At 37.7% G+C, this 64,370-nt stretch overlaps 1 long non-coding RNA gene across 1 annotated transcript; it reads left to right on the top strand.

Annotated features, from left to right (window-relative positions):
- Positions 1-12,269: 12,269 nt before the first annotated feature.
- LOC311434867 lies at positions 12,270-21,982 on the top strand. Its single transcript, XR_014691787.1, has 4 exons — positions 12,270-12,310; positions 14,674-14,732; positions 15,632-15,744; positions 19,745-21,982. It is a non-coding gene; the product is annotated as an uncharacterized lncRNA (long non-coding RNA).
- Positions 21,983-64,370: the final 42,388 nt, after the last annotated feature.

Raw genomic sequence — 64,370 nt, 5'->3', positions numbered from 1 at the left:
TCTTGCAGACTCCACAGTGTTTATCACTGGATTGACAACAGTTAATATCATGAGACAATTTCGCAAAACATAAGCACTCGGCCTTTGACAGTGCTCCAAGCTGTGCCTTTTGGTTGACACCCACTGGTCTGCCACACAGATTTCACACTGCAGTTGCAACACTAATGTCTTCAGTACCTTTCTCTTACTCTAAACCCATTTGTTCTCAGTTTGAGTGAATCGGTGGGTACAGAAAACTTATGTCACCAATGGCATTGAAAAGCAGCTATTCTGTACACTTTTAAAAATCCCTGGATATGCTTCATCTGCTGACTTAACAGGAATCATTTCATTGTACAAATTGAATATTTTAGCCTCATAGTTATTTGTGAATATTATATATTGTCCAGGCCAGACAGAGCAAAAAAAAACCAGTGTTCTGCTGGACAGCCAGTCTTCAATCCTATTTTCCCCATCTAAGCATAAAATACAGTTGTACTGCTGCAGGCTGCAGCTGTAATTTCACTTCCAGTAGGTCTCCAAAGGACTCTCACTGTATTCCTGGTATACTTGCTCCTCACCGTTGCTTACTGCTGTGCCTTTCCTCTCTCAGCATAAGACTAGACAGATATAGCCAGATAATTACCTTTATTAATTTCAGAGAGTTCACAAAGGTTGCACAGGCTATTTTGGGGGTTAATGTTACAACTTTTGGCTCAACCAGGGGAGAAAACAGAGCTTTAAAATTCCTAGTGGGAGAAGAGCTGCTTAACACTTGCTTTGCTATATGTCCAATGCGGAATGAAACATTGCTGCATTAGAAATCTACAGGCTTTCTGAAAACTGAATTCCCTGTGTACTTGGGAGATTAAACTTACTTGCAGCAAGAAGGAAGTAGACTTTGTGATATCACTAGTATTTCTAGGAAAGATGAGTCATGGTGCTTGACCAAATATAGTGTTGCTGTAGGGAAGCTAGTTTTTAATTGATGCGCTTTTTTTTTTTTTCTTTTTTTCTTTTTCCTCTCTACAGAAGAACAGACTCAGGTTTCTCTTGTAGAAAATCTGAAAACTCTCTTTTTAAAAATAAATCCAGAAGATTTCATCAAACATATTCTACTCATGGATACAGCATAAAGAATATAAAATATACATGTATGTTTTAAACCTGTTATCTGAAAATCACTTATATCCCTAAGTGTTCTTAAACACAAAAGTTGTCCCAATGGAAATGTAACAGCATTCAGGAAATCATCTTCATCAAATCAATATAACTGCTTATAACTGCATCAGAATCAAATCAATATAAGTGCTTATAACTGCACCAGTACTTTGCTGGTACAAAGAACTACAGAACCAGTTGTGCTAACTGGCTAACTGGTTTTGTTTGTTTGCTTTTTTTTTTTTTTTTAATGCTTGGGATGAGACCGTCTAACAGAACTGAGATGGTAAAAATAGAATGTAGCAAAGTCTTATAGTCTTATACAGATGTAATTCTTTCACATGTCAACATTTGGTATTAAACTTCCACTCCTTTGAGAAACATGTAAGGAGACAAAAAAGACTTTTAAAATTCTGCATTAGGAAAAATATAACATTTCTATCTACAATACAGATCCTCATCAAAAATACTCTTTTGCCCCAAACACCACCAACATCACCACCAACAAAACAGTATTATGTTGATTACATGCTCATTTAATCAATTTTTACATCTCTGAAACACATTACTCTTACACTGATATTAATCAGGGAAGAATTGTGACAAACTATTGCAAAAGTCTGTGGGAACATTTGAGGGGTCTATTCAAATTAGCTTGCTAGCCACATTTAAAACCAATATTTAATAGTACGTGACTCATCAAGTTAAACTTTCTCATAATAGTGTCTGCTTTTAAACACTTGACTGCGACTAGTTCTTGAAGAAAGACCAAGACATTAAAGAACAAGCTGTAGATATAGTGGCTAAACCAGCACAGAGTCATTTAAAGAGTAGGTTTTTGACACAATCATCTATTTATTTGATTTTTATTTTTTAATTCCTTAGAGGAGTCTCTCACTTACATTTTGGGATTGGGATTATATTTAGAAATGTTTTCCTTCAGTATAAACTTTGTTATAAAAATGCTAGTTCACATGCAACTATATCATTCTGAGCTGATGTAAATTGCTGTAGTTTCTTTTTCTTGAAAGGATTGTCTTTAATTCACATGTAGGTTAGATATCACAGGCCTTGAAGATGTAAAAGCTTACAAAAGTGTTAACTATTTTATTTTATTACTGTTATTAATCCTACAGTAGCTCTCCTCATTAAAAAAAGTTCCTATAAGAATACTGACAACACTAACTTGTCTGACCAACATGTTCTTTCATTCCCATTGGAACTAAAGCACCATTAAAGCAAAGTTACTATAAGCTGTAAAAATAATATATGCTTTTATAGAAAGGAAGCAGTTAAATATACACATTTCACAAACACCTGACAAATTTACATGGTATAGCATTCACACTTAACAAAAAATGAAGGAAAACATTGTGGAAAAAAATGTATTTTTGTTGAAGTACTATGGCATTGCAGAGTCCTGCCAAACTTTTAAAATAACATGATTTTTGGTTTGGCTTGTCATCGGTTAAAAAAGGCAAGTGAAAAAAGAATTATGCTATGTTTTGAAGGCTACTTTTCTACAAGATGAAACCCCAAAAACCTATTCACTTCTGAAAGGACAAGTTAGTTAACTAGTCCTAATCTTCAAAGGCATGCTGTGAGGCTATGAGGTGGTATTTGCCACACACAACTGATTTTTAATTATTTTTTTTCCAAAGGAAGAGACTTTTCATATGGTCTGTCTCTTTCCTTAAAAACACTAACTAATTTCAGAGCTATGTAATACTGAGGTTGGAGCCAAGGTGCTATAACCATGTTAGAGGGTGTTTAATATCCTGCAAGTAGTATCTTCTTATCAGCTGAAGGCAGAAAAAAAGCATCAGTCTATGGCAGAACTCTTGGAACACTTCTGATTTATGGACTGTTATATTTAGCCCAATATTGTCCTTTTGAAACCAGGATGACTGCTGAAATTTGTAAGTTTTCCCAGCCTTTTTATCACCACAGTCTTTCAGAACAAGGAAAGAGCTACGTAAGTGAAAATATAGGAAATGGGATTCTGTGAACAGAGCAGGACATTTCACTGGATAGGACATTGACCCCTTCCCTCTGATTATAAAAAACCGTCCAGATTATTCCCACTGTTTGCCTAATAGCTAAAGTAAAGCAGAATTCTCCTCATTCCTCTTTAACATAATGATGTAAATCAAACTCTTCTAAGAAGATGTTCAGTGCTTATTCTGTCAGTTCCTATTAAAGGAGGATTGTATCTATGTTATATCATGATACTTCTTGTTTGAATCTCCTAAGTGTACAAAAAAAGGCACAGACTGGAGCTCTCTATTGATTTCAGCAAAAGACACCATAATTCTCTGAAGACAGGACTCAGCTGTTTGTCTTTGAACAGCTGAAGCTTTGGAAAGTGCTTAACAATTCCAGTCCTCCTATTTTTTGGACAGCTTTATTGCTGTTAGCAAAAGACCCTTGCTGTGGTGTGATAATGTCTAGTACCAGTGCCTGAATAGAGGGTGTATCAGAGCTCAGAGCACCAAGTGACATCCTGCCGAGGTATTATTTCTGGAGTGTCAATGAAACTGAAAGCTCCGGAGGAATTCAGAAGTGGGCCACTACCAAAGGCTGATCAAAAGGACTCGGAAATCAAGCAATCGCCTCTAATTGGATCCTTATGGCACTTATGGAGAGAATCCTTTCAGAAACCTGCTTTTAGAAGGCGACACGTAGAAAATTTCAAATGTGGTGTAGCTAGAGTACCAGTAATTAAAATCAGACTACCATTCAATGTATACTTTAGAGATGACTGATTCCCTGGATGCTCAAAAAGGCCTTTTTCATCCTTGCCAAATAATACCTGAGTTTGGGGACATCCTACCCTCTCTATTTTCAGACTTGGTCCAAGTATTCTTACCTTCTCTATGTTAGAAAGCCCTGCTCTTGTGCTCAGGAACAGTGCAAAGAATTTAGTTCACAATTAGAGTGATACAGTTCTTCTAAGGGCTGTGAGGGAAAAAAGGGGATCCCCTGAATTTAAAACTTCCTCAGCAGTGGGCTGAAAGCAGTGGCAGGTTAGAGCAGGGCCGCATGTTTGCAGTGTTACATTTGGATGGCACCCACGCTATGGGAGGCATCTGCCCTGCCACGGAGAAGACTGACATGACAGATAGAGGCACATATCAATTAGCTGAAATCAGAGTGCTTATTCTCATGCAAATTATGGATTGCAAACGCGAGGAACAAACTCAGACTAACACCTGTCATATAACACCTACAAAAGATTTCTGCTTTCATGTCTCAAGGCTGTCTTGGGTTAGCCATAAATCATATTTTGACAGGGTTTAATAAAATACAAATTATGGAACTAGTGAGTCATACTCAGTATTTCCATCAGACAAATCTGAATGGGTGTACATTTTAACTGAGCTGTAAATAGATTAAATTGCAAACCCAAATCTCTGAACTTCTGTAGCTTTACAGATTTTGAAGGAATATTATCTTGCATTCAGATTTTCTTCCTAAAGTAATGTTGTGTATGACTGTGTAACATACTTGTTAGGAGGCAGGATTTGAGAGATTTACCCAGCATTATATCAGACGCTGTGTTTTAGTTATGTGTACATGTGCAGGTTTTGTTGCTTTCATTCACCAGCGAAGCAAATAAAAGGAACTAAAATGCTCTTTAACCTCTCTGCAGCATGTCTGTAGGCTCAGATTCATCCCCCTGAACAAGGTATGTACAGGTATATAGTCAAGGTACTTAAATTCAGAAAAGAGGTGCTGTAAGCATCCTCCATAGTCAAGAAGACCAGGAGCTCCATCTTGTAACTCACTTAGGTGGGAATTGCCCATGGGAGGTTGCTCCCCAGGTGGTAGCTGCAGGCTGGCTCTTCTTCCTCACCCTGCAGTGCAAGCTCTTAGACGGGAACCTCAAAGCATCCACACTCCTCTGTTGGGTGCCTTGTATAAATGCTTTATTCTTGGTGGAAGTGCAGAAATTCTCTTTTTTATCTTGTAGAATTGATTTTACCATCAAAAATATGATCAGGTTTCTATAGCAAAATATTAGGGAAATAAAGTACAAACCCCTGAGGGAAGAAGAAAAGATGGTAAGGGGAAAAAAGACCCAAACATTTTCTTTAAACACTCACACAAAAAAGCACAGAATGGAAACTTTTTGTAAAATGTCATTCAGTTTTGAGTGAGTCTTGAATGAACCTATTCTTTGCTTTCTCTTCCTCTATCTCATGTCTTTTGGAGTACCTGCTACATATTGCTCATACAATTTAAGTTTTAAAGAACTAAAAGGGAAAATATTAAGTTCAATTAAATGGCCTTGTGGTTTACTTTCACATCAGAAGTCATCTCCACATCACAGACTGCCTCCTGAAAATTGTAGCCAGGTAGCCAAGTATCTTATACCTCTGTATAGTTGTAAATATGAATGATGTTAAATTAGTCTAGTTCTTTCTTACTTACTCTTTGCTATGGCCAAATATTTGATGGTTAACCTCATTCCTTTTATTTATTTATTTTTTTTTTGGTGTACTTCTCTAGATAAGTCCAATGCTGATAAAAGCTTTGCAATAGACTTACAGCTGAAATCCTAGCACAAGTGGTATACATGATTTATCAAATATTCATCAAATATCTGCAGAAATGAGTGGTATGCCTGGGTTGCAGTTTACATTCATACATCCATTCAGCCTGACAAAGGTAAATGGAAAGAGGACTCCAAAAAGGACTTGCCTTTTTTTGACCACTTCACTGACTCTTAGGAGTTAACTAGCTATCTGAACACCTAAAGTTGGTTTAAAATGCTTGAATGAAATTTGTCTGTCTGCAGAAATCTGACCTGTTTTAAATCTAGAATCCTCTGTAATAGGAGAATTCTAAATAAGGTTAATCCACAAAAAAAAAAAAAAAAAAAAAGACAACCATTTTGTCTTTTCAAACTGGCAAATATTTTTATTCATTCATTCCTATTTTTATTTCTTGTTTGTTTTAATCATCTCAGATAATTGGTTAAGTAACAACTAAAAATTCATGTTTCTTTACTTTTCATCGACAAATTCTCAGCAAGCCTGGAATTAGTATTACGAAAAGAACTCTCTTAAGATAGAAGAAAATATGTTTCTAAACTTTTTACTGATATTTTGGAATGTGTTGCCATTTTATTTATATTATTTTACAGTGAAGAGAAAAATAATAAAAGAAATATTAGAAAAAGCTGTTGCAGAACATAAGTTTGCTGCTTTGGTTTAAATGAGTAATAGCTGCATAACTGTCATCACACGATCACTTTTAATCCTCTTTCATGGTATACAGCTGTGGTTTTGGGCAATGCAATTAATTAGAGAGTAAAATCAAAGCCATGTATCTTTCTTCTTGTGTGATTTTTACTCCCTGTCTTTATATGGCTATCATGACCTTCTAATTATACTAAATGCAATTAAATGCAATCTTTCCAACCAACATTTTCATATTCCTGTCCTTGTGCCAAATAATATATGTAAGATCAAAGAAAAACATATTAATAAGTAAAAGGTATTAGTGTCACTTGCAAATATGAGGACAGAAGTCTCCAAGAAACTGCTGCACTTTTTAGTCCACAGGGCAACCAGGAAGATTATTGCTGCTCTAGGAAAAGGCAAGATATAATCAGACAATTCATTACCACTTAAGATCAGATTTTCAAAAATTTCTGATGACTGGCAGGGCTTTCATTTAAGGATGTTGAGTTCAAAATAGCTTAATTTAGATTCATACAAATGTGGAAATATTGTTAGTTCTAATATTTACATTTTTTAAAAATATATATATTTTTTATTTTGTTCTTTAGCATTTTTAAGATAGTGTGGTTTTATTGAATTCATAGTTACTCTTAATTGTTTCTTACAAGTTTGAAGCTAAATTGTACACTTGATATTTTAACTCAGAAATGACCTTCAGCATGTTTTTTGAGCATGAGTAAGAAGAATCAAAGATTGTATCAGAAACAGGCTAATCAAAGGATAAGTAATGATCCTCTGGATGGATCTGCTGATATATATTTTGCAACAAATATCCTGAAAAAGGTTGAAGGACAAAAAGCATCTCCCTTAGTCTATCTTCCCCTTGGTCACACAAGATTTGATTTTCACAGGTTTTGCAGATGTACACCAGCTCAACTATACACTTCTGTCTCAGCCAGACCTCCACACAGAAGAAAGAAATTCCTTGTAAGCCTAATATATTTTGTCTGCATTTCACAAGATACTTCAAAATTTACAAAGACTGTGCCAATTATAAATTTTGTCTCTCCTACCTGGTAGAAAAAAATAAAATAAAATAAAAAAAGTGATCTATAAGAAACAGCTATTTCTGAAGGAAAATTATTTCAGTGATGAAATAATTAGTTCTGTATTTAGAATAACTAGAAGTGTTAGATTATGTGTTCTCAGAAATATCAGAGTACACAATTTCTTTAAAATTAACACTAGTATCTGTTAAATACTTCCGATTGTCCAGCAAATAATTTTGTAATACCCTTACATCTATTCACAGAAAGATTTCTCAAAGTGCCTGTAAGGGTCTTTTCATCCATATCATAACCATCATGAAATCAGAAGTTGATATTTATAACCTTACTGAAATCTCTATTTGAGGCACCAGCCACATAGTGATATTTCATTTCTCCTAGAGACCTACCTTCCACATATAAACAACATGAGCTTAGTGAAGCAGAAACCCCTGAACTCATCTGTGCAACGTAACAAATTTCCTGTTGTTCCATTGGAGGGAATAATGCATCACAGTCTCAAGTAGAGCAGAATTGTCCCCCATGTGTCTCTTTTTGTCCAATGAATATAAAAAGAACCTCAACAAATAGCTCAAATGTAGACATCTGTGTAGCAAACAATTACATTTACATGAAATGAAATTTTACCCTAAGGGTCTATAATTGAAGTATAATTATATCCCTAAGTTACATGGACAGGATCCCACCCACATTCTTTAAACTAATGTTGGTGCTATTATTTATTTGCAGTGAGCTAGAACAAGCAGATTTGGATTAAGGTTAACATCTCATTGTACTTAGTCTCATTCAAATACTGTCTCAAAACATGAGACTCAGTTTAAGACTGAATATGAATGAGTAAAACACACAGAAGGGGGAAAGTGAAGAAAAGCAATGGTAATATTATATGGCTATAGATTTTAACCATGAATTTGTATGCTTAAGCAGAAATCATCATTTATTTTCTCTGTGATGAATAAACCATAAATCCATAAATTGAGAGATACTAACAATCTCCACTGAGACTTACCTGGACAAGATTTCCTTCTGGCACAAAAAAATAGCTCAAGTAGCATTTGGCATGATGGAAAAATAGCTCATGTAACATTTGGAGGAAGAACATATAAGCTTTACACAAGAGATATGGTGACAGTATTAATGGCAAATAACATAAACAACATTTTGCAAGTATCCAAAATATATTGAGCAAAATTTCAATATCCTTCCCTTCCCTTCCCTTCCCTTCCCTTCCCTTCCCTTCCCTTCCCTTCCCTTCCCTTCCCTTCCCTTCCCTTCCCTTCCCTTCCCTTCCCTTCCCTTCCCTTCCCTTCCCTTCCCTTCCCTTCCCTTCCCTTCCCTTCCCTTCCCTTCCCTTCCCTTCCCTTCCCTTCCCTTCCCTTCCATTTGTTTTCACCACTTCTAGTCTCAAATAAAAATTCTTTGGAATGTTACCTCTATTTGTCATAATGTATCATTGTAAAACAGCCTCTGTAGCTACAGGTAGACTACTACAGCTAGAGTACTACACAGCTTAACGTCAGCTTGTTCTGCTGTGACAAGAAATTGTCTTGACTTGCCCTTGTGAAAGATTTGTGTAGTTTGCTAAAATGGATCCCAAATGGGTAGGGAGAGATGAAGGTGGAGGGGCCTGGAGTTGATGAAACACCCACTTTTGTCTCCTCTTACACCCCTATTTCCATTTTTAAAAAGCATGAATAAGAACAATAAAAGAATGAACAAGAAAACAGACTTCCAAATAGGAATGGATGAAAGCAAAACATTACAGATTGATCAAAAAACAGGAGGCCCCCAAGCAGTCGTCTGTGTATGCTGTGAAAAACATATATATGTATATATGTATATCAGGAAATATGTGATAACATATGGAGAGGTGGATGATAAAACCTCTCAAATAAAAAATCTGTAAGGGGCAAGATACCAAAATCTGCTGGAAAAAAAAATGTGAGATGCAGACACAGACCATATTTGGAAAAGCACCGGATGTACCTTACAAGCTTCCAAGCCCGTTTAAGAAATGAACTTGTGTGTTTTCCCTTTTGTCCTTTTTCTTTTTCTTCCAAAGGATGATTAGTTTCCAAGAATTACCAAAGTGTGCAAAAGTATTATGTACATGCAAAGACACTGCTAAGTGTTGTAGAAGTCTGTCATCAATTATATTTCAAGCAATTACTTTGATATCATCTTTCCTTTGTTTACAGTAGGCTACCATGAACAAGGATGTCCCTCGGGAAAAAAGGATTTGGGGAGGGGAGAGAACATAGGAAGAAAAGGCTCTGAAAACAATATTTGGCTTGAAGCTTTTTCTAAGAAAAAAAAAAAATGAATCATGCACAAAGTTTTCAGTGCAACAAAAGAAATCTTGTTAGCTTGCCAAAAAGGTTTGTTATAAATATGACAGGAAACAGGAGAAAAAGAGGTGGGATCCAAAAGATTTTAAGAATTAAAAAAAAAAAAAAGTCTGCAGATTTTGAAGTAGCTTCTCTCGTGTGCATGTTTTTTGTTGTTTTGTTTTATTTATTTTATTTTATTTTATTTTATTTTATTTTATTTTATTTTATTTTATTTTATTTTATTTTATTTTATTTTTTATTATTTTATTTTTATTTTTCCTTGGTAGATATATTTTCTTTGGGTAGTTGATAAAATAATAATTGGTTCCATGTTCAGCACTGCTTTGTCTTTGGCCTCAGTTCTTGAATGCAAGGAAAAAGGAATGTAGTTCACAGTCACGCTTTTCCTTTTTTATTTTTTTATTTTTTGGTAACGATCTGAAGAATGCAAGTATGATTCATTTCATAACAAGGAAATGATGCTGCAGCTACATGTCGAGCAGGGGTTCTTGCACTGCACTTGCATCCCACAATGAGCAGTGGAGAAGTGCCTACATGGCAGAGCAGGGATGTCTGCACCTCATTTGGGGAGCAGAGGAGCTGGGAGATGAGCCAATCAGGGCTAAGGATGGGATCTGGCTTGTGCTGCTGCATCTAATCTCAGCTTTCTGGCAAATTAGCCAATTGAGAAGCTGTAAATTTGTGGTGCAGACAAGTGAGAAATGCTGCAAGATCCATACTGGGACCTCTAAAAGGTGAGAGGATCTTGGTAGGCTGTGCAATGATAGTTTCTCTTTCTTCCAACTACCAACTATGCTTCTCTACAGTCATAGCAGTGGCTGCCTGCACTCTGTTAAATGAGGAAGCTTTTAGCTTTCTGGAATAACATTAAGTGGTGTACGGCCTTAACACAATCTTTATAGACCACTACAGACTCAGAAGTGTAGTAGGTTTACGTGGCAAGGATTTGGTAGCATGGGGCCATAGGGGTGGCTTCTGTGAAAAGGATCTAGAAGCTGCCCCATGTTTGGTAAGGGTCCCACTGCTGAGCAGAGCTGAGCAGAGCTGAGCAGAGCTGAGCTGAGCTCTTACAGAGCATATTTAAGACAGGGAAAACAAACAAACAAACAAATAAACAAAACGCTGCGCCACACAGCAGCTGGGAGAGTAAGAGGAGTGACAAACAGCCTTGCAGGCACCAGGGTCAGTGAAGAAGGAGGGGGAGAGGTGCTCTGGGCACCAGAGCAGAAGTCCCCTGCGGCCTGTGGTGAGGACCATGGTGAAGCAGGATGTCCCCCTGCAGCCCATGGAGCACCACAGTGCAGCAGGGTTCCACAATGCAGCCTGTGGAGGAGACCAAGGTGGAGCAGGTGGACCTGGACTGATGGAGGCTGCAGCCTGTGAAAGACCCCTGCCGGAGCAGATTTCAGGCTGGACCTGTAGCCCATGGAGAGGAGACCACGCAGGAGCGGGTGACCTGAGAGGAGCTGCTGCCCGTGGGGAAGCCAGGTTGGAGCAGTTTTCTCCTGAGGGATGGACCCCATGGTACGGACCCATATCTGGAGCAGTTCTGGAAGAGATGCTGCCTGTGGGAAGCCCACGCCGGATCAGTTCATCAAGGACTGCATCCCGTGGGTGGGACCCCACAGCACAGGGGACGAGAGTGACCAAGAAGGAGTGGCGGAGAAGAAGCTCTATAGACTGACCATAACCCCCATTCCCCCATTCCCCTGCACTGCTTGGGGGGAGGAGGTGGAAGAGGGCGGATGGAGGGAAGGTGCTTTTGTTTTCTTTCCTTTGTTTCTCATTTCTCTAGCTTGTTAGTAATAAGTAATACATGTAAATCTTACTGATGCTGAGTCTGTTTTGTCCATCACGATTAGTACTCTGCAATCTCCTCATCCTTATCTCAACCCTTGAGCCTTCTTCATTGTATTTTCTTCCCATTCCTCTTTGAGGAGGGGGAGTGAGGGAGCAGTTGTGGTGAAGCTTGGCCACCCACCTGAGTAAAACCACCGCAAGAAGCTACTGCCATTATCTAGATACAGAACAACACGGACACCGTCCTGATGTTTCTCAGACACTGTTATTGGTACATCTTCAAGGTAATCTCCTCTAGACCAGCAAAGTTTAAAAGCTTTAAAATCAGTCTTTACAATTATAAAACACAGCATGAAGATGTGACCAAAGTCTCAGGGCTTCCTCCTTTCTCTATGTACTGAAAAATCCTGAAAAGTGTCCTGGTTTCAGTTAGAACAGAGTTAATTTTCTTCCTAGTAGCTGGTGGAATGCTGTGTTTTGGCTTAGGATGAGAAGAGTGCTGATAACACCCCGATGTTTTAATTGCTGCAGAGCAGTGCTTATACTAAGCCAAGGACATCTCAGCTTCTTGCTCTGTCCTGCCAATGGGCAGGCTGGGGGTGCAGCAAGAGCTGGGAGGGGACAGACCCAGGACAGGTGACCCAAACTAGCCAAAGGGGTATTCCATACCATCTGACGTCATGCTAAACAATATATAGGGGTGGCTAGCTGGGGGAAGGGGACCGGACTGCTTCGAGTTAGGCTGGGCATCGGTCAGCGGGTGGTGAGCAATTGCATTGTGCATCACTTGTTTGTACATATTATTAGTAGTAGTACTATTATCATCATTGTATTATTATTAATATTGTTATTATTATTATTGTTATTATTATTTTCCTGTCTTATTAAACTGTCTTTATCTCAACTCATGGGCTTCACTTTCCATTTCTCTCCCCCATCCCAGAGAGGGAGGGGGGAGGGTGAGCGAAAGGCTGTGTGGTGTTTAGCTGCCAGCCGGGTTAAACCACGACAAAAAGCCAGAATCAGACCTCTAACATCCATTCAAATGTAAAAGCAGCATGCAGAAAAATTATTAAGAAATTGGAAAACAGTTCCTTGCTTAATGTAAGCATTTAAGCATGTGAATGGATCTAATATCTAAGAGTCCTGTACCATCTCAATGAAGTAGGACTTCAATGCACCTTGACAGATAGTGAGGAATCAGAAGATTGTCATTATATAACACTATCAGAATCCTTTCATACTGCCTTTTTTTTTTTTTTTCCTTTAGTCATAGGAAATATGGTTTTCAACATCTCAATGTACTTTCTTCATTTAATTATTAAATCACAATTTACGAAAACAATATTCTTTGTTCTTTGCGGGTCTCCCCTATGAGGAACGATGGCTGCTGCAGCATGTTTATTTAAGTACCATGCTTAAACTAGACTTTAGCTTTCACGTGACTCACTGGCTCAGTTTTCATTGCCCCTGGCTCTTTTTTATTATTTACCTTGCTTCTGAAGTTTCTTGTAAGGAGACTAGAATCCTTTACCAAAAAAATACAGTGAGTTTGGGGCTCATTTAAAATGCAGTTATTCACCATGCAAAGGAAGGATGAATAACTTGGTGGCTGAGTGACAAACCAGTTTTATTACCTCCCACCTGACACTGGCCAAGCTGGTACAGGACCACTGATCATGTCTTATCCAGAGCAGGACAAAGGCAGAATAGGTGATGGTAGAAATAGGTAGAATAGGTAGAAAAGGTGATGGAGGAGATGGAGAAAGAAACATGGTGAGTAAAAAATCATTTAAAGTATTTGAACCTGTCTGTAGAGTGATTATAAAGTGGATCTGTGGCTTTGAACAGGCTTCCAGAATGACTGGAGAACTTGCAACACAACAGAGGTCAGGAATGAGAATCTGTCTTTCAGACACTGCCATGATGTGAGGAGACATCTGCCAGCTCAGCAGGGAGTCTGAAGCTCAGGAAGATAATGGAAGCAGTAATAAAATCTCATTCAGGGACCCGTTTTAGGTGAACGCTTTCCTCTGCAGCTACATTTCAGAGCAAGAGATGCCTTTCCTACATTTCAATATTAAGCAAACGATGCAGATACAACACTTTTCCCAGCCCCCCTTACAGCATACTAAGTAAAACAGGCAGGTGGAGTCTTCTGAGCTAATGACAGACCAAAATCATCATCTAGCAACTGGTGGTGCTTAATAGTGCCTGCAGATGCCTAATTAATGTTCATAAAGCCCTTGAATCCCTTAGATGAAGTCAGTATACAGTAAAAGCGCAAATTATTATTATTATGGGTAGCAATTGCTTCAGAAAACAATTTTGACTATTCTAAAATATATATATGTATTTATTATTAATCCTTTTGCTAAAATGGAATTGAGTACAGACCAATTGAGAATTATTTTTTTTTCTCACACATTAATTATTGTGCTCTTGTGTAAACAGTAACAAACCCATGTTAAAAGGTGCTCTGGAGTCTGGATTTTTTAACAAAATTTAAGAATCCTGTTAAATCTGACAGAAAGTTGGAAAAATGAGTAACCATCAATGTGTTTGAATATTTAAAGTGGGCTATTTGGTAATGCTACAGAGCTGCTAAGAGAATTCTATGTCCTTCCCTTGTCCCTGACCCTTAAACTGCTTTGCATCTGGATATTTAAATACTTTGCACAGCTGTGTCTTGCAGATTTTGCCTTCTCCATCTGCTTGTTTGTTTTCCTGTTTTTATTTTTCAGGCTGCTATTTTGTGTAAGCAAAATTATCCTTTTATGTCTCCTTTGCCTCTGTTGTTTCTTCTAGATATTGTAAACTACAGCATCTGTGGTACTGCTGCCATTATAGATTTATATTCTACTAGGTAGTGTGGCATAAAGATAAGAAGCCTCAATAGAACATGGCTCTGATGTCATAGCCTTACATATAAATCCCCAAAGCTTTTATCTGAAATTTTCTACAAAGTATAAATGTAAACGACTTCTGTTGATTTTTTAAAAAAATTATATGATAGGTCAACAGAAAAAGAGAAGCTACTGGCTATTTCAGAGAAGAAAATTACTCTTTACATTAGCAAGAGTGACACTTTTTTCTTTTTTTTTTCTTTTTTTTTTTTTTTGTCAGATAATCTGAATGCTCTGACAACAAATCTTCCTCAAAATTGGATGCATGACCTAAGAAAAGTAAGGATTCAGATTTGAATTTTAAATCATTTCTCTGTCTTTTGGTCAGCATGTTAGCAGAATGAAAGGATGTGTCATGACCTTTTTATCTTTGGAGAGTGGGAAGTAACTTCAGATTTAGAGATTTCTCTCTTATATCCTAGAAACTGGGCCAAATTTTTAACCTCTATCTCCCAGTTATTTTGGGATTACTGAACTTCACTTACTCTGAAGCATTTCATGAAGTTAAAAATTAACACCCCTGCTTAGCTATATACTTGAAAATGATCTCAGTTTTCAGCACAGAAAGATCTTCTTTGCTTAGTTAGGTTGGTCCAAATATATATATATATATATACATGTATATATATTATATATATATATTTTTTTTTTTGATGTGTTATATTCTAAAAATCTAATAATGACTTTTGATGGACTTTCTGTATGACTCTGTTAGGTCAGGATCATGATACAATATACCAGAAACATGTATCACTGGACAAAAGATAGGGGCCACATACCAAAAAAAAAAAAAAAAAAAAAAAAAAAAAAAAGTGTTTATAATATCCTACAAGTTTCATATTCATTAATGCAACCCTAAACCTTTGTTCCCTGTGAGTGGTATCCTGTGCAAAGCCCCATCAATATGAAACAAATTGCAAGATCAGAATCTTACCTGCTTAGAGAAATCTCAGATTACCTTAAAATTTCATTGGTTGGGTTTTGTAATAGCTGTTATATCCTGTTGAATTGTGAAATATTAAGAACAAGGCAGCAAAACATGCCCTACTGAACAGAAGATTAGGAAACAGGAATCACTGAAATATAATTCTGGATGACCTTGGGGAGAGGGAGGGAAAAGTAGTTAGTGCCAAATTTTCACTGTAGGTTCTGATTGTGATCTTTGCCCTTTGACACAGCTTGCATTCAATTCATGGGTGTTACATGGAACTTCTAGCTCCCATTGACTCCAGTGAAGTCTTAGAAAGGTCAAGAAGGCCTGAGCCTTGCAGAGAAATCTAACCATGCCCAGGTAATTCCTGATACTTCTGAAAATAATGAGCACACAACACTTTGAAACAGAAATCTTAAAGGGAAAAAGCAACAACAATAACAACAACACAAAACAAAACAAACACAAACAAAAAAAAAAAGCATCAAGTTTAGGTTAAGTAACTTTTGGGTTCACATTTTGTATATTCATCAGTTCTTCTAGATTCACAGACGTTAGAGAAGTAATAATAATAATAAATTAATTTAGCTGATGTACATCTCCTGCTTATCACATATGTCTACTATTTCCCCACATTACCCTTGAACTGAACTCAGTAATTTGTGTTTGACAGAAGAAGGTAATTTTTGTCTGTATGACACCATTCATCAGCTCCTCCAAAGTCAGTGCCTGTAGCCTATTGTGTACCAATTTTAATTAGGCCATGGCTGTATTAATAGTTGTTGCTGGTTTGTTATTTTGTATTTGTGCTTAGGAATCCCAGTTGTGAACCATTTTGTTCTCAGTGTTCAGAAGTGCAACAAGAATTTACTCCCTGCCTCCCACAGATTACAGTCTAAAATAATTCAATGGGGAATAGTAAAGTCCCCTTGCTTTCTTACAGTGTTCCAAAGACTAATGCTTTGGTTAGAAAGGTACTAATGGATTATTATTGCTAATACAAATTAAGGAAACATGAAAGTTTCAACACAATTTCTTAAAGAAAGGTTACTGAAAATGAAGAGCTAAGGTCTTGTTCTTATCCATTTTGGATTAAAGCTCTACCTAAGCAGTGCAAGGAGAGGAAACATAATAAACTCACTGGCCAGCCCTGAGGACTGAGGCACCTGAAAGTTTTTATATTGACATCTAAGCAAGTGTCAATACTATACCTGAATGCGACTTTTGTTATATTTACTTGGTAAGTTTCCTAGTTATTCTGAAGTGCGATGATTTATGTACCCATAATAATGGCACATTAGGAACAGTGTGTGTTTTACAACTTGAGGCCATAGGTATACAAAACAGCAAATGTTGGCTTTAGGGCTCCTGATACCAGTTCAAAATGCCAAAGACAGTTGATGCAAAAGGCTGATTCTAAGTCATGTCATTCAACTGTCTCCAATTTGTTCAAAAACAGCTGAAGGGTTAACTTTGTACCGACAGGCTTTATACCAGAGTAGGTATTATTCATCTACATCATCCCATCTAATACCAGAACTGATACCATTTGTTCTCCCATCTCTGGGAAAAAAAAAAAAAAAAAAAAAAAAAAGACATAAATTCTGACGTGTGTACTCTGGCTAATCTGACAGAAATACAGACATCTGACTGAAACTAAGCTGGATCACATTTGTTCATACAGGACAGATTTTGCTACTGATCATTAACAAACACAGCATTACTGATCACGTAACTGTAGTGTAACCTGGTACTCTGAAGGAAGGAATAGCTTCTTCCCAATCAGTACCGATATGAACAACTCCAAGGTGTGCACAAATACCCCCTGCCCCAACTGAAATACCTTCTCCTTCAAGAGTGACTGAATCTGTTATTGTCCTCCACCCAAACGAATAAGGCATACACTTAGCCTCAAACTGAAAAAAGGAAATAGTTTCATACCTGACAGTGGGGTAGATTTTCACTTTCCCCACCCAAATACCACACGGGAAATGTTCTTGGTGGGTAGAGCTAAAACACACCCCAGATAATCCCATGATTGCTGTAGTAGCCAAAACATCCTACGGTGTTTTTACACCATGTCCTCCTAATGAACATTGTCCTGGGTGAGGCTCTGTGGCTGGACTTGTTTTCCACATTCTGCAGTTATCTGTGTCATTTTCACAGAATTATATGAAAATGCTTTCCAGTTTTTACAGACTTCTTTGGAAGGAACTGTTTTTACCTACAACAAAAGATCGTTTTTGTTTCTTAACAGCACTGAGGATAAGCCAAAATGCACTAATTTCTCCTCACTTGTTAAACATTTAACATATCGCTACCCACACCCTGTAATTTCAAGACTCCTAGGATTTATATTTTAAAAGCATAATTGAAACTTCTTGGCAAGGGCCCTATGACTTCCAGTCAAAATGGTTATAGAAGAAAAATTCTCTGTCTTCATATAAAAGAAATCCTGCCTAAATTAAAAGCAGTTGATATTAGCTCTTTTTCCCTTATAATAATATCTAGCATTAAGATGACAGCTAAAATATAAGGTGTTCTTGCATTTCAAGGGACTGTGAAAGGAAAAAGGGTTGGTGGGGCTATTTTGGTGATGCCGAGCTGAACTCATATTTTGTCAAAACATCAGGTTGCCCATCTACATATGGAAATGCATTTTTAATCTAAAATTCATCCAACATCACACATATTAACCCATCATATCATAATAATTCAGTGTCTAATATAGCACAGAAAGAAAGATTCAAATGTCCCTATTGTGTGTGGTACACTGCAACAGCAGATTTCTTAAAAATTTAAAATAATTTAGAAGAAAAGAGCTCATCTACATTATCTCATTTTCAAGAAAATTGGACGTGGGAGTGTTGCTGGGGTTCATCACTTTTTTTCTGTCCTACACAAAAATATGTAAAATTTCTGGAGAGAAGCAGGTGTCCAAATCATATCAATGTAGAGGGCACTTGGCTTCCTATCTTTTAGCAAAATTGATCTGATGAAAGCAGTGCAGGGCAAATCTTGTGACGAAACGTCAAACACCATAACCTATACTGAAATATATGCTTTTCTTTTTCAGTCTCTTAACCTTGAGTTTGTCTCAAGAGATCCTAGAAACTCCCTGTAGTTGTATTGCATCATTTATTTTTTACCCTGTTTCTGCCAGGCATAAAGCTACATCCCAACATCTTTGCCCACGGACCTGGGGCAGTAGCAATCCTGTTTCCTTTGCAGAACAGTCACTGAATTCCACAGCCAGAGTTTAGATAGCATTTAGATACCTACCAGTGCAACGAGTATGCATCTCACTGCCCTCCTCTGCCAGTGAATGTCCCCTTTGTAATAACACCTGAACATCATAATCCTTATTTCATACTACACATACTACAAACTGTTCTGATTTTGCTTGCAATCCAGTATTTTATTTTCTACACTTCATTAGCTTACAGGGAGAAAAAAAAATGTTGACTGTATTTCATTTCCTGCTCAGTGCTGTTGCCTGTAGGCAAGAGACTGATGGCAGATCTACAATGCCAGATCAAAATGAAAGGACAGATCTGAATTTAAATTATTCAAAGTAGTGTTCAAAAATGGGCTCTCCCTGCTACAATCTGTATTAACAATTATACAATTACACTGATGCAATGGTAGCTCTCAAAGAAAAGCATGAGATTCATGATGGGAACAAAAGTTGCTCATCAGTCTACCAAAGTTATGAAATTCTATTGCAAAGGAGATAAGAATGATCACTAATCTTATGATTTTCACAGTAGCTCTCCTAAAATAGCAATCACTTTCAGTAGGTAAATAAGATTTGGCCTTCCAGGAGATAAGAAAAAAATGTTGAAGTTAGGCTAATGAAAAGCCAAATGGAGTGCTGTGGTTGCCATGACCTTTTTTGTAACCTGTCATCATCCTTGCAGGTCTATCTGTAGTTGAGCTCTAAGACCCTTAGGCAGGGAAATTGTTAATTCATTAGAGAACGTTCCATCTTTGTTCTAGAATCTGTATAATGCTCAGCAAAAGCAACCTTAATCCCCTTAATACAAATAAAAATAAATAAAGGTATAATAGTAATGTGGGGTTGGAAGGGACTTCAAAGAACCAGTAGTCTATCTCTTGCTTTGAGGAAGAATTAAATGTGCCTAAGCTATCCATGACGAGTTTGTCCAGACAGTTCCTAAAATGGACCTCTCTCTTTGAGAAAAAAATGGGATTTTTCATTTACTCTCTGAAGTCTGTCTCACTGCCTAGCTCTTCACATATTTAAAAAGTGTTTCCAATATATATGTAGAGGGCCTCCACAAGGGGAAATACTAATTATGATAAAATATATTTAGTGTTTTCTTTTTTTCTTGATCAGGATGACTGTGATACACATGCTGCTAAGGCAAAGAGAGCCCCAAGTTTCAGCAGGACAGCTTCAGAACACATTATATCTGCACAATCAGAATACTTCTGATGTCAGTGCCTGGTTTCATATGCAGCTATCACACACTAAGTTACATAGAAAATGCAGTTAAGTAACTCAGAAGTAAGACTACATGAAATCTCAGTCAGAAGTACAATAAAATATCATGAGTGTTTTCTCTCCTGTCCTTTCCCAAAGTCTACATACACAATGTAGACATCTGTTCTGTTCTGGAGGACAACGACATTTTTTGTCACAGTAAAGAAAATCATTTATTTTGTTTATATAGGTAGTGTGTCCTAGTCCATGATTTCATTGTTACTAATGTCTACCTTTGGAATTGCAACATGAGAGTATCAAACTATAAAAGCTTCAATATGTTTATTTTATTGTTGTTGTTTTGTTTGATGGTGTGTTTATTTGTTTTTAATATGAATCTATATTGGGTAAATATTCCGTGAAATAACCCACTGTAGAACAGTATTTTGCTTTTTTCACTTGGAGTCCATTCAACACAAACATAAATGTCTTACTGATAGTTTGGAGGATATTCTTTGTAAATTTAGGTTATCAAAACCCAAAATTATGTGTTGACAGACAGGAAAAGCTATGTCTAGATAGGACTGGTGAACATGTAGACATAACTGAGCTAACTCTAATCTTCTAATCATATATTTAATTCCTGTATTGATGGCAGAAAACCTAACAGAACATTGGTTTTGCTGTGAGCAAAAACCAAACTCAAGTGCAAGCACAATGTGCAAGCATAATTTTGAGCAAGCAATATTATGCTTGCACATAAACCTGAGCACTGACTTGGCAGCTGTATCCTATGGTATGCAGTTTTAAATTAAAACTAGCTTGGTGTGTCTTACATGTGCTACAATCAAACTTCAGTCTGAAGCCTCCATATAGCCTAAATAGAAGCAGCAATGCATACTTCACACTTAGAAATGGTCTTCCAGCTCTGACCATCTGTGGGACAGATGTGCAACACTCTTCTCACATCCATATCAAAAACAATTTCAGACCAACCTTCCTGTTGTGCTTCTTCTCAATGACCCATTTCCAGATCTCGCTGATGGTAGCAGTCATTTTGCATGTTTAAGAGCTTTGCACCCTTTTTCACCCATCCTGTGCCTAGAACTCCCCCTTGGCTCTCTTGGCAATGTCCCTGATGGGCATAGAAGTGAACAGGCAGGAAGATTACAACTGTGGCACTGAAATGAATGTTCTTCTACTAAAATGGGAAAGCAGTGCAAACCATGAGAGTGTTAAATTTGATCACAAGAGCTGTTGGAACAGGAAAATCCTGGACTGTAAACATACTTTGGGATCTCGTCAGATTTTATCAAACAGGCCCATAATCCCTTCACCACTATGAGAACCAAATACACATCCTATTGCACTAATAATCTAGAACTGACTACAAGTTAATTGAAAATAAAACATAAGTCTTTAGTGCACTTTGCTGTGTGCATTTGCATAACCACTCTCTCCCCCCCCCCCCCCCCAAAAAAAAAAAAAAAAAGCTACTATTTTTATAATATGATCAAAATGCTGTAGAGAAGAAAACACATCAGGGGGGTGCTCTGCCATCATATAAAATGTTTTTCACAACATAAAGTACTCATTCAGTGCTCCACACAGTTGCAAGGCTTCACTTTCAGATGAGAAACCTCTGCATGGAGATGATTCTCCACAACATTCATTGGCCCTTCCAGCAAACAATACCTACCACATGGCACCCAGTATGGACTGAAAAACAGAGGAGGGCATGGGTCGGTGAAGCTGAAGCCTCACAGTGTTAGCATTTAAAAGAAGAAAATGTGCTGCTTTTTTTCTGATAATATTTGAGTCAGAGCACTGCATATTATTACCCTTCAAACTACCCTGCTGCTCTTTCTGTAACTGTAAAATGAAATTAGAACCTGTGGAGAAGAGGGGGTCTAACATAGCTCATTGTGATTACGTGCATTTCATCTAACATGTGTCCTCAAATCTTCTGGTGAAAGTAATTATGAAAGTGAAATATGCGATACTATGTGATGACAAGTGCTTGTTTTCCTGCTCAGTCATTGCAGCTCTAGTGTGGGAATATTGAGTGCCATTTTCATATAAATATCTTGCTGTAACTTTGTTGTTGCTAATAATAATAATAAATGCCTGTTGTTAATACTATTAAAACTACTTAAGAGTTTGCAGTCTGTTTTATGAAGAAATAGTACGTGATAAAAAAGAAATGTCTTTATGTTAATCTACTGCTAACATGACTTGTAGATCTTGTTGTTTGAAATAGAATTTTCGTACCAGTTTGGATAATTTTTTTTTTTTCTCATTTATTGTACCATGAAGGACAAGACTAGTAACTGTAGATAGACTAAATGAGAGCAATTACTGGTATTGCACAGATATCCATTACAGCCCAGCAGCATTAGCATGTTGTGTCCTGTTTGATGAGAACTCAGCACAGTGGTATTTGCTAATGTTATTACTTCTACAGTCAAAAGAAAGTGAAATGGGTCAAGATTCAGGAACTGTAACCATAGTAATGAGTAGCAGGATTCCAGCGTTTAAAGGAGAACTGTTAATTTTTTGTAGGAGACAAAAAACAGGGAAATAATATATAGCAAAAACATAAAAGACTATAGCCTACCAGCAATGCCAAAGGGCCCAAACCTGCTCCTAGTGAAATTATCTAAAATCCTATTAATTTATTGGAAAGAAGATCACAGTTTAGTGTAGCAAGTAATAACATTTCTTTATGAACTAAAGTTGCTAGAGAGGATGCTCCTGTGCTTGGCAATCCAAGCAGTCCTAGCCAGAACACGAATCTCCTTTCCCCAGTCCTGGCCTTTCCATATGCCCAAACAGAAGGATGCACACTTCATTCTAAACAGTTAAAGATAGCCCTTGCCAAACGCAATAAAAGCTGTTTGCAGATTGAAACTTTGACAATTTCAGCATTTTTTTAATTTTTTTATTTTTACTTTTACCAATAAGCAAATATTGCACAACTCTTGAAGAAAAGCCATGTTCCAGATTTTCCAAGAATTTTAAGAATCACATAGTTTAACTGCATTTTATTCCCATCATATCAGTTTCCAGGTAATGAAAGTGTATGATCTCATACCACACTACATGAGATTGAAATTCTGTCCTCACACCTATGCAGTACTCATCACTTCAGTAATGTTATATGAATAGAGTTTAGAACAGTTTGTTCTAAGATGCTAAGATTTCAGTCGCCTCCACTTTGACACGTAGTCAAATCTAAATTGTAGGCAGCCAGCCAGAGAGCTGAATTTTTTTTCTGTTCTTTACAATTTATTTTTAACTCTTAGATTATTGATTTACTTATTAATCGTTTTAAAAATATTCCTTAAATCTGATAGATATTTTTTAACTTGAGCAATTGTATTTGTATTCTCAAATTTTATTTCCAGGATGCTTTTTTACTTTTCCTTTAAGTGTATTATGCTTCACCAGAGTGCAGTCTCTATCAGTGAATTTTCTGCATCAGAAAGTTAGACAGTTAGTCAAAATTAGCCATCAAAACTCTCCCCATCTGTGGAGAGAAGCAGTGAGGGCAACTGACCTGCCTTTCCTTAGCAGCTACATCAGGAGTCTAGACGAAGAGCTTAAAATAGACAGCTAGCTTTTAAATAGGCAATTCTGGATTAGGTAATTAACAAATAATAAAAATAAATGGTTGACAGCCTCCCAGGATGTTGCAGATGCTAGCTAAGGAACAAAGGTGCTTTGAGAATACTGAAATATTTGGTTAATACTGTTCAGCTGTTTCTACTTCTGGTTCTTCTAAGTCCATCTCCCATTTTTGAGTTAGTTCACTTTTGATAGACATGAAGTATGGCTATAGGGTGGATACATTCTACTTTCTTTCTTGTTACAGACAAATCCCTGCAACCAGGAAATTTGGTGATGAAAATCAGGCTTCTGACAGAAATATTAGGTTTCCATTCTTCCAAGGGAAACTATGATGTTAGAGTTCTGGTGGTCTGCCTAACATTGCCTTATCTTAACCTCCAAACTCACTCTTGCTCCTTTCATTCTTAAGCAGCACTTGACCCGTACGTGATTATTTTTCTCAAAGTGGCTTTAAAATAACTTTTACCCTTCTGTGCCTATTGGCCCCCTCCATGTCTTTGCAGCCTTACTCAAGCCTGAAGCCATCCCTACTGGATCTAAGATACTTCAGAGTCTTATCACCTCTCTGTAACATTCTGTCTCACAGGTAGTCACCAAAAATCAATAGAATGCATATCTATAGGGCTTCCTGTATGTCCAATCAGTTTCTCCACAGATGCTACAGAAGAAGGTACCAAAGGGGAACCGTTCAGAATGGAAGGAAATGACGCTTCAGAAGAGACTTTAGGCTGCTAACCTTAAATCTTCTCATGGTTGAAGTGAGAGAGCTGTTGTTTTATGGTATGACAACACAGTATGAACCCTGATCAACCAGATGTGACACATGGCTGCTGCTTTGTGAGGTGCTATATATGCCAACTGAGTTTGCTCACATGGTAGATAAAACGCAAAATTCAGGTATTCTTTCAAAGCTTCATCTACTACTAAAGTTTACCTCATTCTGTGATCCCTTGTGGTCAGTCAGCGATCAGCTTGGGTGCAGGAAATAATGCTGAAATAAGAAAGGAGATAAAACCAAAATAAGAAACTGAAATCAAACCCAGCATGCACACACACAGGCACACGAGATGGTAAGCCTTGCTGAAGCACATAGTCAGAGATTTGTTTTTCAAAAAGACATAGAGCAATAGCTTTAAAATATTATTTTGGATTTCCTTAGAGGTTCCCTTTGTAAATCACACAAGATTGAAATAAACTATCAACTGCAATTTGTTAATTTTATATGCTTTAATCCCTATATCCAATTGTGAAAAAAAAAAAAAAAAAAAAAGGCTTTAGAACACATTAGTGATTTTCATGTGTTCTTGAAATTGATTTTTTTTTTTTAATTTATTTTTGGTACTTAATCCTCTGAATGTTTGGAATGAGTATCCAGGAAAATGACTGCTACATGCCGTGTAGTAATGAGCACAGTAAATCAATTACTAATAAACTGTTAGTCTGATTGAAACTCAGAACATTTTCTAATGGGAAAAAAAAAAAAAAACAATCTTTATAATCATTTCCTTACTGGCATATATATATATATATATATATATAAATACAATTTGAAATTACATTTACTGATTCTACAAAAAGAATTGCATTTAAAATAGCTGCAACAATTTGTACTATGCTAAGTATCACCAGAGTCTCCTGTCATTGTATGAAATTTTCTCTTTAATGTAAATGCACTGTAGAACACAATATTGCTTAAAAATAATAGTTTAGGAGGAAATGAAAAGGACTTCATCTGCCTGAAACTGCAAAGTTCAAATTTGTGTTATGTGCACTGAGATTTTAGTAGAAATTAATGTTTGGAGCTTATCTTGAAGAACAAAACAAACTGAGCTGTGTTCATTTAAAGGGTTAATAGACTTCAGAGAGAATATAAGTGTATGTTGAGAACATCAAGGGAATGAGAGTGGGAACAGAACGATATCACTGCTGTAAGCAGCGCTATCAACGCCAGAGTTTACAGTGTACTAATATGAGCTTCCGATGATATGAGCTGCACCAAAATTCCTGCAACATAATATCTAGTAATACTAAGCACAGTCTCCCAAAGTGTCTCTACACCGGTTAGAAACAGCTTACACCTTTTCTTTAATCAGATAAGGAATGTTGTGATGGCACACTATGTTTACCCAACACCTAATGCCCTGAAATACCAACTTAAATACTTGTCAGATTGTTTTCAAAGAGACTGGATCTCACTAGTGACGCATTTGTCAGGAATGTCAGCTTGTATCGTTCCTATGACCCCAACACAGAGATATTCAGATTTACTAATGGACTCCTGGGAATAACTATGAAAATAACTGTTACCCTCTTGAGAAGAATAAGGAGAAAGAGCATGACCTACACTTATTTTGAAACTACAGATGTGCAACTGTCTGTACTGGCAGCATCAATTTAAAATGGGAAAAGGTGGCACTGATTGTAGCAGATTTGAGAAATATCTGTCCCACTTATATCTGGCTCAGAATTAGCCCTAAGATGAGTTGTACAGTAGGTCAGCAGTAGCAAAAGGTCAAGCAAGATGGGAGGGGGGAATTTTACTGGAATTTAGGATTCCATACTAATGAGTTTGGAGAATTTGCAGGCTGAGATACTTTCTGCAAAGGAAGCCATATAGACTCAGAGCATAGCCATCAATTTAGATTTATTTTTGTATTTCCTGCTAGCTGGTTATTAGAGTCCTTAATTCATTTTCCCCATGTTTTCAATGAAGAGAGAACTTACCAAAATAAAATATAAAATCCCATCCTGAAAAGCCCTTTTTCTCTAGATTCACTGAGAATTGTACTGTATGCTGCAGTGTCAAATGTTTGCCAGATGTTTATTTTTTGTTTGTTTGATTTGGTTTTAGTTTTTTAATATAATTAGATATAAGGTTAGTAACAGAAGACTCTCTTCTCAATGGTAGCAAAATACAATAACAACTCCTTTCCAAAGGCCGTGTATTGCCTTTATTACTGATTAGACATTTTCACTGCAGTCTGCGTGATTCAGTAGATTTATATTTTTGAGGATTTCTGTATCATTTCAGCCAAAAATCTGTGAGTTCCATTCCAAAAACAATGGTGGACATAATATGGCATTTGACGTACATAGAAAACAAAGTTCTAGTGACCTTTTCTTTGATAAATTCAAAGTCCTTATTCTTTGGAGCATAGGCTTGCAAAAGGGTGGAAAAAGAATTTTTTGCAAAATACATCTCCTTTGTTGTTCCTGCAAAAATCCATCAGAAACAAGTCAAAACAAGCCTTAACACATAAGTCAGACTTTGAAAAAAGTAAAGGCATTCTCCCAAAAGTGAGGCAGCTGCACTGCCTATACTTTGTTACTCCATCTTTCTGAGCCAAACTCTGGGCAGAATGAAACCAGTGCATGGGGATGGATGGATAATTGGGCAGGAGACAAAGCACATTAGTGAGAGACATAGATGGGAGATAAACATGTTAGGGATGGAGGGATGGATGGAAGGCAAACATTTTAGGGAGGTGAGGGGATCTGGAGTTTTACACAAAACCACAACAGAAAATCTATTGATCACAGTTAGGCACCTGCAGAGGTTAACTGTCCAAGTCACAGGAAAAAAAAAAAGAAGCCACTGCAGTTCTACAGTGAGGAAGGACTGGGGGGTATGTGTAGATGTTCTCATAGCTACCTTGCCCTTCCTATGTCACACAACCCTAGTCTATGACAAGTGTTCCCTGTCATCACCTCCCCACCCCCCACACACTCCCACCAATAATCCAAAACTTGAAACACCAGTGATGATAAGCTCTCCTGTAATAATTGATATTTAAATTAAATACAGGGGTGCTACTTAGAAGGTGAAAGAACATAATTCTATCCTTGTCCTGCTTTGTGAGACAGAAGGAAAGTTAACGTTGGCAGTAAAGGTGATTTTATTTTGCTTTTTAATTGTGGTCACTGCTTCCTAGGAGTGGATCTGGGAGCATAATGTTCATATTACACAGGCCCACGAACTCACCACATTTACAAGAAGTTCTGAGTGGACTGAAGCTGAAAAAACAAACAAACAAACAAACAAACAAACAAACAAACAAACATATTCCTCTGTGGCATGCATATACCAGAATTTAAATGGATGCTGATTTGTGCTGACATTCCTATACACTTTCCAAGGCTGTAATGACTAATACTTCCATAGAAGTATCATCTCTGTCTACACTAAAAGCTTCCACTTTCCTCAACTATAAAATTTAATTTAAAGTTTCATTTAAATTAGGAACCTCCTCTAGCCTTGTAATTTTCATGCATAAGGATGTTGTAAAATAAACTTATTACAGGAAAAAAAAATCAATTGGTATTCTTATTTGATTTTTCCTTCTAAACAAAACATCTATAGCTGTTGATGGACTGTAACATTTCATTTGTAGTAAAAGAACAAGTAAGCAATATAAAGGCTTTGTTTGATTGTTTGTTTTTGTATTTTTTATTACCCAATTTAGGTTTCATCCTAGCAGGATACAAAATTGTCAATTGAATCCCCATGCTCAGTAACTGAAGCTTAACACCTTGGAAATTATTATTTTTTATTTTTTTTCACTGAAATGAAAAATCATCTGGAAAATATTCCACCCTTTGATCTAATACACATCAATTTTAGACTTACCTTAATGGCTTTAAGGGTGGAATTCCTTATTTCCAGACTTTCCCTTGTTATCAGGACAACATAGAGAGTTCTGTTTACCAGCAGTCAAATGATTTACAGATGACAGTCAAAAAGGAATTTGCAAAGTCTCTGTTCCATGAAAAATCATGATCCACTTAGCTTAAAAAAAGATCTCTAAACTACCATTTTAAATATTTTCAAGAATACCTAAACATCTAAAAGTCCACACTGAAGTATTTTTTTTCTTTTCTTCCACCATAGGTTCAAAATATATGTGGTCCTTGAATCTATCATAAATATAAATTAATGTTTCATATACAGGGCTAGAACTCTCTATTTGAGCTCTTCAAGGGATTTGTTTCTTCATTTGCTGCTTAGGGAAAGAAAAAAAAAAAAAAAAAAAAAAAAAAAAGGCAAACTTTTTTCTTCCCTGTAAACTATTCTCAAAGGACATAGCTGGTGTGAATACCAAGCTCTTAGCCTCTGTTACACTCTTTCTTGTGGGTGTGTTTTTATGGCCTCCTCTTGCAGACCTTGCTTGCTTTGGATAATCTTCATTTACATCAGTATTTAAACTGAAATGAATGGAACTTCTTACATAAGACACTACTTGACATGAGCAATGTCAGCCAGGCTTTTTGTAGGTATTGCAGGATGTGATTTTGCCTTACAACAATAGCATGCTTCAAAAGAAAGGTCAAGAAAGGAAATCTCCTTTTAGCACAAGTCCTTTTGAAGCCACACACTGAAGTCTCAAGCCCTAAATCAGTACACATACCCTTCATGAGAGCACTGAGCAGTTTATACCAGCCTGAAATTTTGCATTCGTCAAATTTTAGTGACACTCATATTTGTGAATACAGATGTTTTCTGAATTGAATGAATGGAAGCATTCATTTACACAAGAAACTGGCAGGCTACTAGTGTGAAGTGGTATATGTCAATAGACTTCAGGTGTCTGATGGTCTACCCACAAAATCTTAGCCAGTACATAGGAAATGTATTAGTCTGTGCAGCCTGAAAATTTTAGCATAGAGTGCAGTAGCATATTTCCGGACTTGCCAATATATAGATTCTGTGTATGTGAAAATGTATATGAAAAGCAGATAGGATGCAGGATTTTTTTAGTGTTCATTTAGGATCAATTTGTCCTTGATGAGTATTAAACACAGAGAAGGATGAAGCTGTAATGAAGTTTCTCAAGCTAGCAGCCATAGTGGAGAATGAAGATCACTGTTATCCCATAACTCTAAAGAGCACAGAGACTGATTTTTCTTCAAACTCTATGTACCTCCAAAATACAAAAAGATAAAAAAAAGAAATAGGATGTTACTTCTTTCTTTTCATGTCTTGTATGTTTGGCCCAAGACGGCATCACTGACTGATGGCCAAGAACTCCATAAGACTCCATGAAAGACAGCTAACCCATACCTAACAAGTAAACATATTTAGAAAATGAGCTAATCTTTCACATCCCCATTCTCCTTCCCATTAACACCAGTATCACTTGTCATTTATATTAAAAAAAAAAATAAAAAATATATTTTTCACTATGGATGAGCATGTAGATTTGTCTCAGCACATAGAATTGTCTCAGGAAATAAGTTTTCACTGTGTGCCAGAAACAGTGGCCTACGGCTTGCCCTCAAAGTAGGAGTACCCTTTCCAGGGGCGCTTGCCTCTAAACTGAATGGCCAATGAGGTGCTGTAGGAGGCATGGCACCCAGCCAAATAGATATGAGACAGCTTCCAGCAGACAATAGGTGCTATGTGAAGTAAACCTGCCTAGCTTCATGAGCCTCCAAGGCAAGAAAACTCCAGGCTCTGTCTGAAAACTTTTCATTGAGACAACTCAGAAATCCTTGTGTACCCACTGAGGTCTGCCAGGTCCCCTTCAAGTGTCATCTAGTCCTTTCTGAGCTGCATATGTGAGAAGCTGAGCAACCAAGGCTCCATTCTGTCATATTATTCACATGACTGTGAATCAGCTTTTGCAAGGATTAGAAAATGTTTAGAACCAGAAAAGATCTAAGAGAGGGTGTTTGATTGCCACAGTAGTTTGCAGATCATGACAGGCTAGCACAAGAGAGCCCATAACCTTACGAAATGCAAGTGTTCCAGGACAGCTAAATGGAAGATTTCACTTGCATAATTTGAGAAAAGTTCAGCTCTGAAGTATGACAGGAAAAGTCTTGCTCAACACTGTTGTTTCCATTTTAACTCAAACTGAATAAACAGATCCAAACGAGTCTGGCTTTAGGACAGGAGATTTCCTGAATGTACTCAGGTGATACATAAAGCCGTGTAATGAAATGAAACCTGGCCAACTACTTGAGACTACAACATTCATTGTTCTAATACCTAAGGAAATAGTCTCCCAAAATTATGCGTTATGAAGATGTATTTCACTCTCTTTCTTACAGGTTTTCTGTATAAAGATATTCTGTACAGCACTAATTCCTAGGTCTGAATAATGTCTTCAGAGATATAACAATATGGAGTCATTACACTATGACAACAGAATGGATCACGAGACTACTTAATGCTGTACATTTTTGAAAAATTTTCCTATCTCTAAGCAACAAAGAGGCCTTTATTTTTTTCTGGTAAGGGAAGTCTTTTCTTACCATTTTATATTAAAGAATACCCCTTACTCAAGAATAAAATGGTGTGCTCTACTTCTCAGTCACACTCCTGTTAAACAGAACAGTTTTGGGGTTTTGATATAAAAATTACCCCAGCCTTCCAGAAATGTCTGTTATCCTTTGCATTTCCAGCTGAAATGCTAATGAAGATAATCCAGGATACCATGGGAATTCATGGAGTTGGACAGGGAGACACTGACAGTAAGTACAATACTGTAAGTGAAGGACAATTTATTTGTTCTATTCCTACATCACAAAACAGTTTTCAAAGTGTGAAATGTTATTCTCAGGGAATATTTATTGTCATAATCTATAGAAACTTTGATCAAATATGCCAATATTTTACTATTTCACAAGTCAAATATGTTGAATGTAATGTATAGTGGTTAAACTATCTCTATACTTTGAATGCAAATCTTTCTCTTTGAAATGCTTTGTACCAAACACTGTTTTGTCAGAACTCCTAAATGTTAAACTACTGTCAGCTTAAGAACTTCTGCTTTAATTAAAACACTGTAAGGTACCTTTGGTTCATCTCTGAACTTGTCAACAAGGGCATGAAAATCAAAGAGGTAAACAGAAACCCAGGTACAGTACAAAGTGGTATTATGTAAGATTTCTTTCAATTTGGTAGCTGTTTTTAAGTCCTTCTTGCTTTGAATTTGCAGTTGTTTGTATTGAGTTACATACATTACCAGAGTTATGCCCGTTACATGGAGCTTTTGTAAGACAGGCAGAAAAACATTTGTGCAGGATATCTGGTAGTATATGCAGAACTTGGTCAAAAATAGATAACATCTGAATTACCACCATAAAGAGGAAATTTTACACTAGATAATAATTTTTAATACTTTTTAAAATAAAACTATTAGTATTATTATAACATTGATTATTAAAGAGGATGGGGGCACAGAGCAGTGGGAGGAGACTATTTTATTACTTGTTAACTAAAAATAAAAACATGCTTGGATTAGATTAGGGTTCAGTCCTCAAAGTTGCCAAGCTTTCTGGTCCCAATTCAGTAAATCACTTAAGCATGTGCTTAAGTTTTAAGCACATCATCAATTCCAAAGAAATGATCTGACTCACACATGCCTCGTACATTTCTGGAATAGAGCCAGGGATCTCAGGACTTTCCAGTATTAAGACCTTCATTTCCTAACTGAGCTAAAAGTAAGAGGTAGATTGCACAGAGCATGAGGCCTCCCACAGACCTCCACATTGGCCACACGAGTTGGGAATCACATCTGGATCCACTGTAACCCACATGCCTCACAATGTGTTGTGACCATCCCTACCATGGTACAGAGCTGGCCACAATGTTCCTGCCCTTCTCCCTGTCAAGGGTGAATCATATTCAGTGTTGCTGAAATTCCTACTTATCCAAACAAGCAATAATAGAAGCATTTGAACAGAAAGGAGTTTTGAGTCATGTAGGTGGTTTTCTTGTGTGGGAAACTACTCGCTTTGTATCTTTGTGATTAGGAAAGTCAGCTTCATTTGCCTCTGGCTGTCTGAGGCAAACAACAAAAAGCACATTCATTCTCTTATTCTTTTCTCCTCTCAGGAACATGGAAAAAGGAAAAAAATGTTAACTCCTATGTCATAGCCAGGTTAAAAGAACATATTCCCTGTTTGTAAGGCATCACTTCTACCGGTGATTTTCTTTCTCTACTAGCCTTATTTATTTATTTATTTATTTTATCCAGCATTTTATATTGCCTACCCTGAAATCCCATTCAGATAGACAGAGAAAGTGTTACCCACATGCCTGCTGAGCAGTGCACAAACAACTATGCTGGGACATCAGCAATATTGCAATGGAGAATGCACAGCATTATATCAAACCCCAACTGGAAGTGGTATCTACCCAAGACAGGTCAGGATCTGACTAGAAGGAGCAACCTCTGGATAGAGATGCAGAAGATGTAGTGCAATAACACAGTACATTTCTCTGTGTGTGCCCTTGTGTTTTCTGGCATGCTCTGACAGAAATCTTAGAACTGATCAGTTTTCATGGAAGACATGAAAAAGTCAAGTCAGCTTTGGAGATCTTTATAAGCCAAGAATGAGGAGCAGCATGGGCAATAGTCCAAAAGGGTTTCTCAAAAAACTAGCAGACAAGAGACTTGGGCACCACAGTCAGAGAAAAGATAGCAGACATTAGCTTCTTACAGCAGCATGAAAGTGATATGACTGGTTATAAAAAAAGGTCAGTATAAGATTTTAGTGGAGGCAGATCTGGAGCGCAGCATCGGATCTGGAACCTATCAAGAAATGTGGAGGGAGAATGAGGAGAGCAATCCCTCAGACATGTTGAAAACCCAGGGAGGACACAATTTCAAGAAGAGCAGGCTGTGAACATTGCTGTGTTGAAGATGGCTGGTGAGCCAAAACCCCAGTCAGAGGCACGTTGGCTGAGCAGGAGGAGAGCAGAGGGAGAGGACTCCTCTGAAAGAGAGGAGCTCTGCAGCCCAATGAGTGCAATGCCTGCTGTGAGGCCAGGGATTGCAGGGAAATGCTTTCTCTTGCCTGGGTGGGAGACAGGCTGTGCAGGGGAAGCATTAGCATGTAAAGACATACATTCCTATGAGCAGATGGACACACTGGATATTAGGAGCCAGGATATTAAACCTTTCCCAGTTCTGCTCAGCTTTGACACCATGCCAACAACTGCACTCTCCAACTTGAAACAGGTATTTCAAGGAAACTTTGCCCAGCACCCAAGAGATTTTTAAAAAATCAATATGACAAACTGTGACATCTTTCCCAAAGAGAGCTTAACAGGTTTGCATCAATTTTGCTAGCAGCCTTTGGGCTGCATTTTCAATCTACAGTACAATGTCTGCTGAAAGTGCTCAGCTGAAACTGGTGACATCAGCAGTGACAAAGGATGGGAATTGCTTTTATGCTGCTCTCAGCAGCCTTAATAGAAAAAAGTATTAATCATAAGAGAGAAAAAAAAAAAAAAAAAAAAAAAAAAAAAGCTGTCAGAATGCCTCAGCTGTTCTACCATTAAATTGTACTGGCTATGTCACTTATTAGTTCTGGACTGACTTTTCTATTTTCAATATAAACAAAGGGTAGGTAATTATAAGCAACATCTGCATATATGCTCCCAAAGTGTGGATAAAACCTCTCAACACACTGAAATATATTTGTTAGTGTATGTACTTAGCTCCTGTCTTGTAATAAGAAGCAAGATTATAGAGAAAGATTAAAAGGAAATAGTCTGTGCTACCTCTGGTCATCTCTTTATTGATATTTTAGGTAAGAGATAATTAGCCCAAGGAAATCTATTTATATTGTTATGTACATAGACAGTCTGTCTGTGTGAATCCACAATGTGGATCTATGGATTGTTGTGTCATCAATGACAGAAACAGGCAGTTACGAATATTTCAGAGAAGCTATCGGAAAGTTGAAGTGCGGAAAAAATTACAAACTTTCACTTCTATGCAGAACATGAAGGAATGCTCATAAATGTTTCGAAGCTGAATCTGAACAGAATGGTCTGTAGATTAAATGGCCATTAAAATAGAAATATTCTCATAAATAATGTGAAAATTACATTAAGAGAATTCAACATTGCAAAAATAAATATTAAAGAAAAAAAAAAAGTTTATTTGGGTTGCACAAAGGTACAGCCAGGTACCCACTTGGCATCATCTTTTTATTTTATTTTATTTTATTTTATTTTATTTTATTTTATTTTATTTTATTTTATTTTATTTTATTTTATTTTATTTTATTTTATTTTATTTTATTTCATTTCATTTCATTTCATTTCATTTCATTTTTATTCTTTTTTTTTTTTTTTTTTTTTTTTTTTTTTGGGGGGGGGCACCTACAGAAGGGTAGAAATACAGATTTGTAAGTCATTCCTGACAAACATTTTTTTTTTTCCAAACTGCTTTAAGGTTTTGCTTGTTTGAATTCAAACTATGTTTGTGTATGCTTTCTCTAGCAAAAAATCGTCTGTCATCTTCCCCTTTGCAGTAAAATTTTATAGTTTTGAGGATTATCTAAACTAAAAACTACTGATTTCTTCAGCTTTTGCACATTTCTTTAATATATGTTGATGTTATTATTTCTCAACATTTCTAGTAACTTTTTTTCTGAAGTAGTCTCTTAATTTCAAAAAAGAAATTTAATAATGAAAAAATAATGAGGAAAAATACAACGGCAATGTAAGTAGTACTCTTTCTCTACCTCAAAGCTGTTAGAAGAAAACATGTTCAGTACATGCAGAGAAAATAACTAAGAAAAAAAAATATACACTTCACATCACAATTATATGTATTTACATGGTTATAACCATTAAGATGATCACATGTAATCTTTAGTACATCCTGCAGGTCCTTGTGAGAGAGGGAAGTATTATTATTCCCATGCTACCAAGAGGGACATAACAATTACATATATATTAACACACTTATCAACAGTTACATATACACACATCAAGACAGAATTGTATGCATTTATTTATCTTTGTATAAATAATATATCTCTATATATTTATTTTTATTATACTCAGTGTGGAAATACCTAAATTATCTTTGAAAGAGCTCGCCAGTGCTCCAGAAACAGCAGTCAAGCCGAGTTCCACCCACCCAGGCGATTTGCTCAGCAAAGAAACAAGATTTATTAGCTTGTGCTAACATTTAATACAGTTATTCTGTTTTGGATGCACAACCAGCTTAGGTTTCTCCAGATAACCCAGGCTCATGCCCTGATGAAATACTTGAGAGCTGTATTGCCAGATCTGTGATAAATGAGCATATCTCTCAAACTCCACTAGTGCCCAAACCCTTCACAATACTTCCTCACCACATACCTTGCTTGTTTTCTTTTATTATTATTATTACTATTTTTTATTTTTTTTTAGGAAGTTTAATAACTCTAGTGTTAAAGCAGAAATACAGGCATAAGACATGTCACCTCAAGTTGAGGTTCTTTCCACACTCCCAGTACAACTCTTTCATCAACAGAGCAGGTACCCACCCTTTCTTCTGGGTAGGAAATAATATGACTCAAAGACAACTAGCTGAGACTCGTGGTGTAGAAACATACACCAAATACTCCATATAGACCTAACAATTAGCTGCAGCAGGAATAAAACACTCCTTCTGAGAGCAGGACATAACTAATGGCATTTGATACATGAAGGTAACCCATTTATCTGTGTCCTGGCATCTTCATATTTCTATCACAGGGCTTCAGATGCACAAGTCAGGAGACTGAGTTGACAAAATAGCCAACAGAGCTGAGGAAGACCCTGCAGTGAGTGACCTGGAGGACTAACATGCTTTCTTAAGCACACACACACACAAAGGCTGGGAGAAGAGCAGTGTAGGGATTTTAATTTCCAGGAAAATTCAGAAACACTGGATATGCAATAAATGCTTATTTTAGTATCTCATTCATTTCTGAAAAGATATTTTCATCCCATCTGGACAATATTCGGAGTATATTTTTTCATAAGTTTGGAGTGTATTCAAGCTTTGCCAGAGTAAAAATTGACTAAGAAATTTAGTATGCACAAATGCCAAGACCCAGGACCCGCATAAAATTGAATGTCAAGATCAAGTTAAACAGCTTACTGCAAGATAAAAGCTATATCTGTATATGCACTGTACATTCTGTTTAAAGGAACTTTTCAGTGGACTGTTATACTTTGTTAAAGTATTCCAGCTACATGCCACTACACACAGACACAAACACAAAAGAAATTTAGTTTGCCTGAAGATAAAGATATCATAGAAATTTCCTTTCACCTATTCATAATCTGATAAGCAGTCATCAGAATTGTGGAGAATTTGTTATTTTGCCTCCTCAGTATTGAGTTACATGGGAGAGCTGAAATGTCTGAAGCAATGAATATAGTGTATTTCCTGAATTACAAAATTATGGGTACATACAGTAAAGGTCTTAATGATCACAGTGAGTAAATCACACCTTATTTACACATTTTGCATTGACACCACAAAACCCATTCTCACTTTTCCCTTTGCCAAGACCTTCACTCACATCATAGCTGAGAGCTGATCTTCATTTATATGTATGAAACTAAAATGATAAATTGCTTTCCTTTCTCCACAGCCACCAGCATACTATGGATGAAGTCCATACACATAATATGATCATTCAGACTGTTTAGTAAAAAATACTTCATTATTTGAAGAATCAGCATGTGGCATTTTGAGTTGAGTTGAGTCCACAGACCAGGAGACTTGCAAATGGATCTCATATAATATTTTCACATTACCTCTACACCCATGTAACCAACTCTAAACTTCATGGTCATTAAGCTCCCTGGTAGCCAAATACAATCTTGCAAGCCAAGGTTTCTCATTTGAACTGGGGACAGAGCTTCTGCAAAGAATCCCCAGTGGCAGATTATTTTTTCAGCTAAGTACATGGAGACAAATGTGGAAGAGAGCAGCTGCTACAGCATCTTTCTGCCCAAACAATAATAGTAGCTACCCATCCAGATGATTTTTGAGTTGGCAGACATTTAGTTCAGCCACTCCAAATGCATGAGCTCTGCTCCTAGAAACTGTAGGTGAAATTAGGAAAGCCAAAGAGAAAGACAGTCAGAAAAGGAAGGGGGAGATAACTAAGGAAAGGAGTAAGGGAGAAGGTCTAAGGCTAAGAAAGGGGAGGTAGCAGAAGATAAATAAGATTTGAGGGCTATAATTTTGTAACCTTTATGCATTTCTCTTTTGTTGGCTTATCATCAAGTAGACTGCCTATGAATAGATCAGAACTTTGGTTAGGCTATCCAATTAACATTCATATTAATAAAAATCTACAAAGTGAAGCACATATTAAAGCCTGTTGCCTTTGGTTGTAAATTGTGTTTTCATGACTCTTGATATAAGGATGATTGGTCACCAATGTGGGTTTGCACACTACCCCTTGCCTGTAGGGAGCCAGGTGTCTCACCAAACAGGGAAATCTGGGGACAAAGAAGCAGGAATGCCTCAGATATTAATTCTGACCCAATGCATTAAAGCATGCAGCTAATGCCATGTACAACTACTGAAAACTCAAGGCTATACTTTTGAAGTATTAATTTAACACATGTAATATATTTACCTCTTCACTGTCGTTTGTTGTTACTAATAAATACAATACAATACAATGTAGGTCTTTTTCATCACTATTTATTGCTGCCATGTTTTTACACTTGTAAGGCATATATAAAAATATTTCCTATATTTTTCCTTTCTTTTTCTCCATACAAGTGCTAGATGATTTTTCGTTGTTTAGCACTCACAGTTTGGAAGACTTCAAAGTAAGTTAGTCTATCATCCCCCACAGGTACTTCAGGTGTTAAAACAACTTTGCTCCAATCCTGTACATTCATATGCACAGAGATGGCCAAGAATAGGATTTATCTAACCTAATCTAAGAGATAGGAATCTAATCTACACAGTTGTCTAGGCTACACTTCTGTTGTCAATTGAGAGAGGCAGAAGTCTAAGATAGGAGGTATGAATCACCCCTCTGAAGGCGCATTTCTCCATTGACTGCAGAGGGAACCTAGGAAAGTTGCTTAGACTAAACATCTAACATTCAAATGATCAAAACTAAATGAACTGCATTGTATTTCAAGTGTGTGAAGAGTACACTGACACCAATGCAACTATTCCCCTGACAAAAAGTAATGTACATGATAAAATAATTATATAATATGTTCTTTACACTATCTGTTTTTTATAGGAAAGACTATTTACCTGCAACATGTTTAGAGGAATACAGATTTGATCCCTTACTGTTATTTCTTTGTTAAAAATATTATGGGATGCAAGTCAGAAAGGTCAAATATAGAAATACATTTAGCTGTACTTAGCAAAATATTTTAAAATATAACTTTTGCTACCCTACCTGATCCTTCATTCATTGTTAGAGCTGGCCAATTTGCTTCTGAATGAGAGTCTTCACTAGAATCAATGGAAGAAAGATCAGTTATTAAAAACTGCAGTATAGAGGTGTTTGTGAATAACAATGTTGAGAAGAAAATGTTATTGTCATACATCAGCAAAAACTAATAATGATCATACATCTGCACCCTTAAAACTTCAGCCAAGAATAGCTGTGATGTTGCCTGACTTCCAAGATACTGTTCATAAGAGATTTTTGGTAGGAACATGCATCTAGTATTTTGAGAGGTAAAAAATGTTTCTTTGAAATTCCTTTGGTAAACTTAAAAAATCTTAAGGAGTTTAAGGTCTTTTTAGTCTCACATGCCTGAGAAGCATTTTGTGGCATTGCTGATATGAGTCCTGGAATGAACACTGCACTACCAAATCACTGAATATGAATATATTTCTTCCTTTGCAAAGAGCAAATAGCTTTGTTTTTTCCAGGGACGGAAGGAAGCAAATCCCACCCACCTTGAGGCATTTGATTTCAAGGGCCCTCTCTTCAGGCAGCATGTGTTTGTGGGGAGCAGAGGCACCGCATACACGCAGCTATAAGCAACTTGCCAAAACCCACTCGGCAAAACACCACCCCACTGACGTAGCTGAGGGGGTGACTGCCATGAGAAGGTATAGACTTAAACAGGAATGCATCCCCGTGCAGAGCCCAAAAACTTGGAAGTTGCCGTGCTGAGCAGTTAGGAAATCCACCCCCGTAGCCCAGGGTGCACAGCTGGAATACAGCCGCAGGCCTCTCGGCAGCGGCTGCGGGACACACTGGCATCAGCAAGTCTCTGAGACACAGCACACCCCGAAAAGTCTGTGATATGCCCCTTTTTCACAGCGGGCAGGAGGTGTGTAGGCAGACACGCAGCCGAGGCATCTCCACATGCCACTCAGCTGTCAGCTTTGTAGCGTCGTCCTGGGATCAGGTGGATTTCACTCAGCGCTCCGGGGAGACAGACTTTACCGCTTTGTGACTCACGCTTGACTGGGGGGAGTGGGAACAGCAATCATTTGTGAGTCACTATATTGTATAAGGCTTTGGAAAATCATTTGCCTGCATACTGTATAAATACATATTGGAAGTGTATTAAATATGTTGAAGTAATTGGAACACAATTAAAATGTTCTGAAGCAAAAGAAAAAGAGAAAGGTTACTCATTACCAGTCTCTTTCCTCTCACAGAGATAACCTATTAGCAGAAATGTGCAGTATTTTCCTTTTCAAGTAGTCAAGGCTTTAACATTCTGTCTAGAAATAGAACCATGTGAATAGTCTGGGGTGGGGGTTATATTTAAAGAAAAAAAAATAGCATTTATTGGCTTCCTGACTTTTTTTTTATTATTATTATTTTCTTTCTTCCTTTTTTTTTTTTTTTTTTTTTTTTTTAGTAATTATTCCAAGCACAAGAAAAATGCAAGTTCTTCTGAAACTGTAGGAACAAATAGATTTTGAAACTTTCCCTCTGAAAGCAAAGTTGTGCAAAGGCCTACTGCTCTGACCAAGTCCTCTAAATATGGCAGGCTGTAAAAACCATTACACAGGTGGGAAAAAGCCTGCAGGATAGAATGTTGGTCCATGCAACTCTTTGCTTTGCTAAAATTTAAATGGGGACCTTAGAAGAAAAAAGTGTATTTGGGCTACATATATAAAAGAACTGAGATGCCTGAAGCCTGTAGGAGAACATCTAACCTGGATAGGGCAAATGATGGCAATACCAATCACCTTTCCTCAAGACTGAAGCCATGTAGCAGGAAGGGAAGACATCTTGTCAAAAGTGGCTATTCTGGGGACAATTAGCTCTCCAACTCAGTGCTCTGCATGATCAGACATGATCAGATAAACCCTGGAGGAGCATGACAGGTGGTGGCAGGATGGGAGGGGGAACTGACCCTCTTCCCACACCACCTTTTAGTCTGGAGTCACAGACAGGTCAATTTGCAGAGAGCAACTGCTTCTTATCACCAAAAACTGAAGCTAAACTAAAACAAATGCAGGCAATAGCTGATTGCTAGATAATTGCTATCACAGCAAAAACAAGTTAAAAACAGATCAGGCCAGGGCAAGTCTGGGCATGTTTCTAAGCTCTGCAGTGTCAGGTCAGCAGAAAGCCCTTGACCTTGCAGTGGACAAAGTCGTACTCTAGCTGCACAACAGGGGCTGGAAAGCAGAGGGGAGGTGAAGGATGGTCCTTTCACTGCTGTGAGAAACAGATCTGCTTTAAATATGTGTGGTATAGCTGGGGCAGTCCGTATCCTCAGTCTGGGTATCAAAAAGTGTCCTGTTAAGATACTCCTTGCTAAGCCAGAGATGTGACTCACTCTGTTCTACAATGCAGCCAGGGTGCCTGAGGCCAACTATTTCCTAAATTATAGCCTGAATATTAGCCCTGATGTGAAAACCTCTTCCTTTGTGTTTTCAGCCACAGGGAGTAAACCCTCCCGTCTCTCCAGAGTGTTGGGCTGGTGAGAATATCATTTTTTTTTCCTACATCTGTAGGCTTTCTGTCCCTCCTATGCAGACAGAAATACAGAATTTGTGGGTCCAGAAGGTGAGAACAAAACCAGCATGGCAGCAGCTCAGAGTATAAGTACTCACCTGGTAGGGCAAATCTGAATTTATATCTAAATTTAGATTAAACAAAATAAATAAAGCAATAACATCTCAGTACAGAATATCAGGCACAGGGGGGAATTCTCAGAGGGCAGAGGTTGGGATCCTGATCTTTAGCTCATTGGCTTCTCCTACAAAGCGTGACACCTCTGCATGTTGCAGGTGGCACCCCTTCAGTAGTTTCTGCCCCCCTTTTCGCATGACTCCTTAAACCATCAGAGTCTCCATGTACCTCTTTTATATAGTGCCCTACCCATGCTGAAGGACACACTGCTCTGTGCAGGCTCTTTGGAGCATTTCTGCTGGAACACCCTGTGAGCTCTGTGAGACGTCTGTGATTTCCCAACGTCACCAAGCCCAGTGTTAACTCCATTCACTCCACAGTGCTGACTGGCTCCTTCTCCCAGCCTGGGAGAGGTGTTCCTCTCACAGTCACCTCAACATCAAGTAGGACAGAGTTTAAAAGATACTACAAGCCTCACAATAAAAATTAAAATACAGCTAACCTCCATTTCCCATGAATTCTCCATTTATCTGTGCTCTTTTTTATTTCCTAAACAAGGTCCCAACTGATATCTCTGCAAAGCTGATGATAAGAGTTTAAACTGAGGGGTATTGTTGGAATCTTATTTTGTTAATGTGAAAAGAAACAAACACAAATCCAGTGTAGACCAGATTATTATTATTATTATTTTAACTCCTAAACTCACAGCCATGTGCTTATAGCTCAGTAAAGTGCCCAGAGTAATACTGAGTAATACTGAGACGGATCATTTTACAGGAGACAGAAAATCTTTCTGAGTAGCTCAGATGTAAAATGTGACCTGTGTACTACCTGAGCAGTGGAAATAAAAGAGAACGAATGGTCTTAATCTGATAGCGAACAATTCATCATAGCGAACAAATTTCATCCCTGGAAGTCTTCAAAAGACGTTTAGATGTAGAGCTTAGGGAAATGGTTTAGTGGGGACTGTTAGCGTTAGGTCAGAGGTTGGACTCGATGATCTTGAGGTCTCTTCCAACCTAGAAAATTCTGTGATTCTGTGATTCTGTAATTCTGAAATGACTAATATAACCAGCTAAAGCCACTACTTTAAATTAATTACTGGATTAAATTTTAAAAATCAATCTCAGAATGCTGCTTTTCAGCAGTCAGAAGGAAGAAAAGACATTTCACCTTTTCACAGTGTTTTCTACTGGTTGTAAAGATTTTAGCAGACTAATAAGCTAGATGTTGTTGTCAAAATCACTGTGATTACTACAGAGCAGGTCTATAGGAGAGCAAAGACCTGTACAATAATAACAAAATTGCATCAAATAAAATATTAAGGAAAGGAAAATGGTAATTCTGAGTTCTGTGGATTTCAAGGAAAAATGACAATATTGATTATGACCCAGAAGCCAAAGTAATAACATATCAAAAGATAAATGTATCAACTTTCCTGGACTTGGGGCAAATAGTCCAGTCCACAAGGAGTCTTTTTATTTTTTCTAAAAGAATATATATATATATACATATATATATATATATATATGAGGATATATATATGAGGAAAGGAGGACAGGTAAGTTTTTTACCTTTGCAACTGTGGTATTTACATATAAATTATTTTTGGATACATAAAAACATGTAAAAGTTTTGCAAAGGGAATGAGGAGTGAAATTTTCCAGCACTGGATTTCTCATTAGATGAACAGAAATATATTTTGGGGGGGAGGGAGAAGACTATCCTTCAAATTTTGAGGTGGGGGTAACATGAAGATTAACCGCCACATCACCAACTCTTTATTCTCTTTGCAGAATAATATTACTGGATGATGTGTGGTCATTTAATCAAACCCACGTGTATGCAAAACCAAATGCATGTATGTAGAGCAAGTAAAGAACAGAGACTTATCTGTCTGGATTCTGGAGCAACATGAAAAAGAAAAAAAAAAAAGATTTTTTTCTTCAAACTCAAATCTGTTCCCTTATACACTGTAGATGTAATACAAAATACTTTTTTTTTTTTTTTTTAATAATGAGATTAAAAATGTAGCTGGTTGTTTTTCAAACAGATGAACAAAGACCTCTCTGTTCTGTTATCAGTGTTCATATCTGTTCTGGTACAGGATGTGTCATTGCTCTTTGTACCAAAATGTTACTGCATATTGTAACATTCATTGAGAAAAATAATTAAAAGGAAGGATCAGGAAGTGGCTAAACCCTAACTGTATCACTCTGGGATCTACATGCGTAAATCATGTCCTGTGTTATGGAATGAACTCAAGAGACAAATTAGTATTCTATAACATCTCTGGAGAATTCTGGAAACTTAGTCAAATTCTAGGTAATTTTAGGCAAGTATTGGCTTAATATTCATGAAGCACCTGAAGATGTCTTGGCTTTACCAGAACTTGTTTGTACTCAACAGTTTTGAAAATAAAGTCAGTAACTCATGTATAAAAAACTTGAGTAGGCTGGCCTGATTTTTGGAAGTGCCAAGCAGCCACAGTTTTCACTAAAATAGTGAAAATTACAGGCACTCAGTAACTGGAAATCCAGGTGCTTTTTGTTCATTTTTAAACTGCATTCAAAAGATTTTGGCTATCTAAACCTAAACATTTTAAACTTAAGCTTGGTCTCGTAATGATGTTATAGAACAGAAGTTTGGGTCATTATTTTAAAAGAGGAAAATTTTGTCATTAAGATTGAGGTAAAACAGTCAGTTCAGCCTTGGTCTGAGGTCTTTAACATTAATAAAATATCTTCTCATGTTTTGGGGACTTTTTCTGAAGTTTTATTTGTAATGCAATTAAAAAGAATGCATACTCTCCCATGGGTATTTCAGGAGAATCTGGTGTCATGTTTAAATACATGTCAGAATAGAAAATGTGGAGGTGGGGCGAGAATACAGGGTGCAAATTTCTCCTGGGAAACTTTTTCATTTCCACTGGAGTCAGTGACAGAATTCCCACTGACTGTTAAAGACAGTACAACCAAGTCAGCACACACACACATACACACAGAAGTATAAACAGAAGCATCCCGATCTTGCTGAGACTTCATTACATAATTTTAAAAATATGAAGGATAAATACGGGAGGCTAAATGACATATACATGTGTTATGCACCATTAATAAGTGATGAGAAATAAATAAATGAAACTGAACATGCCCAGTGCACCATTGCTCTTCACAGGATGTGAATTGGAGAGCCTAAAAATAGAAAAGATGATTTTGTGTGCAAGTGTCATGAAGGAATAGAGGTTCAGCAGGGAAAGATGTAAACAGAGCACCAACACAGTCCCAGTGGGAGTGTACAAATGTGAAGAAAGGGCACAGCTTCTCTCACTGTGCATCACATGGAAAGACCAAGGTAACACACAAATAGCACAGGTCTAAAACGTAGTGGTAGTTGCCCTCCCAGGATGCTTGATACCTATTTTTTCTTTCATTTTTGACTTGTCTCTTTTGCCTGAGAAATTGTTGCTGGCTACTGGTTTTAAGTGCCTTGTATATATCAGGTTTGTTTCCTATTTTTTGTGCCTTTCTTCTCTTTTGAATAATTTAAGGTAAGAAAAGCAAGTTAAGCAACAAGCTTTTTTTTTGTGCTTTGTTCAGAAAGCACTGATGTTAGTGGTCACTGGCTAGGGAAAGAAAGACCATCTCAGGAACAGTTTGAGCCAAACATTTTGAAGGTTTTGAAGATCAAGACCAGATCCTTAACTTAATTACATAATAATAAAGGCCAGTTGCTAACTTCCTCCATTTGAAGAATGATATGTTCATTCTGCTTCTAATTGGCAGCTGCTGTAGGAACCCATGGCTCACTGCAATGATCTCAGTATGACAGCTCCAAGCAAAAGCCAGCAAAACATCAAGAAATATCTCAGCACAGAGCACAACTGTTTTCTCTTAGCTGATGATTTGCTTACAAAAATAAATCTCACCTGTTCCAAAATTCAGACACAACAATGAAACCACAAGCAGTACTAAGCACATTGATTACCCCTGCAGCAGCCACAGGAGCCTCCCAACAACTCCCTATATCTGGCTGGTAGCTGCTGAAAGCAGACATAGGGATGAATATGTGATAGCTATGCTTCTTTGTTGCATGCTGTCTGTGTAGATTCTGTTCTTAGCAGGCACAAACACCACAAAAAGTAATACAGATTATCCTGAAGAATATTACCCTCTGCCCTTAATTTTTTTTTTGTTTGTTTTGGACTTCTGCATGTCAGGGTATGGAGGGCCCAGTAAATGAGACCAGTGAAGAATCTTTGCCTCAATAATCCCAATTTCTATGAGCTGCTGGAGGTGGGATGTGTGATCCAGACTCTTCTCTTTATGGTAGAGACCAAAATAGTTCAAAATTAAAAAAGAAGGGCAGAAGTTATCCTTTAGCCACCAAGACAGAAAACAACACTGATTTCCTTGGATTCATGCTTTGCAGAAACATCTTCTCAAATCAGATGAATTGTGTACCTTCAAGAAGTCTTCTCATCCACCTAATTTTCAAGGTGTCAGGTGGAAAAACTATGGATCTGGGCTCAGTATCTGATTTGAGAAGTCCAGACTGGGAAATGGTATCTGAGTGCCCATTACAAAGGTCAGTGTGAGAATCAGAGCCAAGTAAAAGACTACCAGAACGAGTAAACCTCAAGTCCAAAGAAGGTTATAATGAAGAAGGCTAACACCTGCATTTAGAAAGAAGTTAAAAAGAACATGTTAGATGTATGAATTGGAATATGCTCTGGTGGAAGGCTGAAAAAAGAAAACAGAGAACAGTGAGAAAAGAGAACAGTGCACCCTTTTCAGCATGCAGAAACTAACTATGACAGCTACCTAGAGTTTAGCAGATAAGGAAAAGATGTTGTTGTGAGAACATGGATCCCATTTGTTCTGGGCTGTACCATCAAAGGTAAGAAAGTTCTCAGTGATGACTGTGGTTATCCCTTACATCTGCAGCTTTTGGCAGCCTGGAAATTATGAAGGGCACAGATGTCAATACAGTCTCGTATACAAAGGCTGCAATGAGTGACTCAGAATCCAATGAATGGGCCCTTGGAGAAGAGCTCACAGTTTAAAATAAAGAGCAACATTTCAGTTATTGGAAATGTATCCGTGAACATCTCAGTCCATAAACCAGCAACAGAGTGTACATCTACCCCAGTGCATGCTGACAAATGCAAGGCCTAAACTCAGCATGATAACCTTGCACCAGAAAGTGTTGGGGAACGTTGTATCAAAACACATGGCTGAGATCAAGTTCAGCACTGAAGCTTGATAGCCACATTATAAATATATTACAATTAGATAAAAGTTATTGATTAAGCTAGCTTTAATGAAACCAGCTCTACGCTGATTCTGAAGCTCAGCAGATCATTCCATGAATTAACTGCACTATGTCATGTGGATTTGCTGATGCAGACTTTCCTCTTTTCAGTGATTTCTGCACCACACTTCATTTTGCAGCGCTGATGTGTCCTCAGAATGCATAAAACAACAGAAATCTGCTTTGAGTTGAGACAACTATGCAGATTTATACCAGCTGAAGATCTGGAGTATAATATCACCACATTCCATTCCTGCATGCAACATAATACTGCTGCGCTGCATGCAGCTGCTGAAGTTGCCATATTGTAGCTAAGGGCAACCACCTTACTTAAAATGAAACAAAACCTTGTCACATGTAATGGACAGTGACTTGTGATTCCATCCTGTTTCCTTTAGGAAAAAAAAAAAAATACATATGAGGAAGTTGGTCTTTATCTGAAAGATTATTTTTTAGCCTGTACTGCTTTGGTGATAATTGGTCATCTAAAAGAGCCGGTGTCAACAAAAATGAACCCCTTTCTTGCTTCTATAGTTATAAAAACATGCAGATAGGACATGTATTTATGAAAAAGTAAAGAAGAGATGTCACATTCTCCCATACTACACAAATGTTGCAGTCAATCCTCCTTTCTGCAAAATAAATAAATAAATAAAGTAATAAAGTAATGATAGCTCAAGTATACTATTCAGGGACCTAGCCCCAAATACCACTTTCAATTCTGAATGTTCCTGAAGTCTGGAGTAGTTAAGATATCCAAACATTTCCTTATCACTAATTCTATATTTCTTGTGTTTCAGAAGCTGTTTTTTGTTGTTGTTATTGTTGTTTTCTTTAAGTGGCAAAAGCCTTGCAGTTTGTCCAGCTGAGATATTCAAGCTTTTCAGCGGCAGGACTCTTTAGTTCACAAGCAGGATTTCTTTGCACAGGCTAGAAGGCGGGAAATTCTGTATTAAATAATGTAGGAAGAATGAACTTGATACTTCTTCATGACTCCCACATTGAAAACCTCTGTTCTGTGGGAAATGGGTTGGGTGAAGAAGATCTCTATCTACTCTTAGCTTGTAATGATCTGACTTCACTGCATTTATATGCGGGCCTGATCCAAAGCCCAAAAAAGCCAATGGAAATCTTAAGGTGGAAAACATATTGTAACAATAACTGACAGCAAATCTGTTGCCGCAGTGAAGTAGCATATCCAGCTGAATTGGCACTGCAATTGTAACATAGGCTATTCACCTGGCCAGCTGAGGCTACTGCCTTCATTGCTGCAGTCACCAGAGTGAAATCCTTTAAACAGTTTAGGAGTATTTTAGGAGTTTCAGTGAAAGACAAGGACAGATGAATAGCATCAGCAGGCAGACTGAGAAGGGAGGAAAAGCAGTAAATCTAAAGCAATGGTTGGCATTTACTGGTTTTAGAGACTTTCAAAATATGCAGGGTCCTTTGGAGAAGGAGACTATAATCAAATACCAATCTGATGTGGTAAGTGATGCTAACAAGTTTAAGAAGTGGGTAGCTGAAGGTTATAGCAACAAGGTCTGACAATAATCCTTTTCAGAAAATCTGCACTTAATGGCTAAGTTTTCCTTGTCAACTCCCCAGAACATTCGTTAACTATTACTCTTCTTTGGGTATCTCAGCATAAAGGAGAGGAATGGTGTGATATATCAGGACCAAGAAGGTAATTCTGGTAAAGGCAAGGAGTCTGACAGTAGAGGCAACAGCTGAACTGAGAATCTCAGGTTGGATCTATTAGCAGGGCACTTCATGCAGTGATTTTTCATTCATTGTTGTGATGATCTGCAAAGTATTTCATTTGAACAAAAGAAATGTGAAAGAAGCCCTGGAGGCAGCAGATGCTCAAGAAGCAGGGCTGACAGACATTAAGTATTCTTGCTTTAAAATCTTTATTAAATCATAAGGTAAGCAACAAAATAATCTAGAGAAGCAATATCTCCACAATCACAAGATAGTTTGCAATCAGCACAAGAAATTTTCCTTGAATTCATTACAACATTCTAGCAGAACTACTGTTGCAATAGATGTCAACAAGAGATGCTGTTACATACTGTCTTTCCAAATTGCAGGAACAATCCTAGCATGTGGAGTAAGATTCAGTTTGGAAAACAAACTGAGAAGTCAGTTTGGGTTACATAAAGTCTGGGAAAGACAAAAAAAAAAAAAAAAAAAAAAAACTCTTAAAAACATCTCTAGTAAGAGTCAGTTCTCAAGAATTGTAGGGGAAGAATTATTCTCTGATAAGTGGGCTTTTTTCTAAATTGTGATTTCTTTTATATATATAAAATTCTTCATTCTCTTCAACAGTTTGCATCAGAATGAGATTGAATGAGCATATTTAAAATAATATCAAATTAGGTAAGGAACAGGATTTCAGAGGCTTCTTCTGCCACATTAACAGCATTCCCTTTTCCGTAAGTGTGCTGCGTGTTTGAATTCCCATTCTCAGCTTTATCTGGTCAAGACATTGCTCTGGTCAAGTCATTGCCTGGTTGAAAGATTGATCTAAAGATGGACCATATGTTCTTCTATGAACCAGTGAAAGACATTGAGTTTTGTGATACTGCAATATTGAATAAAGCACTGAGTTCTTGCATTAAAAAGTTCTCATAGAACACACACACACACACACAAAAAAAAAAAAAAAAAAAAAAAAAGTTTTTCTACACCTGGAAACAAATGTGTGCTTATCTGCATACTAGAGGCGTAATAAGTCCAATGTTAAACACTTTCTCTAATTATGTACTAACTTACTCTTTTCTGTAATGCTTTTAATTCCTTCTGACTGATATGCTTTGTTATATACGAATAGCTAACCCATTATTTATCCTCTCCTGACCCAATAACATACCCAACTGACAACCTTTTCTTTTGACCCAGTAGAAATCATTTCGTTTTTACACACACTATTGAAGACTTGGCAAAATGTTTAGACTTCAGAAAGCTGACCTGGGTACTGAAAAATAAGATAAAATCATGTAGAATGCAAGAAGGAAAACTTAAGCTGCAGCTGAATACTAAAGGGTGTGACCCTTTGCAGAGAGTTTTGTTTGGGCAGAGAAATAAAGGCTTTAAAGCATATCAACATCCACTGGGTATTTGTTCCAAAAGACCAGATTTCCTGAGGCTGAACTTACAACTTATGCTATTTTAGTACACAAGGGTCAATTCCACTTGACCATTTCTATTTTTTTAATTCTGAATATGAATGGTTGGGAAGCAAAGCACATTACATACAGGGGATGGTATGCTACACAGTCAGGGAGTTTGTGAAACAACCCCTAATCAAATCTTTAAATACAAAGTAGAAAGACTGAAACAAGAGAGTAGCTCATTCTTCTGTAACCTTTGCAGCATGGTTAAGGACAAAATAAATTTCATTATTCTACTTTATTCTCAATATAACTTTCCACAAGTTTCTTCAAGAAATGGAAGGTGAGAATGTAGTGAGTGTAGTTGACTAAATATCCTGCCATGTATTTATTCTGTTCATGTATGCCATTTTTGATACTGCCCCATTACCACAATGTCTCAGTGCCTTCCAGTAGTGCATTATGCAATGTGACTAACATCTGTCAAATGTTTGTGCTCCCTGCTTCTCTCCTCAGGGGAAGATGTGTGTTCAACAGTGGATTTTTGTTTGTTTGTTTGTTTTTTTTTGTTTTTTTTTTTTTTTTTCCTGGAATTTATTTTTAATAAAATCTAAATGTATGTGCTGTATGTTTGTGTTAGAGAAGTCAAAGAAATATGCTTTGCCCTCAGGATGGTGGGTACAAAGGATGCCATAGCCCATGGCTGTCTCTTGGAGAAGGAGAATCACACAGTGCTGCCCAGGAGTCAGTAAAAGCAGGAGGAAACTCATGAAAGGGGCAGGTGGAGGGTGCTTAAAGGCAGCTGTAGCAGAGGGGGCTTCTCACACAAGCAGGAAGGAGAGCATGAGGCTTTATTTTTGCATCCTTGATGGCCTGCATTCAAACCTTGTGTTGCAAATAAATTTTATTATATGTATAAAAAAATTAGAATGTGAACATCAATGTAATTCCCACACACTGGCATCAGAGCCATTGCACACGTTGCTACATCTGCTCCTGAGCATCCCAGAATAGGAACAAGAGGGCTGCAACACTGAAGCATTTAACTGACTTGGGAGAGCATTTGCTGTCTATACTTCCATAAAGTCCACCTCAGGACAACCTTAACAAGTCCCATTGTGTCTTGCATGCAAATTTTAAAACATGAAGAGAGAGAGAGACAAAGAAAAAATAAAAATTGTCAAGCAGTTGCAGCTGGTGATAGCATGAGTGAAAACCTCTCTCTGCTAGGAATTAAACAATTTCCAGTTAAACATAAAAAAAAGGACTTTAACACACAGTGGAGAAACAGGAATGATGTACTTTTGATGTACTTTTTTTCTGTTCAGCCACTAAGAGAGACTCTAAGGGACTCCTACAAAAAGCCAGGAGAATCCAACTCCATCCTGCCACTGTTTTCATCAACTGAATTTTGCCTTTGACTGGAGTAGATGTGTTCATGTTCATTAAATAACTGGGGGGGGGGGGGGGGGGGGAGGAGGGGGAGGTATTCAGTGGGATCTTCTAGCTTTCTGAAATAATCATCTTGTGTGCCTGCTGCTCATTTAAGCACAGCCTTTAGAATTAACTCTTACACTATTCACATAAATAGTATATCAAGTAAATTGTCCTGTCTCTGTTTTTAAAAGGCCTTTATTACAGCCCTGCAGCTAAACTATCCCCATTCTCAAGGAATATGCCTAAAATAAACACTACAGATAAAACATGCAGTTGTCTTCAGGTGATATTTTATTACCCTTTCTATCACAATTGTCACTTTTCTCTATTTCATTGTTAACTTTTTAACAGCTAAAACCTAGTGTGTTTATAATGATTTAGAAAGCAAGATATCCCTTGAGTTGGAACGAAGCAGCATTATCAAACAAAGCTTTAAAAATATCATTGTTCTTTGGTTGCAGAGACACGTGCATTTGCATTGATGCAGACAAGTGCTGCCCGTAAGGGAGGATTATCTTATTTTTCTCCATCCCAAGATATAAATTTAGTCTCGGTGCTCCAGTCCCCTAAACTCCCACACATTTCATTGTAAAATATACCTGAGCAAAGACTGCAAGTTCTGTCCTTGGGGAGACAGAGAGTAGATTTTTGTCTTAGATTTATACCAGCAGTATGTGGAGACAGAAAATATGCAATAAGTCAAAGAGATTTTACTTATCAGAGCTTTAGACAACCATTTGTCAGTACTTAACTGTATTGCTGGATGACTCATTCCCATTTCTAATACCTAGGAATACAGGGCATGTGTGGGAACACAATGTCTGCATTGATTTTAATCTGGTCTCTTTTTGTACTGTCTACAAATAGCTCAAAACGAACCCAATCAGATAAGCAGAGCAGAAAATGATTGCAAAAACACATACAGTAAGCCACTCACAGGGGCCTTAGAAAGGCCAAAGAACACACAAAACAGAAACACCAAGGTAGCCAAGAACCACTCATAAAAGGGTCCAGTTCCTCTCTGTTATGGCTGAATAATTCAGCCAGGCAAAGTGAATCTTTGTAAAACAGCTAGAAAGATAAAGGTTTTCTTTTTAGGTGAAGGACCAGCAGTTACCCTGCTCAGGGAGAAGGACATACTCAAAGCTAGTAGTGTTCTTTTTGAATCCCTCTCAATTTTCAACCTTCTTCATGCAAAGAGAGCTCCATGTCAGGACAGGAATCCATCACTTACTCTAGGCAGGATGGAGAAGGGCAAGTTTTTCTGCTATTGTGTTATCAGTGTTTAAAACACAAAATGTGCTCCAGCTCTCACTGAATACCCTTTCATAGATGTCTGCTGCAATCCTTGGCTTCAGAAGACTTCTTGGAAGAGTGGGTGTGATAGACTTTTGGGAGTTTTCCTGTTATGGGGGTGGGGGGAAATTTTAAGTTATTTCCAATCCAAAATGTAAATAAATAAATAAATAAATAAAATAAATTCTCTTATTTTTTAGAAGCTGTTCTTCTGAAAACCACTCAAATCAGGTCATTTCAGATTTTGACATTTACTTTTTTTTTCTTCACCTTTTAGTAGAGATTAAAATTTCAAAACAAAATTTCAATTAAAAAATCCAACCACATCAATCTTTTTTAAATTGCCCAAATAGACTCTGAAAACAATTTCAAAATCTTTTCACATTGGAATATTCACTATAGAGATAAGTCTCCAGGGAATTGCCATAGCCTTGACAAGCTAAGAAATATCCAGCAAAAACACCTTGCTGGTCTAGCTCCTTAACATTTATTTCTTCCACCATCCTGAAGGTAACCTTCTCCTTTAGAAGCTAGTGGGCAAGAGGAGAAACAAAGAACAACAGGCCCACCTTCAATCCAGAAGTGAGGATAGGAGGAGGAACCAGTCATAGAAGAAGGAAGGAAGGAGGAAGAACCAGTCATCATACAGATGACAACCCATCTATGTTAAAATAACCATGGAGTCAGAGTACCCTCGTTGTCTATGCATACATGTATACACCATAAATTCCTTTTTCCACATCAGTACAAACTTTAGGTCCCCTAGGGGTACTGCAATTATGCTGATTTTACATCAGAATAAATCAGAAATTGTCAAAATTGTTATAAAGGCAATGATCAGAATTTCATCTTGCCTTCTCCTTATGACTGCACATCTGCCCTTTTTGAATGATAATGATAGGCGTCTTTTCTTTGTGAACCATTTCTCTGAACACAATCATACGGAAAAATGGAGAGGCCCACAAAAGTCTCTCAAGTGGTGCCAAGAAAGCAGTATCCATACATGTAGGTCAGGAGTCCTTAGTCATAACAGGCAGCCACAGCTATCTTCCTCTCTGGTCCTGGAGCTGGTTCTGCTGACAGCAGACTAGGGCCCTCACCACCACATCCCAGAGAAGAGCACAAGTATGTAGCTTGTCATCCTACTGCAATTTATATGTAGTTGACACAATAAGGGAGGGCAATCAATTAATGTTTGCTTGGATACTTTTCCTGAGGTCATCTTAGCAGAAAGCTATGAGTTTGCTCCAGTTTGCCAGATCAGATATGTAATATGTTCAGAACCGGGAAAAACAGCACTGTAGTGTTTCATCACAAATAAACCCCAAAAGGCTACATACAGGTTCTCCAAAAGCAACTGGGAAAGTAATTACATATTTAAAAATGTGGCAAGTCCAAGTAAAACTTACCTTTATTTTCCATCCCAGCTGCAACTGGCTTTTTAAGAAGCTATTCTGAAGAGAACATAGGGTTTCGCAGCCTGAAGGCTTCATGCCACCCTGTGTCCTGTAACAATGACTACCTCCCTGTTTAATTCTGAACGGAACGGAAGGTTACTTATGTACATCCCACACTTTTGCTAGCATCTTAATCCTTGATGATGAGATAATGAGTCCATGGGGCAAGGGGGAAGAGAGAGAAGCAGGGGGCCTCATAATCGTACTCCATGGAATAACCTGTTCTACAAGGGTCACATATTTCCTTGATGGCAGAAAAGTGTTGTAGAAACTCTATGAGGAAATGGCTTCGTATCTGTACTCCAAACACATTGCAGATATCCCAAAGGTTTGTGTCACACCTGGGAAACTCAGGAATGCCCCAGTATGTCTTGCTTTTACTTGCACCCTTACATCTTTTTCTCCTAAGCCTGGATCTGCTGAAGTCATGGTGCCAGAGATACCTCAGTTTTTGCTGTACAGGGTAACTGCTGAATGGAAACACTAACATGGCCTGGGACTGCATTATAATCTCATCATGAATTTATCCAGTTTGGACAGAAAACAGCAAGCTTTCCCTTTTTCATTATAAAGCACAGGGCAGTGAAGACACTGAAGGCCATCAGAATCCTGTCTTATGCACAGTCTTATGCACATATGAACATTTGGACCTATGGAAGACCCATTGTACTCAAATCTCAGAGATAGGAAGGCCTGAAGGTCAGCAGGATGTCAGAAGAAGAAATTCAATAAGCATCCACTTAAAACCCAATAAATCAAGAGTATTATCACCTTAGAAATCAACTAAACGGAGCATATTGCTTGCCAAATAAAGGAAAACTGGTTTATTTATTATTTTAGAGAGGACTTTTATTAAAGCAAACACAACGTTAATTGTATTCAAAGAATAAAGATAAGCAACAAGCAAACTTTTGAGGTTAAATAATTACCTTCTCCAAGTGCTAGGTTGTTACTATTATTGGATACCTTCTTTTACTGTTGAAAGGAAAATTTAGTTTTAATTAACAATAAAATACTAGAACCTGCATTTCCGGAAAAGGCTCCTAGCAGCCTTAGTAGTTTGTTTTTTTGTTTTTTTGTTTTTTTTTTTCCTTTTTCCTTAGTAGTTTTATTATTATTATTATTTCCCTGTAGCTGTCATCTAGTATAAGGATCCTAAAATTACCAAAGAAAAAGATATTAACGCCCCTGACTTCAATCTGTGCAATTTAAAATAAGTTTAGATAACTGCAAATGTATGGCTTATATTCCCCATCTCCACACACACAAGATTACTAAAAATAAAAAACTTCCTCTGATTTGCATCTGTTTTATTTTTTCCTGTTGAGCTAAGAGTTGATTCTCCACCCACACATGCAACAGCAGCTAACTCTTGATTAATTAAAAGATCTTTAATTTAAAAAAAAAAAAAAAATGCCAGAGAGGAAGTTAACTTACTGGAAAATAAGCATCTGGACTTCTCCAAAGTATAAAGGTTTTTCCGTCACTCTGGAAGGTAATTTGACTTAATGAAAAACTTAATTTTTATACTTTGCAGTACTTGACTACTTGATAGAGTCTAGTGATTCATTTTGTGTGTTGAAACATGCCCACTCCCGTCACTTCAGCCAAATGCCAGCTTGTTTTGTTTCTTAAACTATACAAAATGGCAGGAATGGCAGGATTTATAATTCTATAATAGCTGCCAAAACTAAATTAAGACCATTCTAGAACTGATATAAGAGGACTTTCCATGGATGTAAGATCCCCAAATGGCAGCAGACCTTCCTTGTAAGTCCTCAAATGCCAGAAACTGAAAAATGAGGTTTGAGATTGAAGGTAGATAGGAAAGGAAAGTGTGGGGGGATAGAAGATCTTTCTGTATACCACTGTGTAAATCATGGAGAGACTAAGGGAGCAGACTAGGTCTCCCATGAAGCCCCATGTTGCTGGTGTCCCACCTGGCTTAATCAGAGCTTGCTCCAGCAGGAGCAATCCTGTCTCCAAGTGTAGCACATACCCATCTACCCAGGACTTTCCTCAGCAGTACAGCAAAGGAAAGGCAGACTTAGAACAATTCTAAAAGGAGTTAGTAGTTAAACGAAATACCCCTGAGGGAGAGGTGTAATAAGCTGCATCAAAATTCAAAATATGGCATCAAGAAAAGGATCTTGAAGCATATGTGCTGGGCTAAGCCTTAGCACAGAGGAAAAGTATTACCTCAGACCCCAGTGTCACAACTGAACAACTAAAGTGAAGCACGTCTTCTTGAGCTTTAACTATCTAAAAGTATGTAGATTAAACCAGTCACAGAGAGAAGGTGGTGTAGCCCAGGGACCAATGAGCTGACCCCAAACCAGGGGCCCAAGCAGGTTGCATGGTTTGCTGCTCTGCACTGGCCTCATCCTGGCTCCTGTGCCAGCACCACACTCAGCTACCACCACATATCTATGTGTGATGGGCTCTCTGGAAAACCATGTATTCCCAGTAATTAGCAGCTGTTTCTTTGCATTAGAAAGAAATTGTAGTTTTATCCCATGTATTCACTTTTAAACCATGTCCCTTTCAACATACAAATGCTAAATGGACAGATTAAGAAAATTTGTGAGGACTGTGTTCAGTTGAGGCAGCATCCGTGGCACAGCAGCGAAACAAAGGGAAACATGCAGAGAGTCAGTGCAGAGAAAAGCCTCAGAAAACCTGCAGTGCAGCAGGATGAGTAAACCAGCTAACGAAACACTTGATATCTTTGTACAGCAAGCCACATTAAATGAGGCATGAAAGAGTAATATGGACATGCACTTAGTGAAAGGAGCAGACTAGAAAAGAAAGAAACAACCACATAGCTTCAAGCTGTGATATTGAAAAAGAAATAATAAATGAGCCAGTTCAGGGTTCAAGACAAAATTAAGTATATTTGGTAACTGCGAACAAAACTGAGGGATGACTTGCCATTTCTTAATTTCATGGAGTTTTAAGACAGAAGAGACCTTTGTATCATCTATTTTGACTTCCTGAATAACACAGGCTATTGCATTTCTCTCTTTTATGTTACCTTTTCAGGTACAGTCAAACCAATGAAATTCTTAGCCACATGAAAACAGGTACTCCTGATTAACTGTGTCATTGAACTGCACTGCATTGCTAAAGGACAGAAGGATTATTTCTGTCCTCAGGGGAATAAACAGTTCTGCTCCACAGGCAGAAGACAGGGACAACAACTCAGCTCATAACTGAGGGCATGTCCAGATGATACAGATCCACACCACTAACAGAAAAACAAAAGCGAGAACCATCATCACAGCTGTTCTTCCCAGGTGCAAAGTTTACATTTTTCCCCTGAGCTGGTGTTTGTCTAGATTTTAAGCATGCAAGGAAAGCTTGCCAGTACCTTGCGTCTAGAACAGGCTTCCCACTTCTGCCCTGTCCTCTGCTTCCTCCTTCACCATTTTAATTCTCAACAAATGGCTCTCCTCATCAGTCTTGGAGGGGAAGGCAGGATAAGCAAATAAAAGCCCTGAAATAAAATGTTAATTTTTTTCTTTACAAAATAAACAAACAGAAGTATTCTTCTCCATTCTTACAGTCAGCCATAAAAGCCCTGAAGCACAAGATTTGATTATGACCGTATCCTTATTTAAAGCTGCACTTGCTGTGGGCATACCTAAGGCAATGCTTAACCTCCTGTCCCCCTGAACTAGACTCAGTGATTTCTACAGGGCTGCTTGAAAGCCACAACACAGGAGAAAACACATGTATGAAATACTGCTCTGGAGAAAAAGCTGCATCTACTGCAGTTAGAAAGGGAGAAAACAGTAAAAAGACTAAGGGTTTCAAAGTAAAAGAAGGAAAGAACAGGGGAATTTAGGGCATCTACACATATAAAAGGCTATCCATATCCATAGGTGACAGGATTTTGCCTAGAGTTGAATTCAAAGACAGAAGTGTATGTAAATCTCATTTTAACATTGTCATAGAGTACAACACTGCTTCAGATCAGTTTTTCTTCTATTTATTCACCCTCACCTGACATCTGGATTGAACACCCATATTCTTGTGTGCTTTTCCCCTGACACACACAATGCTTAGTAAGCAGACAAGATCATTTTCTTCTTACTTAATACTCTTGTCCTTACATCCCAAGAGAACATTAGTCTTCCACCACAAACATTAAACACAAAACTCAGAGAGGTGGTTATCCATGAAGGCCTCATTCTCACTGGCTAAAACAAGCAAACAAACAAACAAAACCAAATAATAATAAAAGGAATATAAAGCACTTCAATGCATATCTGTGGATACAATCTGCTGATACTGTTTTCCGTCAATGCTCCCAGTTGTATCACTCTGGCTGCCAGCCTGCAAACATCTAAGTAGGCAAGTCACACCACTGTGTGCCATTAGACTGTCCACATGATTTACCACAACTTATTATGTCTTCTGCAGACTTGTTATTAATGATTTAAATAAGAATATAGAAGTATCTCACAATGGTTTTCCTTCTGGTATGTTATTTTAAAAGTGTCCTGTCATTGACTTCAAGCACATCAGTGTTTCCATTTGTCTTTTAAATGGGTTATTATTAAAGAAAACAATTTTCTGGATTTTAAGGGATCACTTTTCAGATTCTTGGAAGGAACATTTTAAACAACTTGACCCATCATTTTTTAGTACTACCTACATGATATTTTCACTACAGCAACAATCATTTCAAGTTTGGGGAAACATCAACTATATTCATTACTGTTTGTTCTATGCTCTGTTCACACAAATTAAAACCTGGAAGAAAATGTTGATTTTTACATAAGGAAACATCATGTCTTTAGGCCATAGATTCATTTTGGTCTATCAGAAAGAAGCCCAATATTAATTGTCTTTTACAAAGTGATGGACTTATTGCATTAAGGAAATACCATATATTACTTTTCAAAGAAAGGAAAGTTTGCTTCTGGTCACATTAAATACAACCTGGGTTGAATTTGTTGTGTCTACATGTTTTTAGCTGCTACGTGATGGCAAAGGCCACTTTTATGTCGGTTTATACTTTGCATAGTTCCACCACACCAGGATCTGTGTTGTTCTGCTCTGACACAGGTTTCCTGTCCACACCTGAAATGTTACCAGTTTGTATAAGGGTAAACAGAGGGAAATCATCTTTAGCAGGCTGCTGAGGAAAGAAAGTGGTACAGCACTTGGCACCGAAACACTGGAGAATGAACTGACCTGAAATCATGCAGTAGATGCATGATTTCAGGTCAGTTCATAGATGCAAAGGAAGAGCAAAAGTCTAATGCGGTGACAAACACATACAAAGAACAGGAATGAGGATTAAGTGGTGGTTTCCCAGCAAACATAGGCAAGGGGCGTAAACTGTTTAACATAATCCCGTGACATAAAATGGAAACAAAGGCCAACTGACAGAGAACAAAAAAAGGGAAAGACAAAACAAAGGTGTCTTTCTTTGCTGTAGTGTCTCTGGTTTATCAAATACTACACACCTTGCAGAGCAATTTAATTGGATGAAGAGCTCTGTATTATTATCTGACCACATAATCACATTCAAGTTTGATTTATTTACTTCAACCAGAACAAGTAGATAGCAAAGGGTGAGGAAGTTGTATAGCTCAGAGTGTGCATTTCTCCATGAACCCTGAAAGACTCAAACAGACTCAACTTTCAGAAATGCTTTTTATCTTTTTACAAACAATTTTACAAAAGTAAAACTCCAAAACAGATCAAACCAAACCTGTGATGCTGGTCTTTACTATCCTAAACAAATCAGTGGGTGCCGTATATTACCACAGAGCATATTAGCTATTTCAGCAGCTTTCATGTGTATTATGAGCTGAACTGTGGCTTATTTTACTTATATGTAACGGCAGCTGTGGGGTAAAGAATTTGAGATGTCAACACCCAACAGAAAGTGGTCTCTTGTGGCTTCTGAGCATGTCATGCAATGGCCTCTCCGGACTGCAATTCTTCCTGATAAACATCTAACTCCCTGACGTGCATACAAGGAGAGAAAGCAGAGGCAGCTGTGGTGAGAGACGGAGATGTGCACTTCCCTGCAAAGTGACAATGAAGGGGAGGGAGGTAAAAGGGGAATGAGTGAGGATCACAATGCACAGCAGACCCCCTGTTTTTCCCCATCTAATCTAGCAGGGATCCAGACTGTGCATTGTTCTGTATTTCTTCTATTTTTGGGACTCGGAACTGAATCTACATTCTAGTCAGGGTTCTACTGTACATAAGCATAATGCTGTCATGTTTCATCATCTTTACTTATGTGGCCCCCAACTGCTTTATTCACTGCTGCTGTGCACTGAGCAGAGATCCTGACTGCATGCAGAACCACCCTTTGCTCACCATTTTGAGCTATTTCATGCAATTTAGAAGACCCTCAGACATCAGAATAGTGTGACAATTTTTTGTTGTTCTGGTATGCAGTAACTGAAACTTGATATAGAGTAGTGAAAAGTGGAACAAAAATGTGATTGAAATTTGTGATCTTTTCCCCATATTAGTAAACCACCTGACTCCCTTACTAAAACTGAAAGTTTTATTAGAGATGACACTGTGTTTCCTCTATTGTTTTGGTATTAACTACGTGAGTTCTATGCAATGAGCTTGGCCAGCTGGTTGAGATAGAGCTGTTTTTGCTTTTTATTTTATTTTAATTGCTTACAATTCACCATTAAGAAATATCCACTATTTGAGAATAGGATATTATCAAAGAGCCTGGGAATGCTCTCTGTGTGGGTCAAAGCGCTGAATCTTCCTGCACAGTACAGATAAGAAGTAGCACTTCCATAGGAGTAGGGAGAGGACTGAAGTTACAGATGACTCAGACTAAAGGGTTCTCACTGTCTCTCCCCTCCACCCTTCCCATCTCTCCTCCCCTTTCTCGTTTGGCAGACAAGAAGGTAGGGAAGCTGGAAGCTTTTAGTTCTGCCTGGTAGTATAACAAAATACCTAGTGCAGATGCAGGGAGCCAGCATAAAAGCCTGGTGTCTGATTAGATGAGATACCAGGAGCCAAGAAAAAGATTGTGGTTCCTGCTGAGTTGAAACGGAAGTCAGGTTGAAAGGAGGTGTTCCTCGCTCAGACAAGGCTGCACAGGGGAAAGTGGGGAAAGGGAAGGATGAAAAAAATGTAGGGAATGCTAATGTTTTGGAAGAAAAATGATAGCAGCTAGCAATTAAAAATAATAATAATAATAATAAAAAGATCAATCACATACTCCAATCTTATCACAAGGAGTATCTGTACCATTAGCAAACACTTAAGCATGTGCAGAAGTAGCTCCAGCAAAGGCCAAGGAAGAATTACAGGTACTTGTCGCCATCCACAAGATTGTAAACGTGCTTTAAACCATGCCTGCATTCAAATCCCTTCCTGAACAGGGCAACTGCATTACCAAGCTCAAATTTCCCATTCAGCTATGTACACTACTTTCTTAATGAATTACAAAGCATGTCAAAGGTACGAGCAAGTTGAGAACATACCACAGCTCTCTGTAATATGTTCCTTCCTGCTTGACCCACACAAATAGGTGGGGGTAGTAAAACAGAAAATGTGAAAATGTCACCTGGGTCAGCAGAGAGAGCCGGTCCTTTGCAGAGAAAGGAGGGGTGTATAGCTGAGGAGAAGTTCTTAATCAAAAGAGAACTAAGCAGCCTACACCCACTGAACTGATTTGTCTTCCTTCCCTAATGTTATTACTCACACTGGCTGCTCCATGTAATTACTATTAGCACTTGTGGGAGCCAGTAGTGGGTGATGGGAAGGGAGACATAGGAGTGCCCTTAATGCAGAAAATGACTGATCACTTCAGGATGCTCCATGACCTCCTCTAGCCCTGCTAAGTAGAAGGGCAAGAACTAGCAATAAAAGGACAAGCCAGTTTTTCCCCTTTTTAATATTAAGAATTCCACACTCCCAGACTTCCTTTAACTCCCACTAAATATTTCACAAATGCCATGATCTTAAATAACAGGCTTTAAAAAAAATAATAATTTAATTTTCATTAAAAATAAATATTTGAAAAATAATTTAAAAGTGTTTGCAATCATGCAGATGAATCTTATCACATCACTGTTCAAATTCTTAATCCCAGTGTAATTACTTGCATAAAACACCTCTTGTGAATAGCAAGTAAATCATTAGTGATTAGACTTTTTGGGATTGTTTTGAAGAGACCCAGCTGCTGTCTTTATGTCAAAGAACATCCATAAGGCACCAGTGATTAAACTACATGGTATTTTTGCATGTCAAATACCATGTGCTTGGATATTAATCATGCTCAGTGCTTTTCAAATGTAAATTTTAAAACATCTCACTGAAAAGCAGTTATAGCTCCCAATTTAAAGACTGGGAAACTGAGGCATAGGCCTCTACTCAGCAGATCTGAGATCACAACCCTGGTTCCAGAGGCAAAGAGTTTCATGTGATTTCTGGACTTTTCATCCACCCTTCATTTTCCAATTAAAACTATTGAGAGAAAGAAAAAAACTTGGATTATTTGATGCTATTTTGTTTGTTTTTTAAAAAACAACAACAACAAAAAAAAAATAAAACACTGTGCAAGCTTATTGCCAAAATTAGGAAATCTAAATTAAATGAAACAAAACAAAAAAAAACCCTAATCTTGTGCAATCTTTTTTTCCTTTTTTTCTTTTTTCTTCTTTCTTCCCCCCCCCAAAAAAAAAAAAAATAAATATATATATATATATATATCAAAGCATTTTCCAGAATAAACATTCTGGAAATAGATTTGTAGGCCCTAAATCAGCCATTGAATAATAGCTCTCCTGTCCAAAAATTGTCACCCTGAATCACAGCTCTATCCTCATTACTGAGATATATATGTGCAGGGAGTCAGAGGGAAGAATGAGAATTGCCCTGCTTAATTGTGATAGCAGCAAGGACTGTTTGGTATATCTGCAAGACATGCTTTTTGCATAAAATATGGCGGTTTTGCAAGTCACTCTCAGAAGTAATTTTTCACTGTTTATATATAAATATATACATATGAAACACTGATGTATAAATATGATTTTTCTTAAGACCAATGGAACAACAGCTGTAAATCATTACCAAAATGAGAAATTAAAATTTCTTTTTGGCTCAGCAGTGTGGAGGGTAAGGAGTTATTTATAAAATACCCTAAATATATAGCTGAGTTTCCTACTGAACTCAAAAAAGGTACACCAGCTACTCATAAAGCTGAGTCAGTGACTGTAAAAAGATGAGTTTGCGGAGCAGTGTTGAGCTGGACCAGAGAGATCGCTGTGACATTTAGTGGTTATAATACCACTGGAACAGCAACCAACTCCTCCAGAGGAAGTGGTAATGTGCTTACTCAAATTTTCTGCCCTCCCTCAGGTTCCTGAATTCACAATCTGAAAGTCTTCAGCAGGCTTAAATCTGGAGACAATAATGCTCCTCCATTTCCTTACACAGGAAACTTTAAATTACAAGGATGGATTATTTTAATTGCTACTCTTTGGGTTCTCTGCTTGAGCTGTTGGTAAACATCTATGGCAAAACATATGGATGTTGAAGTAATAGCTGTGTCAGACCATCATGTTTGCAGGCACTGCCTTATAAACTTTGCACCCAGTGTATTTAGTAAAGACTATTAGAAGTGGAAATATTCATAAAGAACTTGTAGGCAGCAGCTTTATGTCCTGACATTAGCAAACTGCCCACTAAATTAACCAGCATGCGTTGTCAGTAAGCAAGCCTTGAAAATGGGGAGCAAGCTCTGAATTGCTGCAAGAGAAAGTCAGGGACCCCATAGTGCTAAAAGTCTGTTTAAACAATTCTTATTTCTACCTCCTTCTGTTAGTGAAATGCTAATGTGAGTGCTTCTATAGAGTAATAAAAAGAGAAAAGTTCAAGCTCACTTTCTGGATCCAAACGTGTTTGGATTACAAATGTTTGGGACTCCTTAAATGAGAATTTGGGTCAACACTGCTGTTACTAAGAAATATTTAGGTTATAGCAGAATTTTAAGGCTCATTTTCTCATTATGGGGATGACAAATCACACCCTCCAGTGCAGGAGGAGGTGTGTGCAGTAGGGAATGAAGTGCCCTGGGATCATCTCTGAGCCTTGCGCTCCCCATCACTAATGACAGCCCTGTTCTGGGTGTCTGGGTGCTACACGCAGATCAGGAGGGGAGAGGGCAGTCGCTCCATCCCTGTCTTCTCTGGCAGCGAGCCCGACTGCCTGCTGGCACCCTTCAGATGTCAGAATACTTGCTTCTACCAGGTCGGATACACACAGCTTGTATTTTTCCTTTTTAATCTTAAACTACCACAGCCTCAACAGGCAAGCCTGAAGAGAGAGGAGGGAAAAGAGAGGGAGGTGAGAGCTCCCATTGCCCAGGGAGAGCTCAGTCAGTAAAAGCCTTGCCTTTTCTTTCAGCAGAAAATGCAGCTAACTCTTCCTTCCTCTCCTTTGCCAGGGGCTTGCATCCCATCTCCTCAA

Source organism: Aythya ferina (assembly GCF_964211825.1).
Source record: "Aythya ferina genome assembly, chromosome: 3".
NCBI lineage: Eukaryota > Metazoa > Chordata > Aves > Anseriformes > Anatidae > Aythya > Aythya ferina.
Note: the sequence above shows the minus strand (reverse complement) of the source record. Positions and strands in the feature narration are given on the sequence as shown.